This window comes from Hevea brasiliensis, chromosome 12 (assembly GCF_030052815.1).
Source record: "Hevea brasiliensis isolate MT/VB/25A 57/8 chromosome 12, ASM3005281v1, whole genome shotgun sequence".
NCBI lineage: Eukaryota > Viridiplantae > Streptophyta > Magnoliopsida > Malpighiales > Euphorbiaceae > Hevea > Hevea brasiliensis.
Genome location: NC_079504.1, coordinates 20,714,437 through 20,786,525, shown reverse-complemented (window position 1 = coordinate 20,786,525; position 72,089 = coordinate 20,714,437). Strand labels below are relative to the sequence as shown.

Here is a 72,089-nt window from a genome sequence, read left to right as displayed (position 1 = left end):
ATTTTTTAAAAAATCAGATCTGAATTTTATTCAATCAATTTTCAAAAATCATATTTAAATATGATTCAAATAACTTTAAAATTTAGATTTGAATCACATTCAAACAACTTTTAAAATTCAGATTTGAATCACATTCAAACAATTTTTTAAAAAACTGATTTGAATCAAAATTTAATTGTGTGATTAAAAATCCTAATTAAACATTTTAATTAGTCATATGATGAACCTTTCATCATGCAACAATTGCTGAATTTTAATAACAACCATGCGCACCATGATCTTCCCAAGCCATGCGCACCATGTTGGAGTTCATCAAGCATGCCGCCACACCTCTTGATCCAACCAGCAATGGATCAATTATCTCATGATCAAATCACACAATTAAATCATATAATCAACAATCTAAATGGCAAATATAGTGGCTCTGATACCAATTGAAGGAACGGAAGCGTGAAAAACACAAGTTTATACCATTGAATTCAAAAATTTTCACCTAGGGTCACATGCATCATGCAAGATTTATTTTTATCTATTTGATTTCAATGATAAACAACATATTAAAACTCTTTTAATATGTTTTTGGATCTGTATTTTCCATTTAAGATTTTAAAATTAATCAGATTAATTTTAGAACCCTAGATTAAATCAAGAACGATTACACTAACCTCTTGATGTACTGCAGCGTGTCTGCGCCTTTGAGATTCGTCTTCAGGATACCAGATGTTGTCCCTCTAGCTTGTCCACACCAAGAACATCTATGGCAGCCCTTGAACAGCTTCTAAAGCTTTTTCTATTAATTAGAAATTCAAGTTCTGCCTTTTAAGAGATTAGAGATGTAAACAGGACACTAGAAACAATTTCTAGCGTTCTTAATTCAAGAGATTGATGGTTAATCTCTTTGAATTGATGAGAGATGAAGAAGAATAGATGAAAACCCTCAAAGTGGCGTGACAAAGGAGAGGAGTGGCTGCTGGTTATTTTTTCTTTTCATAACCACACTTAAATAGCTAGGTTAACACATTAAACCCTTGCCACATGTCACCCTTTGATTAGCTCTGGGTTTAAGTGACCCAATCACATTGTGCCAAGTGTCAAACCTATATTTAATCTTGATTTTAATCATCTTACATGATTAAAAAAAAACATTTGGCAAGCTTATGTGTAATCCCATGTGTCACCATCTCATGGTGCCACGTGTCATACTGTGAAATGACCAAAATGCCCCTGTGTCTTAATTTTGAGTTCTTAACCCAAAATAATTATTTTCTTCTTCTAATTAATTTATATCAAATATAAATTAATTAATTAATCTCTATTAATTAATTTCTCATCAATTAAATTCATATTTAAACACTTTAAATATAAATTTAATTTATACTACACATCCAATAATCTAGATTTAGTTTCAAGTCATGCTAGGGACTTTGCAATTTAATTGCAAACCAAACATATTTAATTAATCAATTAAACTCTTTAATTAATTAATTAAATCATATTTAAATAGGTGATAACTTGTGTATGTGTGTGACTTACTAGGCTCATCACTAATTGGCAATGAGACATGATATCAACTCTTAATATCATCAGAACTCTTTCTTACCATAAATGATTTCTCTAAATCATTTTATGAACCTCATAGACCATGGTTAACACCTAGCATAGCATGCCATGGCCACCCAATTAGTAATAAGGTTTACCTTAAATGAACCTATAATCATATGTTACCATGCACTAGAATCTCTCTGTTACAAAATCCCAACTCAATCTGGAGTCATGTTTTATGTCAAACTCCATTTGCTATGAATATTATGTTCTCTTTTAATTCCAGTTCTTGATTAAAAAGATTTTTCTTATCAGAAACTCTTTTCTGAATAAATCTATCTGTCCTGGCCAGGAACTTGAAACATCAAGAACAATTAAATAAACATAGGATTTTATCTCTATTTACTTAGAGGAACAGATTCCATCTTGATCAACACCTACCTCCATATATAACTAGTAGGAGCCAACAGATGCCCATATACCCATACACAGTACAAGTATGAAAGTAGTATCAAACTCAAACTACCTATATACAAGATAACTGCTATCTCAGGTCTAAAGATTATATGCACTGATATGATTTATGACAAAACATTGACAAGAGTAAACTCCATGTGCTTGTCATAAGTGTCACTGGTTCGGCCTACTTATCATTTATAAGTGCCTATCATGTTTGTTATATGGCATGAGACTCACCATTCCATCTTATTTATATCTCATATAAATAACTTGGGAACAAACATGAATACAATCTTTCTGGATAAGTCATGTCCTTATTATGAAGTATCCTCGATTGTGAACCTATTTATGATACTTTGTGCTAGAAATATTGTCACTCATATTCTTAACAAGTTAAGAATAATATTTCTAACAAAATATCAATGGACCTTTTCTATTACACATAAATATATTATGTAAACGGAAAAGTGGAAATGCCTTTTATTAATAAAAATATGTACAAGATACATACTAAATGATATGCTCTAGGGCATACTGCTAACACAATCTTCATCTTGAGTGTAACTTGCTTCTTTCTTCAAAAAATCTTCGTGTCATCAACCATCTTAATTTTGGATTAAGAGCTCCACCTAAATTTTATCTCTCCATCACCTTGAACTTGCATCACCATTGTTGCATGTGCAACTTTCCACATATCACGATAGCTCCACCTTCAACCAAACTCACAAAGATCATTCCTATGCTCTGATAACAATTTGTTGTACACCGCGGAAGCGTGTAAACTATAAAGAAACAAAGAAAATATATAAAATATCAATATTTACATGGTTCACCCTCTCAACATAGGGTTACATTCACGGGCATACCATATTCCACTATCAACGATAATAAATCATCATTACAAGTTCCAAAGCTATACTACCCATTAACCCAATCACATCCAAGAGAACCCACATTACATCAAACTGCTCATAGTAAATATATTAGTTAGTCCCTCTCAATCTCCTCTAGACATAATCCAATATATTTATTATTACAACACTACACCACAAAGGGTGTCTTTAACTTGTTAATAGTATGCCTGTAGACCCTTATTTTATGATGAGTATGTGCATTGAGGTCGTGGAAAACCCAATGATGAAAAATTGTATATAATTGAAGGCATGGAACTGAATTATTAATTTCGTGGCATGATCTTGAAAATAATAATAATAATAATAATAATATGCTTTTTGGGAAATTAATTTAATTTAAATAAAATTCTGTTTTGTTTAAATTTAATATGTATAGTTTTTAAATGGACCTAATTGAGTTTAATTGGGCGTCATGGGCCTAAGAAAGCCTAGTTAGGAATTTTAAATAGAACCCATTTAATTTATTTTTTGAAAATTAAAATAAGAAAATATATTTTTCTCTATCCCTCTCCTATACAAACTCTCTTTCCCCCATTGGCCCCACTCTCTTCCTCACTCCCTATTGGTGCCACCCCCTTCCCCTCTCTTCCTATTGGTTGGAACACCTCACCTATATCCCAGTCTCACCTAAATTCCTCAATGCCAATTGTTTAAGTTATCTGAACCTTATCACACTAGGACTTCAAACCCTCACACCTCTCTCCCAAAACCCTATAAATACCCCATTGATAAAGAAAAAAGAGAAAAAGAAAAAGAAAAACAAAAAGAAAAAAATGGTCCATTCATGCATTGCATTCATGTACATAGTATACTTAGGTTAACCCTTAAATCCTTTTTTTTTTTTTGAGCAAACATAGCCTCAAAACACACCAAAAAGACTTCCAATCAGGTCTCTTGGGTTAGGGAAGGGAAGAGACTAGTAAGGATTTCACCTGCACTACTTAAGATGGAAGAAACTATGATCGTGCTTGATAAAATATTGAACGCCAAGATGTTTGAGCTAGAAGAGACAATTATGGTCAACTTTAGAAAGAGGCCCCAAGGTAGGCCAATTAAGTGGCATTAAAGTTATTGAGGTTCAAATTGTGTCTTGCACCCCAAGGAGATTTTTCCAATTCAACCAACCTTTATCCATAGTTTTCGAGCATCTCAAAGCTCGAGACCTCCTGCAGCTCTTAGCACCCAGACCACTACCAAATCTACTCCCACCTAATTATGATATCAACCAATACTGCCAGTTTCACCAAACCCATGGTCATGACACTGACTGATGCTTCCAACTTAAGCATGATATCTAAGATCTAATTGATGCCAAAAGATAACCGACCCAGAAAACTGACCAAACACCCGCACTAGCCCCATACCTAACCAAAATTTCCACCACCACCAGGTCTCTACATGATCTCTACTACCCTAAATAACCCTAACAGAATTGTTGACTTTATCTAACTCATCCAAAAGCCCAATGAACCTATCCAACCCATTTAAAACCCCAATGAACCTCGGTCTATAATGGTTGTTGACATTTGTGATAATTCTAGCTATGATGAGGGTCCTTTAGATATCTAGACCAATTCTGATGAGGAGGTAGTAGCATTGCAAGTAGATGGTTTAGCTCCACCAATGTCTAGTTTTCAAGTTGTTAGGATCTATGAAAACTAGATGGATCTAAAAGTGGCTACTATGAAGAAAGGGATAAAGTTTTTTCCTAACATAAGCCTAAGAGAAAGTATAGATGGTCTAGTGACTTTTCTTGTGATGAAGGGGCAGATCACGAGTCATGGTTTGGGCTATGAGCCAACAGAAGAGGAAGAAGAGCCAAAGCCTCCTAAGTTCTTGAAAGAAGGGGCAATTACCTTGACATATGATTATGGGTTACTACATGTAAAAGTGCTAAAGCAGAAAATCAGGACCATTGATCTAAGGACTGCATGGAAAGCTAAGCACCTAAAGCTACATCCCTACGTTTGAGTCTATCTTTTGTAATGCTCACAGTAGTGATACTGATGTTTCCATTTCTGATATACTTGATGCTAATTTTAAGGTGAAGATCAATAATATGACCAGTCCTTCTGCTTACTTATTTGATGTTTATTCTAATGGGCATATGCATGGCATTCATAATCATTTAGAATCAGTTTCTATTAATGCATCAAAATTGATCTCTATTAATTTGGATACACCAAATAATCCTAAAGACATTAAGTTAGCTGAAAATTTAACCTAAGAAGAAAGAGATAAATGTATAGCCTTGTTAACAAAGTACCAAGAAGCAAATACCTTGAGCTTCAAATCAGATGGTCGATTCCCCAAGCCACGCTAGTGTCCCCATAGGAAAAGAGTGATCAAAAGTTGACTTAGCTAGTTATCCTAATGAGGAGTAAAATTTCATGCTATGAAGGATTAATAGTAGCACATGTGAACTAGAGGGAGAAGAAAAATGATATGAAGACATAAGGAGGTCTCTAGAAGTGAGAGAATACTCGCAATAAGCCTACAAAAGAGATAGAACAATAATTCATAGATTAGCCACTCAATTTACTTTAGCTGGGGGGCAATTCTACAAACTCTTATGTGTGATAGAAAAATAGGCTGAACAAATAATGAAAGAAGTACATGCAGAAATGTGTGGTCCCTATATGAACGAAAAGGTTCTAGTTAGGAAAAAAAATGTTCGAAACATATAAGGATTGGCCTGAAAAACTCCTTTATGTTCTTTAAGGTTATCATAGTACTACAAAGGACATCCACGAGGGCAACCCCATTCTCTTTAGTGTATGGGACTAAAGTAGTGCTATCCATTAAGCAAGAGGTCAAATCCTTAAGAGTGGTGATAAAAGCTAAGATCCAAGAAAATGAGTGGGCCTAGAAAAGATATGAGGAACTAGCTTTGATTGATGAAAAAAGGATGTGAGCCTTGTATCGTATGCAGGCTTATTAGAGGAAGATAGCTAGAGCCTTTAATAAGAAGGTAAAGTCAAGAAAGATCAAAGAGGGAGACATGGTTTTAAAATAAGCTCAGCCCATCCCTTTTGATTTAAGAGGAAAGTTTACCCAAGCTAGGATGGTCCATACATAGTTAACAAGATCTTACCACAGTAAGAATATCACACCTGGATGGGAATGAATTTCAAGAACCAGTCAATTTAGACAGGCTCAAATGGTACTTTGTGTGAGATAGGCCCGCTAGGCTGAAAACCTACAAAAGACGGTCTAGGCAAAAGTAAGGGTCAAAGAAAAAAAAATAAAAGAAAAAATGCTAGATTGAAAACCTGCACAAGGTGGTCTAGGCAAAAGGAGAGATGAGAGAAGATCTGGATGGAAAACCTGAAAAAGCCATTCAGCAGGTTATAAAGCTTATTTCTAACTTTGGAAGGTTAGAAATTTGACAAAACTAAATGTAAGAGGGAGTAATGGTGTACCTGAATAGATAAAGAAGTTTTTATTGCATTAACCAGGAATAGATTTTATTTAATTATGATTGTGAATGTTTGTGTCTTAAGGGATACATCAAATGATTAGATAATTGAACAACATTGTTTTGATTTAATCTATGTCTTGTGAGCATGAAAGAATAGGTGCTTGATATGAATACCCTGGTGATTGTCTAATTTCAAAAAAAAAAAAAAAAGAGAAAAATAAAAAAGAGGGGGAGGAGAAGATAAAAATAAAATAAAAAAAGGAAAAAAAATTAAAGAGAGTAATAGCCAAAATTCTTTTAGTTCTTCTTTCTTCCTAGCGATATTTCTTAAAAGTTAGTTCTTTTATTTTCTTTTCAAGATCTATGTCATGTAATGTTTAATTCTATGTTCCTTGTTTTTAATTTATTTTATATGTTCATATAGATCATGTAATCATGTTTAATTTGAGGGGATACACAACTCTGTACATATTTAGTTTCTATCTCTCATATTTTTATTATTTTTTGTTATTTTTTGAATCTGTAAAAAATTTGTAAAAATTATATTCATATTTTACACAAAATTCTATTAATTTTAGGCTCATGAATCAATAAAAAAGCTTTAATATTTTGTAAGTTATGGCTGTTTGAAGTTAGGGTTCCTGTAAAATCCGATTTGCAGGATACCCGATTTATGGAGCCCATATCTCCCTTGTTTCTTAATATTTTTCTATAAATCTGGTGTCTAAAATTAAGTTTGTAATCTTGTAAATCTTTTCCAATTAGTTTTGCATTAATATCTATTATGCTTGGTGAGTCATGAATTTTACAAAAAAGTAGTGCGATCTGTTACTGAAAAAAATTACGATTTGTGTAGACCATTCGGCTAGGGTTTTGTTTGGTTTATAAATTTTATAATGTTGTATGATGTTTTGGCTATCTTCTATAATTTTTCATGATTTTTAGGCTTGTGTAACTATTTTTCAAAAATCAAATTTCTTGGTACTATCAATCTGCTAGAATTTGGAAATTGTATGTTTTTGCATGTTCTTATATTTTCTTGGGTTCCAATTGATATTTGATCTATTTTTCTGTGCTTTTTTAATTCAAGAAGTATTATGAAGTGTTTGGAATATGGTAAAAGATGTGGACCTTTAGGTAGTTGTAACTAATTAGGAATCTTAACCCTTTAGGAGACTAGAGTTAGAATCTAATATAAATTGTTATTAATATTTTCTTATTTTCTTTATTTCTTTTATTTTCTTTAGTTTCTTTATTTTTTATCACAAACAAAATTGGTAAATAGCCCTAAGGTAAGCACCAAAGAGGGCATTTGCGTGGAGCTTACATGGAGCTAAACGAGAGTAAGCCAGGGATATCATTGCCATACTAGAAGAGAAGACCATTTTTTAAGGATAGCTTGCCCCAATGGTAACTGCAATTACTAACAAATAAGTAGTCTTAAATTCCTAGAATAACCATTGGCATGAAATTGTAGTAATAATAGGATTTTTATTTGGTAAATTAAAATTAACTTTGTTTTTAATTTAACTGACGTTTGCATGTAATTAATTTAAATAAATACTTTGTAAATTAAAATTAATCTTGTTTGTAAATTAAACTAACATTGGCATGTAAAATAAATTTAATTTAATACTTGGTAATTGTAAAATAAATTTGCATGTTAGAAATCTTTATTAGGTTGCGATTTTTTGGGCCTTATGTGATATTAGAATAAATTACGCATGTACATAATTAACTTAATTCAATTATCCTTAGGGTAACTTGGTAAAAATTAATTAATTAGGTTAAAATTGAATTTGTTTTTAAATTAAATTCTTAATAATAAATTAATTTTAGTTATCTGGTAAATATCATTTAAATAATCAGCAATCCCATAGATAGGAATTACTTGTGCATGAAAATTACATGTAAACAACAACCCTTTTGTAAATTACTTACGTGTGTAGGATTAGAATTGCATTTTTTAGGATGAAGTTTAATAAATGAATAATAACCATGACTTTTAGAAACATTAGTAGAGGACTGGCAGTTGAATTAACGAGGTTAGACCAGGCATAAGGGGTGCCTAACACCTTCCCCTTATGTACTCACTATCCTAAACCTAGACATTGGGCTATGGTAATGACGGTTATGAAAACTCTGTAAGGAGTAAGTTGTCATCCATGACCCTCGAAAGAAACACTGAATATGTCCTGGTTATTTTCCGAGTGGCGACTCTTGTCTATCTATGCCTTCATGGCATAAATCCTTAGTACCGTGATAGTGTTATGGGAAGACGGTACTTACCAGTGGTTTGATTCTATTAGGATTGTATGAAGTGCATGTCTAGAAAATGCTGTCTAAGGAGGTGGTACTTAAATGAGACCATTGTGACTCCACCATCTTTCCTGGGCATTACCTGGTGTATTTTATAAAATTCTAATGGATGATATTTTGCCTCACGCCCCCCTCCCACAATGCCCTAGAGCATATCATTAAGTATATATCTTGTACATGTTTTATTAATATAAAGGCAATTTCACTTTTCCATTTACATAATATATTTATGTGTAATAGAAAAGGTCCATTGATATTTTGTTAGAAATTCTATTCTTAAGTTGTTAAGAATATGAGTGACAGTATTTCTAGCATAAAGTATCATAAATTGGTTCACAATCGAGGATATTTTACACATGACATGACTTATCCAGAAAGATTGTATTCATGTTTGCTCCCAAGGTATTTATATGAGATATAAATAAGATGAAATGGTGAGTCTCATGCTAGATAACAAACATGATAGGCACTTATGCATAATAAGTAGGCCGAACTAGTGACACTTATGCCAAGCATGTGGAGTTTACTCTTATCGATACATTGTCATAAATCATATCAAAGCATATAATCTTTAGACCTGAGATAGCACAATTATCTTGTATATAAGTGGTTTGAGTTTGATACTGCTTTCATACTTGTACTTTATATGGGTATATGGGCATGTGTTGACTCCTAATAGTTATGTATGGAGGTAGGTGTTGATCAAGATGGAATCTATTACTGATGGGTGTCGAATCCACCAAAAATTAAGTTAACTGAAATCACCAAGTATGAAATATTTTCTGCAATAAGTGGTGAATCCAGGTCGAACCCTAGAGACTGAATTATTAAATTTCGTGGGCTTGTGTAATGGAAAAGAAACAAAGGTTGGGGGGGGGGGGTTAATTCACAATCCAAAGAAGAAATTAAAAATCCAAAATTAAGATTTAAAAATAAGAGATTCTCCAATTAAACAAACTTCAGTCCATGGTAATTCGCATTTCAATGCATTGATTTGATCATAGACAAAAGAAATACAAATATATCTTATTGAATACTTAATGTAGATTTACCAAACAGTGAGGTAAACCCCTGACTTCTCTATACTCATCAATTTGAGCCCAGCACTCTTATTGACTCTAATTATTAACTGAGTTGATATTAAGCAATCCTCATCAAATTAATAACTACTTTAAGAAAAGGAAGTAGTTAAGCTGAACAACAATTTATGAAGCATAAATCATTTAATCCACCCTATTGTTTCCTTAGGTTATTATCGAAAACTTGGATCATAATCAATAAAACCTAATTACTACTCATGTTCAATCTTACACAACAATTATGGACTATGAAGATGAACTAGCAATTGATCAAATCAAACAATTAGCTAATAGATCTTTTTAGCAAATCATTTAATAGATTAAAAATAATTAAATAAAAAAACAATAGATATTCAAAAAGACATAAATTAAATTAAGAACCTGATCTCACAAATCACACAAAAGAACTAGAATCCCTTAAACTGAATTAAAAACTTAGCCACTCATATTCATGGCTTACAAAAAAAATAAAGAAAGATAAAGAAGAAATCTAAAAAAAAAAGAATAGAGAAGGAAGGTGTTCTATAGAGAATGAAGGTATAAATTGGGATGCTCTTAGCTGCTACCCAAAGATGTATTTATAGTAAAAAACCTAACCCCAAAGATAGGAACCAAACTAGGAAAAGTTTTGAATTCAAAATGCAAATTTTCAGCTTGCATTCACGTCTCTGGAATCAAGGCTGATTTTCAGTGACTTTCTTTCTGAATCTGCCTCTGCCCTCTTCAGGAAAGTTGTAGCCCTATTTCTTTGCTTTCCAACGGGTACTAATTCGCCCAAATCCGAGGTCTACAGCCCAAGCTATGGCTCAAAAACCGGGACTGGTTCAGACAAAATATCCAGCCCATAGTGATGATGTAACGGCCCGGCCCACTAGTAATATTGTCCGCTCTAGGCCGAAGCCCTCACGGTTTTAAAACGCGTCAATAGGGGTTACGAACTATCAACTTATGAACCCAGCATCTCTCCCGTGTTTTGTCGATGTGGGATTTGCCTAGGGTGTTACAATCCACCCCCCTTATGGGACTCAGCGTCCTCGCTGAGGTTTGCCCCACCATCGTTCAAGGTTGCACGTGGAGCAGCTCTGATACCACAAATGTAATGGCCCGGCCCACTAGTGATATTGTCCGCTCTGAGCCGAAGCCCTCACGGTTTTAAAACGCGTCAATAGGGGTTACGAACTATCAACTTATGAACCTAGCATCTCTCCCGTGTTTTGTCGATGTGGGATTTGCCTAGGGTGTTACAATCCACCCCCCTTATGGGACTCAGCGTCCTCGCTGAGGTTTGCCCCACCATCGTTCAAGGTTGCACGCGGAGCGGCTCTGATACCACAAATGTAATGGCCCGGCCCACTAGTGATATTGTCCGCTCTGAGCCGAAGCCCTCACGGTTTTAAAACGCGTCAATAGGGGTTACGAACTATCAACTTATGAACCTAGCATCTCTCCCGTGTTTTGTCGATGTGGGATTTGCCTAGGGTGTTACAGATGACTTCATTGCCATTTTTTACAATTAAAATGGCCTCATCTCGCATCCAGCCCTTCATAGAAGTTGTAGAGGTGGCTCTTAAGGTTCAATTGGGCTTAGGCTTGCTTCATTTGGACATCTGAAACTCCAGATATAAAATAAATACCGAAACTGGTCGTGGCATATCAAGTCTGGGCTTTTTCAATAGATCCATAGCTCATTTTGTCAACCTTGGAGACTGATTTGGGCTTTGGTCCCTTTATCTTTTGTAGTGCTCTATCTTATCTTTTCAATGGATTAAACAGCACTCAATTTGGAGACCCACAACTTTAGAAACACCTGAAAAAATCAGCAAAGGTCAAACGCTGAAAATTTCTCCATTTAACACAATTATTCCACAACTATCTAAAAATATGCCTAAATGATAAATATATTTTAACCAACTAAATTAAACATAAAAACACACTAAAAAAACTAAATGTGATGGGAGTAAAATTAATAAATTATGCACTTATCAAATTCCCCCACACTTATTCCGTGCTTGTCCTCAAGTATGACTTAAACTCTCAATCAACTCCACTTAGAAGTTCTTTAACTTCAGCCTATCACAACATTCTCTAACAAAAGATTAAAAATTTGAAAGAAGAGGCAAGTAAGGTAATAACCATCACAACAAATTCCATCAACACTATATCAACAATTTTCCAACACTAAACAAAAGGCTTGAAAATCAATTAAGCTCACACAATTAAAGTTCCATAAAATTTTTAAGTCAATACACACCAAAACACAAGGTTAATTTATCAAGGCACAACAATTATAGCTCTTTGCAAATCTTAGAGGAGATAGAAATGCCCTTTTTTTTATTTTATTTTATTTGAAATTGATACTTCTCTCTTGTCACAGTTATCACTTTTTTTTTTTTTTTTATTTCAACCGTCACCTTCAGAAAAGTATCTTGCTCATATCCTAGCTAGCTTTTGGCCTGAGAATCGACATGGGGTTCATGAAGACCCCTGGTTAGTTTGCTTAACTAAAATAGCGGAGTAATTTTCAAGTTCAACCTTTTATTTTCTCCAATTTATGCATCTACATATTATAAAGTGCCCTGATAGATTAAACAAAGTTCTGAAATATGCATGACATTAGTTTAAAGCACACATAACTAATCATTTTACCATTAAATCAATTCTAAATGATTTATGCAGGAAAAATTGCTCTATGGTATGGAGAAGAGGGAAAATTAATCATTAAAGTTACTATTACCTCACCTAAAATCTCAAAAATTCAATCTAAAATAGAAAAGTCATTTCAAGGACAAAGCACTTCTCTCCGAGAGTTAATAAAGAATCATGAATCAAGCTTATGAGAACAAATTTTATTTTATTTTTATTTTTATTTTTTATTTTTATTTTTTATTTTTTTTAGCAATTAAAAAGATTGCAGCAACAAATTTCTCCTCCCCCACACTTAAACTTACATTGTCTCCAATGTAAAGCCTAAATGCAAAAGAAAAGAAAAAAAATGCTAGAAAATAAAATAAAGTAAGGGAAAGAAAACAAATCTGATTGTGGCTAACAAGCCACCCATGGGTTGCCTCCCAAGAAGCACTTTTGTTTATCGTCGTTAGCTCGACATAACAAAGCTCCTTAATCCACTGAATTCTCCTGAAACCCCTCATAAAATGGCTTGAGTTCATGACCGTTGACCTTGAACATTTTGTTAGTTCCTAAACTTTGAATTTCAACTGCACCATAAGGAAATACATTAGTAACAACAAAGGGTCCAATCCAACAAGAACGCAACTTACCAATCATCAGCTTCAATCTGGAATTATACAATAAAACTTTTTGCCCAATCACAAACTGCTTCCTTAGTTTATCATGGAATGCCTTTGTTTTTTCTTTATAAATCCTAGAATTCTCATAAGCCTTAAGGCGAATTTCCTCTAATTCATGCAATTGTGATTTTCTTTCTAACTCATCCTCAAAAACATCCTGCACAAATGTATCAACAACATTAATAGAAAAGATAGAATGATCATAGCAGGATACTTCATGACATCAAAGATATTAAATTTGACAGTCTCTCCATCAAACTCCATAGTTAAGGTACCTTCATCCACATCAATTTTTGTCTTGGCAGTTTTTATGAAAGATTTTCCAAACAAAAGCAAAGCTGACTTTGATGTGGGAACACTATCATCCTCCATATCCAGAATGTAAAAATCTACAGGAAAAATCAATCCTCCAACCTGCACCAACACATCCTCAACTACTCCCAATGGGTAAGCATTAGAATGATCAGCTAACTGAATAATGACACTAGTTTCTTTTAAAGGACCCAAATTCAAAGTTTGGAAAACTAAATTTGACATAACATTAATAGATGCTCCAAAATCTGCCATTGCATGTTCAAATTTAGAATCACCTATTCTGCAGGGAATAGAAAATGAACCTGGATCCTTACACTTAAGGGGTAATTTTCGCTGAATTAATGCCGACACATTTTCCCCCACACTGATCTTCTCATTATTCCTCAACTTGTGCTTTGTAGTGCATAGTTCCTTAAGAAATTTAGCATACTTGGGAATTTGTTTGATCGCATCAAGTAAAGGTATATTAACCTCCACCTTCCTGAAAGTCTCCAAAATTTCTTTCTCTTGTTCTTCTTTCTTCATCTTAGCCAACCTGCATGGGAATAGAGGAAGAACAGAATTATTAACCTTATTCAAGTTAGGTTCAGTATTTACCTCAACTTCAGGAACTTCAGACTCTTTTTCTCCTTGCTTCTTCTTTTTTATTGGCTCATGTGGAGTTTGATTATCAACTTCTTTCCCACTCCACAATAGTATCGCACTTGCATTTTCTCTGGGGTTCATGACTGTTTGTGATGGGAGCTTTCCAAAACCTTGAGCTTCCAACTTACTAACAGATGAGGCTAACTGACCAATCTGCCTCTCTATGTTTTGAATGCTATTTCTGGTCTCCTATTGAAACTGTTGTGTATTGTTAGCTAAAGCCTTAACAATTCATCAAGTGACATACCTTGATTTGAGGGAGACGAAGGTGGTTGATTCACTTATGGTCTTTGCTGCTGGTATCGGTTTTGCACCCGTTGATTCTCATAACTCAAATTGGGATGATCTCGCCATCCTGGATTATAAGTATTAGAAAAGGGATCATACCTGTGTTATGGCTGTCCATAATTTCCTACTGCATTAACATGTTGCATTGATTCATCCTCTTGTAATGCAAGACACATGTCAGGAGCATGACCTGAACCCGAACAAATCCCACATACCTTAACAATTTGCATTTTCTTTGCAGCGAACTGCCTCACTAAAGAAGTTAAATCAGAAATCTGTTTCTCAAGGTTCGATGTACTTACCTCATTAACCTTCATAGGTGTGTGATCCATTCTCATTCCAAACTGCTGAGAATTTGCTGCTATGTTAGCAATTAACCTCCTTGCCTCTTCTAGTGTCTTGTCAACCAAAGCTCCTCCACTAGTAGCATCTATCATATTGTGGTCCATTGGTAGAAGTCCCTCATAGAAATATTGAATTAATAGCTACTCACTTATTTGATGATGGGGACAGCTTGCGCACAGCTTCTTAAATCTTTCCCAATACTAATACAAACTCTCTCCATTATACTGCCGGATGCCACAAATTTCTTTTCTTATATTGGCAGCACAGGAAGCAGGAAAATACTTCTCCAGAAATATCTGCTTCATCCCATTCCATGAGTTGACAGATCCAGAAGAAAGGTAATACAACCAATCCTTAGCTATGCCCTCTAGTGAGAAAGGGAAAGCCCGAAGCTTGATCTGATCTTCTGAAACTCCTTGAGGTTTCATGTTGGAACACACAATATGAAATTCTTTTAAATGCTTATGAGGATTCTCACCTGCAAGACCATGAAACTTAGGCAATAAATAGATTAGTCCAGATTTTAACTCAAAAGCAACATTTAAAGCAGGGTATTGAATACACAAAGGCTGTTGGTTTAGATCAGGAGCAGCCAACTCTTTTAAGGTTCTAGTAGCCATGGTTTCATTTTTGAAATTTGATTCTGATTCCGAATCCGAATCCGAACCCGAACTTAGCTCCTTTGGAGATTGGACTCCTTCAGATGTACTCGGAATCTGCCTAGCTTACTTAGCCAATTTTCTCAAACGTTTAGCTATTTTTTCTACTTCTGGATCACAGATCAACTCACCAGATTGAGAAATTCTTATCATAAACAAAAAGAAATCAAAGTAAAAATAGAAAAATACTTCAAAACCCTATAAAACAATCGAATTTGGCCTCAAGAGGGTGAGGCTAAGAAATCCTATGGATTGATTGGTCTTGATCAGAGCGTTGTTTCCTTCAAAATAGGTATGGGCCACCCTCCAAATTCAACCAAAATTCTTAATGAACAGTAACACTAAAGAGTAACACCATAATATTTTAAACCTGAAAAAAATAACAACTCATAAACAAAATTAATAACAGAATATTCTAACACAGAAAACACGAAATTCAATAAATTTCATTCCTCGGCAATGGCGCTAAAATTCTTGATGGCTGTCAAATCCACCAGAAATTCAATTAACTGAAATCACCAAGTATGAAATATTTTCTGCAGTAAGTGGTGAATCCAGGTCGAACCCTAGAGACTGAATTATTAAATTTCGTGCACTTGTGTAATGGAAAAGAATCAAAGGTTGGGGGGGGGGTGTTAATTCACAATCCAAAGAAGAAATAAAAAATCTAAAATTAAGATTTAAAATAAGAGATTCTCCAATTAAACAAACTTCAGTCCAAGGTAATTTGCATTCCAATGCATTGATTTGATCATAGATAAAAGAAATACAATTATATCTTATTGAATACTTAACGTAGATTTACCAAACAGCGAGGTAAACTCCTAACTTCCCTATACTCATCAATTCGAGCCCAGCACTCTTATTGACTCCAATTATTAACTGAGTTGGTATTAAGCAATCCTCATCAAATTAATAACTACTTTAAGAAAAGGAAGTAGTTAAGCTGAACAATAATTTATGAAGCATAAATCATTTAATCCACCCTATTGTTTCCTTAGGTTATTATTAAAAACTTGGATCATAATCAATAAAACATAATTGCTACTCATGTTCAATCTTACACAACAATTACAGATTATGAAGATGAACTAGCAATTGATTAAATTAAACAATCAACTAATAGGCCTTTTTAGCAAATCATTCAACAGATCAAAAACAATTAAATCAGAAAACAATAGATATTCCAAAAAACATAAATTAAATTAAGAACCTGGTCTCACAAATCATACATAAGAACTAGAATCCCTTAAACTGAATTCAAAACTTAGCCACTCATGTTCATGGCTTACAGAAAAAATAAAGAAAAATAAAGAAGAAATCTAAAAAGAAAGAATAGAGAACGTAGGTGTTCTCTGGAGAATGAAGGTCTGAATTGGGATGCTCTTTACTGCTGCCCAAAGACGTATTTATACTAAAAAACCTAACCCCAAAGATAGGAACCAAACTAGGAAAAGTTTTGAAATTCAAAATGCAGATTTTCAGCCTATATTCACGTCTCTAGAATCAAGGCTGATTTTCAGCAACTTTCGTTTCGAATCTACCTATGCCCTCTTCAGGAAAGTTGTAGCCCTATTTCTTAGCTTTCCAAAGGGTACTAATTTGCCCAAATCCAAGGTCTACAGCCCAGGTTATGGCCCAAAAACCAGGACTAATTTAGGCAGACGGTCCAACCCATAGTGATGACTTCATTGCCATTTTTGACAATTAAAATGGCCTTATCTCACATCCAGCCCTTCATAGAAGTTGTATAGGTGGCTCTTAAGGTTCAATTGGGCTTGGGATTGCTTCATTTGGACATCTGAAACTCCAGATACAAAATAAACACCGAAACTGGTTGTGGCACATCAAGTCTGAGCTTTTTCAATAGATCCATAGCTCATTTTGTCAACCTTGGAGACTGATTTGGGCTTTGATCCCTCTTTATATTTGGTAGTGCTCTATCTTAGCTTTTCAATGGATTAAACAGCACTCAATTTGGAGACCCACAACTTTAGAAACACCTGAAAAATTCAGCAAAGGTCAAACGCTGAAAATTTCTCCATTTAACACAACTATTTCACAACTATCTAAAAATATGCCTAAACGATAAATATATTTTAACCAACTGAATTAAACATAAAAATAGACTAAAAACACTAAATGTGATGGGAGTAAAATTAATAAATTATGTACTTATCAGTTACCCTAAGTAAATAGAGATAAAATCCTATGTTCATTTAATTGTTCTTGATGTTTCAAGTTCCTGGCCAAGATAGACAGATTTAATCAGAAAAGAGTTTCTGATTAAATCTTTTTAATCAAGAATTGGAATTAAAAGAGAACATAATATTCATAGCAAATGAGGTTTGACATAAACCTCATTCTAGCTCGAATTGGGATTTTGTAATAGAGAGATTCTAGTGCATGGTAACATATGATTATAGGTTCATTTAAGATATTTCTTATTACTGATTGGGTGGCCGTGGCATGCTATGCTAGGTATTAACCATGGTCTATGAAGTGCCTAAAATGATTTAGAGAAATCATTTATGGTAAAAAAAGGTTCTAATGATATTAAGAGTTGATATCATATCTCATTGTCAATTAGTGATGAGCCTAGTGAGTCACACACATACACAAGTAATCACCAAGTTAAATGTGATTTAATTAATTAATTAAAGAGTTTAATTGATTAATTAAATAGGTTTGGTTTGCAATAAGATTGCAAAGTCCCTAGCACGGCTTGAAACCAAATCTAGGTTATTGGATGTATAGTATAAGTTAAATTTATATCTAAAGTGTTTAAATATGAATTTAATTATGAGAAATTAATTAATAGAGATTAATTAATTAATTTATATTCGATATAAATTGATTAGAAGAGGAGAAATAATTATTTTGGGTTGAGAACTCAAAATTACAACACAAGGGTAATTTGGTCATTTCACAGGGTGGCATGTGGCACCATGAGATGGTGACACATGGCACCATATAAGCTTGCCATTTGTCTTCAAATCATGCATTATGATTAAAGTCAAGATTAAATCTAGCTTTGACACTTGGCTTTATGTGATTAGGTCAATTAAACTAAGGTGCAATCAGAAGATGACATGTGGCAAGGGTTTTGAGTGATGACCTAATTATAAAAGGGAAAGAATGAAAACTAAAACATAACATTCTGATTTTTCTCATTGTGTGCCGCTACCCATAAAGCTCATCTCCTCTCTTCTTCTTCTTCTCTCATCAATTCCAAGAGAATTGCCCATATTCTCTTGAATTAAAATTTCTAGAAATTGTTTCTAGTGTCCTATATACATCTACAATCTCTCTAAAGGCAAATCCCTATTTTCTAATTGGTTGGCAAGGCTTGAGAAGCTGTTCAAGGGGCTGCCATTGGTGATCTTGGTGTGGAAAAACTAGAGTGACAACATTTGGGGTCCTAGGTGCTTCCCAAAAGTACCAAACACATCTACAGTGCATCACAAGATTAGTGCACATATTCTTGTATCAATCTAGGGTTTTAATGAATTAATTTATTAATTCTAAAATCTTAAATGGCAAATATAGATCCTAATACATATTAAAAGTGTTTTAATATGCAATTGGACATTGAAATCAATTAGGTACATAATGAATCTTGCATGATGCATGAGACCCTAGAAGAAAATTTTTGAATTCAATATTCTAATCTAATAATTTTCATGCTTTCGCTCCTTCACAACTATATGGGCAAGGGCCCTCTCACCAACGGACAAGAATCCCTTTCTCTTGAATTATATATCCTTTCTCCATCTTAGGTCAAAGCCTCTCTCCACTATAATGGGCAAAAGCCCCTCATTAATGGGCAGAGCCAAATTAGCAACAATTGAAAAAACCCCTCTCTACAATGGGCGACAGCCTTACTCCATGAGTTGAAAGCCAAATAACCTTTTCCACTATTCTTCTATTTATAATGTTAATTTCTTTAATCCTAATCTGATTAGGAGTCCTACTCAATTTAGGAATAGCACTAAAATAAGAGTTCTACTTTATATAGGAAATATTCCTTCATCCTATTGAGGAATATTTCTCTCACTCAAATTAGGAAAAGGTCTATCCAAATCCTATTAGGATTTTGAGTTATAATTCTAACAATCTCCACCTTGACTTAAAATCCATCAACCATTGCATGCCTCAAATTCTTGAGTTTCATCAAATTATCAAATCTCCATGCTTGAGCTTGAACCCTTCAAATATCCATTCTTCAATCTTCATCTTGGGTGTAACTTGTTTCTTTCTTCAAAAAATCTTCATGTCATCAACCATCTTGATTTTGGATCAAGAGCTCCACCTAAATGTTATCTCTCCATCACCTTGAACTTGCATTACCATTGTTGCATGTACAACTTTCCACATATCATAATAGCTCCACCTTCAACCAAACTCTCTAAGATCATCCCCATGCTCTGATAACAATTTGTTGTGCATTGCGGAAGCGTGTAAACTGCAAAGAAATAAAGTAAATACACAAAATAGCAATATTTACGTGGTTCACCCTCTCAACAGAGGGCTACATTCACGAGCATGCCATGTTCCACTATCAACGATAATAAATCATCATTACAAGCTCCAAAACTATACTACCCATTAACCCAATTACATCCAAGAGAACTCACATTACATCAAACTGCTCATAGTAAATATATTAGTTAGTCCCTCTTAATCTCCTCTAGACATAACCCAATATATTTACTATTACAATACTACACCTCGAAGGGTGTCTTCAACTATATGGGCAAGAGCTCTCTCACCAATGAACAAGAATCCCTTCCTCTTGAATTCTATATCCTTTCTCCATCTTAGGCCGAAGCCTCTCTCCACTGCAATGGGCAAAAGCCCCTCATCAATGGGTAGAGCCAAATCCGCAACAATTGGCAAAAACCCTCTCTACAATGGGCGACAACCTTACTCCATGAGTTGAAAGCCAAATAACCTTTTTCACCATTCTCCTATTTATAGTGTTAATTCCTTCAATCCTAATCTGATTAGGAGTTCTAATCAATTTAGGAATAGCACTAAAATAAGAGTTCTACTTTATATAGGAAATATTCCTCTATCCTATTGAGGAATATTTCTCTTACTCAAATTAGAAAAAGGTCTATCCAAATCTTACTAGGATTTTGAGTCATAATTCTAACAAAAATAAAATAATATTTTAAATTTATTGTGAATTACTCCATATTTTATTTTTTATTACTTTTTATACAAACAAAAATTTTTTATCCCTTAAATTTTTTAAAGAAAATTTCATAATAAAAATATAGTAATATAATGGAAATTTTAATGAAATATATTGAATAATTTGAGGTTGCTTAAATCATATGATCATTTTCATCATTTTAAAATATCATAATTTTTTATATCCTCTTAATATATTAAAGATATATAATATATTCAAATATACTCATATCTAGTAATGTTATTAATATTTTAAAATAATATTAATAATCTAAAGACATAAAGGTAGTGGAAAAGAAAAAAAAATTATATGTATTAATGATATAAAATAATACATATATCTAATAAATATATGTTAATATATTTTAATTTACTTAAAAATAATGGCATATTATTATAGAATTAAGAGTATAATTATTAAATAATTTATAACTTATATATACATAATTAGGGAATTAATAACTTCAAGTAATTGAATAATAAATTAATAAAGAAATAAAAAAATTTTAATGAAATTAAATAAAATTTATTTTATAAATAGATTGTCATTTGGCACAACTTCATAATTCTATATGGTAGCTCAAGAGACACACACATATAAATTTAAATTAATTGTTATGAGTTTAAATTATTAGTAAACTACTCATATTCCTTCGCCATGCGCGGATTATTATAAAAATTGTATGAATTTTTTAACAGATTTATTAATAAGAAACTAATTGTAAATGGGTGGTTTGCAAGAGCACAATTTTAATTTTATTTATCTCATATTTAATAAATACATATTGTTAAAACTGAATATAATGTAGAATTAGAAATAAAACATAAATATTTTCGCTAAGTAGAAAATATAGGTATTTTTATTAAGTATAAATTATGTACATTTTTTATGCTAAAAAAAATAATAGTATAGAGATAATTCATTCATTATTAGCGTCTTTTAATTGATAATTTATTTATTAATTATTTAAAAATTCATTGAATCATTTTTTTAAAAATAATTCTAAAAGTATCTAATTTAATATTTAATATTATTTCCTTGGCCTTATCTTAGTAGATGGAAAAATATTTAAAAGGTAAAAAAATAAAAAAAATCATAAAAAATTGAAAATTCTGTAAAATTGCCTATAAGGAAAGGCTTTTATAAATATGTAAGATTTTCTCATAAAAAATTCAAAATTTTCGGAAAAAAAATGAAAAATGAAATAGTTATTTACGTGAATGAGAATATATGCAAAGCAATTGAATTAATTTTGAAAGAAAAATGCGAGTATAGTTGCACAATCTTGTACTATTCAAGTTATTAAAAAAACAAAATTCATGTCACTATTTAATTTTATGCCATAATTAAAATTTTAAATATTAAAAATCACAAAATAAAAAAATAGTAATATACAATGAATATAATTAATATAGTTATATTTTCAATATCATAATTAATAATTATGTAAAAATATTAATTTTTAAATTTGAAAAATATATTAATTGGTCCAATCAAATTGCATAAAAATAAAGAAAAATTCAAAATTCTTAAAAAAATAAATAAGAATACTAAATAAAGAGAAGGCCACCACTTTTTACTTTAGCTTTAATATAGATATATAGATATAAATTATAAATAAGTCATTGAAATTTTTCAACATTCATAATTTAGTCTGTTTATTTCCGTTTAAAATAATTTAATTTATCATGTTTTGTTCTGTCAACAAACTAATTCTTCTCTCTAAATTAATCTTACGTCTTTTTTCAATTGGAATAATTGAGTCTCTGAAATTTCGTTTTATTAACAAATAGGTTACTCCACCAAAATTTTATATTTAAATATAACATTGCATAAACTATGTCTAAAATATCCAAGACTATATATGGATATATTAGATGGGTCATGGATGAGCTTGTTCTCCAACAAGGATTTGGACATGAGTGACTATTGATTGTAGCATGCTTTCCAATCAGTATTAATGTATTATAGACTAAGTGACTAAGTTAGGGATCAACTCTCATATTTATATTTATTTATCGTCTATAGTAGGTGTGTACATAGTTCCAAGTTATCTCCTTTACATAGTTCCAAGTTATCTCCTTGTGTAAATATTGGGTGTTTTATCTAAATCTTTGTTTGGTGAGAATTCCATATTATAGCTAAATTAGTTCTAAGTAGTTATAGAAATTATAATTATATATAATATCAAAACTCATTAGTTGAATGCTCATTCATATCCAATTATTTTTCTCTAGGTGATAGGAAGAGCAATTTTTTTTTTTTTTTAATTGAAGACTTGCATCTTATTCCTTATATATTATACTATGCATTTATATTATTATGTTATTACTCCATAAAGACGCTTGTGCAATCTTATTTCTAGGATGTAAAACACTTTATGGATGATTGTATGAGGGTTAAGCTATGCTCCCTAAAACCTATGAGAACTTTTTTTTTTAATCTACATTTATGTATAGAGAGAGAGGTTGAGTAGAGCTCCCTCATTTATGGTTTGCTACATGTTTGCATATTTGTTATTACATGTTGCCTTGTGTGCTGAGTTGAGAGTGAGCTGAGCTCCCCATTTGTATGTTAGTGTTTTAATTCAAAGTTAAGTGAGTTCACTTGCCATTGAGATGTTCAATCTATGGTCGGACTCTATCCATTTGATTTCTTAGGTTTGGGCCTCTTTATCGGCTTCATTAGGAGTTTAGGCTAACTAAAAGCTTTGGGAACTTTATGTCAGTCCAAGACCTAATGCCAATCACAACAAACTACATCTGATTGTAACAAAATTGATATATGAGTTTAGGCTCTAGATTTATGGTATAACATGCGGAGTATGGGTCTCCTGTTTGTCCTTTGCTTAATCTTCCTTGTTTCTAATCCAGCATTATACCTTATTGTTTCATATTTTTTATTATCGTACTTATGAAATAGTTTTTATGCTGTGCTTTGCAAAATTGGTGCTTGTTTTCAGAAGCTATTTGTTGAGGAAGGTGAATTATTGTTGCTAAAACTAGCTCTTAGATTCCACAGCATGAGACCAAAAGCTGCCCAAGCTAAGAAGTAACTACAACCACAGCCACATATGGCACAGGGTCTGGTAGATTTCATGACAATGATTATAACAGAACTGCAAAGGACTAAAGAATTATTGAGTCAATATAGATGACAAATCTTTCACAGCAGAAGCCAACACCAAGAGTAAAGCCACCATACAAGTAGATTATAGCCTTCAAAAAGCTAGTGATAGTGATTTATGATAGAACTGGAGATGCTTTCAAATTTTTGGATATAGATAGATTGGTAATATTGAAATGCAGATGACTGACATGAGCTTAATTAAGTGTGTGTAGCATGTTTTAGGATGAATGCCAAGGCAAGATGTTAGGCTACATCCTCCTTGTGCTAAAGGGACTAACATGCATCGGTTTTCAAAACTTTTTATTAATAGATTTGTCTCAAAGAAATTTAGTGAAAAGAATTTCCTTCTACTATCCATAACTTTAGAATATATATTTCCTAGTATATTTAGAACTCTAAAATACTACTTCTATTTAATTTAGGCCTTTAAATATGTTTTCTAGTTAGATTAGAACTCTTTAATTAATTCCTACTTAGATTAGAATTTAGAACTTTATAAATACTAATTGTATTTTTATTATATAAAAAAAAGTTTTTAAATTTATTTTAATGAAGTTTTCTTCATAAAGCTAGTTTGCTTTACTTTATCCTAGACTTTAGATTGAATCTTGTGTTTATTTTAAGATCTTGGATTAGATCTTGTTTACTTTCAAGGGTTTGATCATGTGTTGTTCCTTTTTGATGCTATACGCTGCGTCAAGTAGTATCAAAATAGGGATTTCACTCTCATTACGATGGCCAATACTAGTGGTGATGGTGGCAATCAATCTCATGATGGTGATCAAGGGTTACCAGCTGTTTAGAGAGCAATTGAAAAGCATCAAAATTCTATAACAGAAATTAAGCGAAAATTGAAAGAGATTCATCGTTTATTAAGAGTTCATAATATTGAAAAGAGAAACCATAAATTGAATCAAGCTAGAAGAGTTAACCACGGCAGAGTAAATTATAATTCTGTTCTTTTTAATTTTAAAAGAACACTTGTTACTAATGATGAATATAGGAGAAGTGGTGTTCAAGACTTGTGTACTTCAACAGAAACAAATAATGTGGAGGTGGAAGCAAATCTTATTGGGACAATAAAAAATGTTAAAGATTTGGAGAAACCTGCATCAGAACAACAACTTCAAGTTGAAGACCCTAAACTTCAAGGATTTGAAATTGAAGAATCTGAAACTTAGATTTTTTTTCCTTTCGCAATGATGAATAACGAAAAGTTTGAAGAAAGTGTCATAGGGAATGAAGAACAACAAATCATGGAGATTTCAAAGGGAATTGAAGACAAATAATCCATGAAGATAGTGGAGATTGAAGAAACTCAAATCATGGAGTTTATAGAAATTGAAGATTTTTGTTACCCTTTGAATCCTATTGCTTTCATTGATTTTATTTGTCCAGATGTTCTGATGGATGCAAAGGATAATGTGAAAATTTTCAATTAAATTTTGTTCAAATCAACTTTATTGATACCATTCAAGAAGAAGCCATGGTGTGATCTTCCAATGGAGTTTTTTATTCTTCAACACTTTAAAATTTGAGGTCAAATTTTCTCTAAAGTGTGGGCAAATGATACAATGTGTAAATCCATATCAGACCCGAAGACTTACATTTTCCATATTTAACAAGAACTTCTAGTTTTAGATGAATTCTTTATTTTCTTAGATATGTTTTATTTATATTTTCTAGTATATTTAGAACTCTAAAATACTACTTCTATTTAATTTAGGTCTTTAAATATATTTTCTATTTAGATTAGAACTCTTTAATTAATTCCTACTAAGATTAGAATCTAGAACTTTACAAATAGACATTGTATTTTCATTACGTAAAAAAAATGGTTTTTAGATTTATTTTAATGAAGTTTTCTTTTTCATAAAATAGTTTGCTGTAACGCCTTCACCATAGGTAGTCCGTACATTCTACTATTCTAGCGACTATTATCTGTTCGGACAGTCAAAATATCTGAAACTAAGCTTAAACTATAGTGAAGAGACCTAAATTAATGAAATAAATATAAAGAAAAATTTAATAAATATAGGAAATAATTTTGGGACCCAATTTTAAGGTTTATTTAGGTAAAAATGACATTAAAGATGTTGAAGAAAATTTAGAGAAAATAAAATAAAATTTAGAGAATTTATTAATTGATACAAAAATAATAAAAATAACCCGATATGCACCACGAAGGGCATTTTGGTCATTTCACCCCCCAGAGGTGAATTTTTACCTAAATGTCAAATTAAAAATTGAGAGAATAAAATAATTAACATAAATTAAAAATTTATGAAATGGAAAGAAAAGAAAAGAAAAGAAAAAAAAAAGGCTTATGAAATTAAAAAAAAAAAATTAAGTACACATAAATATATATATATATATATATATACACCCACAAGAGACAAAACCCCACCAAGCATCTTCTTCTTCCTCTTCTCTCTCTCTCCTTGCCGTTTCCCTTGGTCTCTCCCTCCCCACCATTGTTATCAAGCTTAAAGCTTGATTCCCTCTTCATTTACCCATCAAAACCCATAGTTCTCTTCACAAAAAATCTTCCCCACTCCATAAGGAAGTTTTAGATACCCATTTGAAGAAGAGAAATTGAAGTTTGCAAGTTGGGTCACAAGGTAAGTGCAAAAATACTACTCCCTCTCTTCTTTAAATCTTGTAAGAATGATGAGATGAGTGAGTATTCCATGAAAATGAAAACAAATAAAAAGGAATTGTAGAACCCTAATTTTGGCAACCATGAATCTTGTGAGGTTTGATGTTTTTAAATGATGAAAAATGGTTCCATAAGGATGTTTGAATGGTTGATATGATAAGAAGTGTAAAAGAGTTGAGTTTGTGTAAATTGGGTGATTGGAATTAGGGTTTATGTATATGATGTGGGGAATTTATGTAAATGCTTGAAATTGACTTGGTTGAGTTGAGATTGTTGCTTATAGAAGTGCTATGCATGCCAATTGAAGTAAGGAAGATGGAGGAAATTAAAATTGGGAGTGCTAGTTTTCTGCAGGTTTTGGGACTCAATGAGCCTAGCATGAGTTTTGAACCATAAATGAAAATATGTGACTCCAATTGGTATGAGGTCAGTTGGAGGTGAAACTAGACCCAAAATAGCCCATTTTCTATAAAGAAACCATGCCCAAATTTTGTCCAAAACTTGACCTAAATACTGCCCAAATCCGGATGACCCTGCACAAAACCCAGAAAATGACCAAATGAACAGTACATATTCATTTTGTCATAACTCTCTCTATACTGGTCCAAATGACCTGAATTAAATTTGGTATCATTGGAAAGCTTAGATATAGGGCTACAATATTCATGAGGACCACTGAACCCAGAAATGTCAAAAACCAAACCAAATTGCTAGCCCAATTTTGGTTACAAACTGCCCTGAATTAGGTTGTCCAGAAATTGCTGGACATAAACTCACCCGACCAGTTTTGGCAAAATGGCCATAACTAAGTCTACACGAACTCAAATGTACTGAAACCAGTGGCAAAATATCCACAAGATATAGACCTACAAAATTTGTATTTTGACCAAAACCCAAAAATTAAAAGAACTAGGTCAAATAGTTAGAAAAATTCACTGCAGCAAAACTTGGAATCTGACCAAACTTCACTTGACTCCAGAACAGTCTTTTAGTCATAACTTCCACTAGAAAAATACAATTGGGATGAGTCATACCTTTCCAAAAACCTGAGAGATAGGGCTACAACTTTATTTTAGAGACCTTCTTCAAATTATACCTGTAAGAACCTCAAAAAGTGACCTGAATTCACTGACCTGAACTGAACACCTATTGACATGGGGTATAGGAGTCCAGCCTAGTTAATTGGTCATAAATAATTCCACAAAACTTGAAAAATTGTGATCCAAATTTCTCAATGATCATAAGACATAAGACAACAATTTCTATGAAGATCACTATGCCTAAAAATGACTACAACATGTTCCATTAATTAGGTAAACTCTAAGTCCAAAAGCTGCCCAGTTATGGAACCAGAATCTGGAAATGAGTCGGTTATGGTTTTCTGACCATAACTTGAGTTCTAAAAATCAAATCGACATGATTCAAAAGGGAAAATAAAGATAGGACATAGAGGAACAACTTCCATGAAGGAAGTGTGGCCAAACAGTGGCTACAAACTAGTCATATGGATAGGAAAAGGTAAGACACAAAAACTAAAACCAAAGAAAAGTCCATGAGATGAATTATCTTATGGTAGGAATTTAACCCTAACAAGCCATTAAACACTAAACCACATGAAAGGGGTATGTGTGACCTATTTTCCCACTATAAAGTGATATGTACATTTCAAAGAAAAAAGTAATAATGTATAATTACTCAATTTGATATGTAAAGTCAAAATAGTGAAACTGAATCTAAAGAAAGGTTCTTGAATTAAATTGTTTTTAGTAAGGACTTATCCCTAATAAGTCACTACATGCTAAATTACATGAAATAGGTATGTGGGATCTACTTTCCCACTACAAGGTGATATAAAATCAATTGATACATAAAATGTAAATTTACCTAAATGGTTTGCTAAACACATAAATAGTAAGAAAATACACTTGGAACCTATGTTTCCATCATATATGAAATAACAACTCAACTCAACTAAGCCTTTATCCCAAAAATTTGGGGTCGGCTATATGGATTCGCTTTTTCCACTTTGAACGATTTTGGGTTAAATCCTCAGAAATGTGTAATGCTTCTAGGTCATGTTGTACTACTCTCCTCCAAGTCAATTTAGGTCTACCCCTTTTTTTCTTTCTATCCTCTAACCTAATGTGCTCTACTTGTCTAATTGGAGCCTCCGTATGTCTACGCTTCACATGACCAAACCACCTCAATCTCCCTTCTCTCAACTTATCTTCAATTGGCACCACTCCTACCTTTTCTCTAATACTCTCATTACGGACTTTATCTAGTCTAGTATGGCCACTCATCCACCTTAACATTCTCATCTCTGCAACTCTTATCTTAGATGCATACGACTCTTTCAGTGCCCAACACTCACTACCATATAATATAGCCGGTCGTATGGCTGTACGGTAAAATTTTCCTTTCAATTTATTGGGAATCTTATGATCACATAAAACTCCCGTGGCACGTCTCCACTTCAACCATCCGGCTTTAATCCTATGACTAACATCCTCCTCACATCCTCCATCTACTTGAAGGACTGAGCCTAGATATTTAAAGTGATTACTTTGGAACAGTACCACTCCATTCAAACTAACTCCTTCCCTATCACAAGTTTGGCCTTCACTGAACTTGCAATGCATGTATTCTATCTTCGTTCTACTTAACTTAAAACCCTTTGACTCTAAAGTACTTATCCAAAGTTCTAGCTTTCTATTAACTCCTTCTCGTGTCTCATCTATCAGAATAATATCATCCGCAAACATCATGCACCAAGGAATGCTCTCTTGTATATATTTCGTCAGTTCATCTAAAACTAATGTAAAAAGGTAAGGGCTTATGGCTGATCCTTGGTGTAATCCAATTGAGATCGGAAAATCTCTTGTGTCCCCTCCCACTGTGCGCATAATAGTAGTTGCTCCTTCATACATATCTTTCAATACTTGTATGTACCTAATAGATACCCTCTTTTGTTCTAACACATTCCATAAGACCTCTCTTGGAACACTATCATAAGCCTTCTCCAAATCAATAAAAACCATGTGTAGATCTTTCTTCACATCTCTATATTTCTCCATCAAGCTTCTAATGAGAAAGATTGCTTCCATAGTTGAACGACCGGGCATGAAACAAAATTGATTGAGAGAGAAAGAAGTATCATGACGTAGTCGATGCTCCATAACTCTCTCCCACAACTTCATAGTATGGCTCATGAGTTTAATTCCCCTATAGTTTGAGCAACTCTGTATGTCTCCCTTATTTTTAAAAATAGGTACTAAAATACTCTTCCTCCATTCATCAGGCATTTTCTTTGAGTTTAGAATCTTATTAAATAATTTAGTTAACCATGTCACTCCCATATCTCCCAAATACTTCCACACTTCAATTAGTATTTCATCGGGTCCACAGGCTTTACTCACTTTCATTCTCTTAAGTGCTTCATTTACTTCTAAAGATCGAATCCTTCTAGTATAATTCACATTCTTTTCTATTGTTCTATAATCTATATTCACGCTATTACCATTTTGACTATTATTAAAGAGATCCTTAAAATAATTTCTTCATCTTTCTTTAATGTCCTCATCTTTCACCAACACTTTTCCTTCTTTATCCTTAATGCACCTAACTTGATTGAGATCTTGACATTTCCTTTCTCTCCTCCTTGCTAATCTATAAATACCTTTCTCCCCTTCTTTAGTTCCAAGTTTCTTATATAACTTTTCAAAGGCCTGTGCTCTTGCTTGACTAACTGGCTTTTTTGCCTCTTTCTTTGCTATCTTGTACTGTTCATATGCCTCATTATTATCACATTTAGGTAATTTCTTATACCATTCCCTTTTTCTCTTCACTGCCTTTTGTACTTCCTCATTCCATAACCATCTCTCTTTTGAGGGTGGTCCATATCCTTTAGACTCTCCAAGTACTTTTCTAGCTACTTCTCTAATCTTTGATGCCATCTGTATCCACATATCATTAGCCTCCATATCCAGCTTCCATACTTCGGACTCGAGAAGCTCATTTTTGAACTTCACTTGCTTTACTCCTTTGAACTCCCACCACTTTGTTCGAGCTACACTATTTCTTCTGACCTTACTTGAATTGTTCCTAAACTTGACATCCAATACCACCAACCGATGTTGACTTGTTAAAGCCTCTCCTGGAATGACCTTGCAATCCTTGCATAGAGTCTATTTGTCTTCCTGGTTAAGAGGAACTCGATTTGGCTTCTATGTTGCCCACTTTTGAAAGTCACTAAATGTGACTCTCTTTTTATAAAGTAGGTATTTGCTAGTATTAGGTCGTATGCCATAGCAAAATCCATTATGCTTTTTCCCTCCTCATTTCGACTGCCAAAACCAAAACCTCCATGAACATTCTCATAACCTTGTTTATCACTTCCTACATGTCCATTCAAATCTCCACCAATGAAAACATTCTCTTCATTTGGTATGCTTTGCATTAAATCATCCATATCTTCCCAAAACCTTTGTTTACTCTTATTGTCTAGTCCTATTTGTGGGGCATAAGCACTAACTATATTTATTGTTTCTCCTTCTAGTACTAGCTTTACTAGTATAATTCTATCTCCTACTCTTTTCACAGCTACTACTGCGTCTTTCAATGTCCTGTCTATGATTATACCCACTCCGTTCTTGTTTCTCTCCTTTCCGATAAATCACAGTTTGTACCCTGAATTACCCACTTCCTTACTTTTCTCTCCTACCCATTTAGTCTCCTGAATGCAAGCAATATTCACCCTTCTCCTTTCTAAGGTATCCACAAGCTCCATTAATTTTCCTGTAAGTGATCCAACATTCCAAGTACCAACCCTGATCCTCCTCCTATCCTGCTCCTTCCTAATTGGTCTCCTTTTATGATATCTTCTATTGTTTTCTATGTTTATCTTGTGTTCTGTTCCACTATTTGTTCTACTATCTGTCCTATGGACTAACTTCTTTACCCACACCCATCCATGATGTGGGAACCCTTACTCACTTAACACCACACCCGGGCGCTGGTATGGCGTGTTGCTTTCGGTGAACGCCCTACACCCTTGCATATTTATCACTACACCTGGGCTTCGATGTAGCGCATCGTTAGTAGAGGACGCCCCAACGTTTATATCATTTGAATCCATATCATAGGGTGTGATGAAATTTTTACGCTGGTTGTCACCTACCGCAACCCTCCTCCTTTATCCGGGCTTGGGACCGGCTAAGCGCAAACTACTTAGGTGGAGTTATATATGAAATAAAAATACTATAAATATGTATAGTACATGATATAAAATAATGAGAGTGATAAATACATAAGTTATACGAATAAGTGCTTGGGACATATGTCCCCATTATAATGAACCCTTAAGCACAATATGTTATGAACCCTTAATAGTACATAGCATGAAATAATAAAACTATGAGTGCTTAATAGTATTAAATTGCCCATAGTAAACCTAGGCTTATATTTATATAGTTGGATCGATTGATATACCAATTAGGGTTCACAGATAGCAGTACTGCTTACAGAGCAAATCATGTACTTATAATATATGTCTGATATGATTGTTCTACAGGTTATATGCCTACTCATTAGCCATTGTGCCTAACCTTATTTCTGGCTTTACAAGCTGACAGCTGGCCTCGTGCCTGACAGCTAGCATCGTGCTTGACAGCAGGCCTCATGCCTGATAGCTGGCCTCGTCCCTAACAGATATATACAGGGTAGATATATGACTGTGTAACCTGTATATTCCCGTGTATCCAGCATTATAGTTTGTTATAGGTTACTTGGGCACAAATATACAAATATGACATGAAATACACCGATATGACATAAAATACACTGATACGATTCCAAAGACTCTAATATGAGTCTAAGAAGTCAGAGAATGAAATTAATACCCAGAAAAGATACTGATAATTAATGTATTTTCAAAATACAGAGAAGTCATAAATGACTTAAACTGTATAAGAAATGAACAGAAAAAATACTGATAATTAATTTATTCTCAAAGTACGGGAAATTTATAAATGTCTTAGAATTGATGACAGATTACTGATATGAGTTTAAGGAGACTGAAAATGAAACATATGCATAAATAAGATCCTGATAAATATATTGATTCCAAAGTGCTATAAAATATGCAATTAACCTAGAATTATGAAATTACACATATTATTGCCATTTTAAATCATTTAGTTATTCTGCTTTAAGATTATGCACCACTAAGAAAATTGCTTAGCTCGTTAGATTTTCCATCGCGTAAGTACTGGAGATCAGCAACCACCACAGTAGTGTTCTGACTGCAGTTGACCAGATCTGCATACAGTCCAGAGTCACGTCACCAGTCTTTTGTATTTTGATAGGGCCCATGTATAGACTAGTATTTTGCTTCATTGTGTATAATCATGATGTAATTACTAGTTTGTGATGTTAATAAAAATTGTAATTACATATTTTGGATTGTAAATAAAGTTATGAATTTTTGCATATGAATTTCTAAATGAATAAATGAACTTGAAATTGTATGAACAGAAATGACATGATATGACTTGTAGAGATATGAAATTGTTGTTAACAGGTAACTAGTGGAACCCATCAGATGCCAATTAAACAGAGGAGGCTCTGCCCAGGTATTCACAGAAATAAATTGTTATAAAAAAAATCCACATATGGAATACCTGTTTTTAAATGATATTAAAAATTTACAATGAATAAGATAAGACAAGATAAGGTGCTCTGGCACCAAATGTGGCACTCCTCGCTCGACTACACTGTAGACGGGTGAGGGACGTCACATTTGCTTTATTTTATCCTAGACTTTGGATTGAATCTTGTGTTTATTTTAAGATCTTGGATTAGATTTTGTTTGCTTTCAAGGGTTTAATAGTGTGTTGATCATTTTCTATGCTGCATGCTATGTCAATATATCTTTTAACTATTCCTAAATTATATAATTTTTAACTATAAAATGCATATATAATTTAAATTTAAGTATATTATATAATATAATTGTACAAAATACTTTTTAACTATTTATTAATTATATAATATTTAATTATAAGATACAAATATAATTATAAATTAATATATATATATATATAGTACAAAAAGTACATTTATAATTAAAAATTATAAGGGAATTTAGTGTATTTATTACTAAAATTATTATAGAAAATAGACAAATGAAATATAATATAAAGTTGCATTTATTTCATAATTAAAAATACATATATAAATGTATATAATTGTATTAAAGTTTATAATAAATCTAATAAAACATAAATAAAAATATGTATAAATTCGGTTATTGATTTGGTTCTTAGTGAAAAACTAAAACCAAATCAAAGTATCAAAATAATTTCAGTTTGATGTGATTCTTGTCAGTCCGATACAATTCTTCGGTTCGATATGATTCTTCTATTTGATACGAACCCCGAGAACCATGCATAGCTCTAGTATTAGGTGTACGTATTCAATAATTATATATACTTATTATTACAGACTTCTTGGGTTCATTTATAGTTGAAAGTTTAAGCAAATTGCATGAGACTGTGTTACATAATGCACTTATTGCACACAAAAAATATATTTTTTAAAAATTAGCAATAACACGTGAAAGATGTGATGATGCTTTGGACATGTGTCAATTATACTAAGATTTGCCAAATCTTTGTTGGGGCACAAGTCAATAAATTTCACATTCAATTTAGTGTTTTATTGTACAAGAAACAAATGTGTGTTTGGAAAGAGAGAAAGTGAAGGAAAACTAGATTTAAAGGTAGGAATTTTAATTTCCTTTTCCTCTTTGCATGAAACGAAGCGTTTTTTTTTTGCCTAGCTATGCTCTTTTATTTTATTTTATTTTTTTTTTCACAATTTGATTGTAATAGCTGATAAGGAATTGTTATTATTTTTAATCATGTTTATCTAATAATTAAAAAAAAAAAAGAATATTTGACTAGAATATTACCACATGATAAAAGTGTAAAAAATTTACGTAAAATCTGAATTGTTAAAATTAAAAGTTCCTAATTATAAGGATTCTTTAACTTTTTGAAATCTTATGATTTAAAGGAATTAAACATTAATATAAGCTAAGGTAAGCATTGATCGGTTTAGATTGATTTGATTTAGAAAATTAAAAATCGATATTTATAATAAATCAAATCAAATCAAACTAAATTAGGGAAAAAAATGAAATCAAATGAATCGATTTAATTTCAATTGATTTGAATCGGTTCAATTAGTTTTGTTTATTTCAATATATTAGTTTCAAGCTTATTTTGGAATCATTTCATACCTAATTTTAGTTATTTTTAACTCTAATTGTAAACCTAAAACAATTAATTAATTAAAAAATAAACTATTCAATTCATTCCTATTTATTCTTTCTCAAAAAATTGAATTAAATAGAATAATTTTTTAAATTAAATCAATTAAATCATTTTTTTTTATTTGTACCGAATTCTATTTGCCTTTGATAAGGTTTTTCCTCCTTACTACTTTTAATTTTTTCCTTTCTACTATTACAAAATTTGTTTTTATGAAAAAATGAATGCATTAAGAAAAATTAAAAAGCATCATCATTCTCAACTGCTTGGTGTATAGTGAAGAGAACATCTCCCATTACATATTTGTAAATTAACATTTTTTTTTAATTTATAAATTGATAAAGGTCTTATTATTTAATATTTTAAAATTTTAATGCTAATATATTCAAATAAAAATTCAATTAGTCAGAGAACATTTCAATGAATAAGAAGATACTAAAGAAAACCCAAGAAGCAAGCTAGAGAGCTTCACCCTTTATTTATATAACAATATTTCAAACCCTGACAACTCTCACACAATCTAATGTTACGCAACTCATACATATATAATACATGAAGATCCAAACTTATTTAATTTGAAAGGATTAAACTGTTCCTGCATATATCCTTTCATTTGGAGATTCCTTCATCAATATCCTTAGTTATGCTAATCACAAAATCCATGTAATTATGCGGAACAGGAACATTCTCATTCAGCTTCTCATATTCAAGAGTCAATTTTGCCAAGCTCCCCTGGTCCTTGGGTGTGAGTTCCCATATGGCAGTATACACCTTATAAATCTTGAACACATCACCTTCCAGACCAATAAGAGTTACTATATTCTTCTCCTCATCCAATTCAATCTTCTCCTGAAAGACCTCAGCTTTTCCATCTGTGCAATGGTTTTATTACAGCATAAAGAGCTTAAAAATGCAAGAAATTTACCTAAAATTATCCAAAACAGCATTTTAAGTGATTAAAATCTAAATTTTATGAGTTTTTTTTTTTTAACAAATATTAGAATAATTATTTTTAAAAATATAAAATTTCAAGTTCCAACAGAAACTCAACTGATGAAAAAAAAATACTAATAAAGATTTATTGTTGTTGCTGTACCTATAGTGTAGTTCCAGACCTTGATAGAGCCAGGAGGGACCCAATCACCTTCAAGGACATGAACTCCTTGAATATTGGTAGGAGTAAGGTTAGGAACCTCGTAGGCTTGCTTCTTCCAGAGAGTCAAGAATTTTTCAGGACTTGACTTGAGATCTAACACAGTCTCCAACTTCCCCTTGAAAGCCATGGTTTCGATGTCACAATAAAGAATGTATATGGTACTGATTTGGTAGGCTAACATATTGTCATTATATAGTGGTTAGGCATAAGGTTTCTGTTTGCTGGGGGATAAGAACTCAATGACACATGATTATCACATTTAGATGTATTGTGTTGGGAGACGAAATTCACTATTATTTATTTATCATGTTAATATTTTGTGGAGATTTTGGATTTAGCACAATTTATATATATTATGTGTACGTATTTGGATACCAATGTAGTTTTTTTTTTTTTCAGTAATGGAATTATTATTTTGATAGTAGGCTGTCTAAATTAAAAACTGGCTAAATAATAGTTGCTTTATTAATTGGACTTATATTCCAGGTCGAAAATTATTAATTTTAGCTATTTTAAAAAAATTTTGTTCGATGTCTTGATGTTCAATTTCATTCTTATATTTCAATTTCAATTTGATTCTTGAAATTATATGTAATTGTTCTCATAAAAATCATACTTTTTTTTAGAAAAAATGAAATGTCATAATTAAATTATCATTCATGCTTTAAAGCTGATTGTTAATGTACAATATGTCATGCCTTTTAATTTTTTTTTAATTACGTAATCTTTAATTATAAGGTGTATATATATAATTAAAAATTAAATATATTATAATAAAGAATTATAAAGTGATTTAATATAATTACAATTATATATTATTAAAAACATATAAAAAATTAAAAGATAATATTAGATTGTATATATTTCTTAATTACAAATATATATATATATATATATATAACAGGTGAAAGAGGTGATGATCCTTTGGAGATATGGCAATTACACTGAGATTTGCCAAATCTTAAACTTTTTGAATCGATTTATTATTTTTAATTTCATTATCATTTTTATAAATAAAAAAATTATGATTAATCAAATCAAATTGAATAAATATATAATTTTTAATTTTATATAATAATTAAATAATCGTTGCCACTTTACTTCTTACTAATGCCAGCCAGCTAACATTTTATTTTCTTGGCAATATCAAAAAATTTAACCAAACGGAAAAGATTTGTTCTTCAACTTAATCAAAGGCTAATTATTAATATATTAGAGGCAATAAAAATTAGTATTCCTTTAGACATAAATATTAAAATTTTCCTTATTTTTAGGAAATTAAGAAATTGTTAAAGCAAAATTATGTGGCTAATAATAATTATTAGAATATGGTTAACACCTAGCATAGCATGCCATAGCCACCCAATTAGTAATAAGGTTTACCTTAAATGAACCTATAATCATATGTTACTGTGCACTAGAATCTCTCTGCTACAAAATCTCAATTCGACCTGGAGTCATGGTTTATGCCAAACTCTATTTGCTATGAATATTATGTTCTCTTTTAATTCCAGTTCTTGATTATAAAGATTTTTTCATCAGAAACTCTTTTCTACTTAAATCTATATGTCCTGGCCAGGAACTTGAAACATCAAGAACAATTAAATGAACATAGGATTTTATTCCTATTTACTTAGGGTAATAGATTCCATCTTGATCTACACCTACCTCCATATATAACTAGTAGGAGCCAACACATGTCCATATACCCATACATAGTATAAGTATGAAAGCAGTATCAAACTCAAACCACCTATATACAAGATAACTGTGCTATCTCAGGTCTAAAGATTATATGCACTGATATGATTTATGACAATGCATTGGCAAAAGTAAACTCCATGTGCTTGTCATAAATGTCACTGGTTCAGCCAACTTATCATGCATAAGTGCCTATCATGTTTGTTATATGGCATGAGACTCACCATTCAATCTTATTTATACCTCATATAAATACATTGGGAACAAACATAATACAATCTTTCTGGATAAGTCATGTCCTGTGTGAAGTATCCTTAATTGTGAACTAATTTATGATACTTTGACTTAAGAATAGAATTTCTAACCAAATATCAATGGACCTTTTCTATTATACATAAATATATTATGTAAATGAAAAAGTGAAAATGCCTTTTATTAATAAAATATGTACAAGATACATACTAAATGATATGCTCTAGGGCATACTACTAACAATCTCCCACTAGTACTAGAGCCATTCATTGTAATATCTTAGACCCATCTTCTCAAGATGTCAGTCTAGCTGAGTTTGTGACATAGGCTTAGTGAATGAATCAGCTGGATTTTCATCTGATGCTATTTTCTGCATGGCTACATTGCCTTGCCCAACTATCTTTCTGATAATGTGGTAGCGCCTTTCTATGTGTTTAGATTTCTAGTGAGACCGGGGTTCCTTAGCTGTATGACTGCTCCATTGTTGTCATAGTAAAGTGGAACTACTGACTCAATGGAAGAAACTACTGCAAGTTCTGTCACGAACTTTTTTATCCAAACAGCTTCCTTTGTAGCAATATACTCAGTCTCGGTAGTGGAATCTGCAGTCGTACTCTGTTTGGAACTCTTCCAACTGACTACACCTCCATTACAAATGAACACATACCCAGAGGTAGACTTTCTATCATCAATATCTGATTGGAAATCAGAATCAGTATAACCATCCAATTGCAAGTCACCACCTCCATATATCAAGAATAAATCCTTAGTTCTTCTCAAGTACTTAAGGATATTCTTGATAGCTATCTAGTGTTTCAAACCTGGATTGGATTGATACCTGCTAGTCAAACTAACAGCATATGTTATATCTAACCTAGTACACAACATTGCATACATCTCTTTTTTCAGGTGTCTTTGGAGACATCTCTTTAGAAATGTGGATACCATGTCTCACTGGTAATAATCCTCTCTTGGAATCAAGCATGTTAAACCTCTTTAACACCTTTTCCAAGTATAGACTTTCGGATAAACCAATTATTCTTTTCACTCTATCTCTATAAATGTGAATCCCAAGAATATAGGTTGCCTCCCCTAAGTCATTTATGGAGAATGTATTTCACAACCATACCTTTACAGTTGTCAACAAACCTGTGTCATTACCCATTAACAAAATGTCATCCACATAAAAGATAAGGAAAGTGACAGCACTATCACTAACCTTCTTATATACACATGGTTCATCCTCATTTTTTATAAAACCAAATGACTTAATGGCTTCATCAAAATGAATATTCCAATTCCTCGAAGCTTGTTTCAACCCATAAATGATCACTTCAGCTTGCATACTTTGGAACCATTTTGGGATTCCAAACCCCTAGGCTGTTCCATGAAAATGTTTTGTAACACCCTAGGCAAATCCCACATCGACAAAACACGGGAGAGATGCTGGGTTCATAAGTTGACAGTTCGTAACCCCTATTGACGCGTTTTAAAACCGTGAGGGCTTCGGCCCAGAGCGGACAATATCACTAGTGAGCCGGGCCATTACATATTTGGTATCAGAGCTGGACTCCCTCTAGTACGGTGTGTAGTGCGAGGACGCACCAGGCGGAAGCTGGTGGGCTTGTCACGACCCAGGGATGGGGTTGGGACGTGCTTGTTCAACTAGCTACGCACTGGGGTGGAAACTTCGTGTCCCACATCGGAAATGGGAAGAAAAGATTTGGGCCATATATGTGGGAGCCTTCCTCACCTGGTCAGCGCGCTTTTGTGAATGAAACCTCCCAAGAGACAAATAATGTAATGGCCCGGCCCACTAGTGATATTGTCCGCTCTGGGCCGAAGCCCTCATGGTTTTAAAACGCGTCAATAGGGGTTACGAACTGTCAACTTATGAACCCAGCATCTCTCCCGTGTTTGTCGATGTGGGATTTGCCTAGGGTGTTACAATCCACCCCCCTTATGGGACTCAGCGTCCTCGCTGAGGTTTGCCCCACCATCGTTCAAGGTTGCACGCGGAGCCGCTCTGATACCACAAATGTAATGGCCCGACCCACTAGTGATATTGTCCGCTCTGGGCCGAAGCCCTCACGGTTTTAAAACGCGTCAATAGGGGTTACGAACTGTCAACTTATGAACCCAGCATCTCTCCCGTGTTTTGTCGATGTGGGATTTGCCTAGGGTGTTACAATCCATCCCCCTTATGGGACTCGCGCCTCCGAGGTTTGCCCCACCATCGTTCAAGGTTGCACGCGGAGCTGCTCTGATACCACAAATGTAATGGCCCGGCCCACTAGTGATATTGTCCACTCTGGGCCGAAGCCCTCACGGTTTTAAAACGCGTCAATAGGGGTTACGAACTGTCAACTTATGAACCCAGCATCTCTCCTGTGTTTTGTCGATGTGGGATTTGCCTAGGGTGTTACAATCCACCCCCCTTACGGGACTCAGCGTCCTCGCTGAGGTTTGCCCCACCATTGTTCAAGGTTGCACGCGGAGCTGCTCTGATACCACAAATGTAATGGCCCGGCCCACTAGTGATATTGTCCGCTCTGGGCTGAAGCCCTCACGGTTTTAAAACGCGTCAATAGGGGTTACGAACTGTCAACTTATGAACCCAACATCTCTCCCGTGTTTTGTCAATGTGGGATTTGCCTAGGGTGTTACATGTTTTCTTCAATGTATCCATTGAGAAAAGCTGTTTTGGCATCCATCTGTCAAATCTCATAATCATAGTATGTAGCTATTGCTAATAGAATCCTAATTGATTTAAGCATGGCAACAGGCGAGAAAGTCTCCTCATAGTCGATTCCTTGCCTTTGGCTAAACCCTTTCGCTACTAGCCTTGCTTTATAGGTCTCTACCTTTCCATCAGAACCAGTTTTCTTCCTGAAAACCCATTTGTTCCCTATAGGTACAATACCTTCAGGTGGGTCAACAAGATCCCAAACTTGATTCTTATACATGAAATCAATCTCGGATTTCATAGCATCAATCCATTTTGAAGAGTTCATATATGATATAGCTTCTTCATAGGTAAGTGGATCATCTCCATGATCTACTTCTTCATGAGTATACAACTCTTGTTCTTCTTCATGAAGAAAACCATATCTCACTGGTGGGTGAGATATCCTGGTTGATCTGTGAGGAATAGCTGTAAATGTTTCATCAATAGGTATAGGTTGACTAGACGGATCCATATCCATTTGATCTATTGGTTAGTCAGAATTCTCCAACTCTAACTCTATTTGTCTTCCTTTGCCTCCTTCTTGAACAAACTGTTGTTCAAGAAATGTGGCATCTCTACTTACCATAACCTTTTGTGATGTAGACAAATAAAAATAATATCCAAAACTCTCTTTTGGATATCCAATAAATCGACCCTTTTCTAATCTGGTTTCCAATTTATCAGTGTTCATCTTTTTGATATAAGCTAGACAACCCCAAATCTTAACATGCTTAAGACTTGGTTTTCTTCCATGCCATATCTCATAAGGTGTGGAAGATACTGATTTTGATGGAATCATATTCAGAATATGCAAAGCTGATTCTAATGCAAATCCCCAAAAGGAGATTGGCATATCATTGTAGCTCATCATACTACGTACCATATCCAATATGGTACGATTTCTCCTTTCAGATACACCATTCAGTTGTGGTATTCCTGGAGGAGTCAGCTGGGAAACAATGCCATCCTCTTTCAAGTGTTCACCTCCACGATCTGATCGAAAAGCTTTAATACTTTTTTCTGTTTGATTTTCTACTTCAGATTTGAATTCTTTAAACTTTTCAAAGGATTCATGTTTGTATTTCATCAAATACAAATACCCAAACCTTGATTTATCATCAGTAAAGGTAATAAAATAATGAAAATCACCTTTAGCCATTTCTCTAAATGGGCCACATACATCACTATGTATTAGCTCCAAAATATTTTCAGTTCTTAGCCCTTGTCCAACAAAGGGTGATAGGGTCATTTTGCCTTGAAGGCAAGATTCACAAGTTGGAGTAGGTTCAGAACCCAATGAGGATAGAATCCCCATTTTTTCTAGTTTTGCAATCCTATCTTCTGCAACATGACCTAATCTTAAGTGCCAAATATACTTTGTACTTGAGTTGATTTTCACCATGGCATTGCATTCATTTATATTACTTACATTCAATTTGTGTTTGTCATTATTATCCAAATAATAAAGACCATCATGCGTATAACCTGAGCCAACATATTTATTTCCAAAATAAATATTGCAAACATCATCTGTGAACTGAAATTCATAACCATCTCTAGTCAAACTATATATAGAAATGATGTTCTTAAAAGCATCAGGTACATATAAAATATTATTCAAACACATAACATGTCCAGACATATAAAAAGATTTAGATCCTATGGCTAAAGCTTCAACAGTTGAGCCATCACCAATCCGGAGTCTAACATCTCGAGAACGCAAGCTGCTACTATTTGCTAGTTCCTGCATATCATAAGTAATGTGAAAACTGGCACCAGTATCTAAAACCCAAGCTGTAGATGAAATATGAGTATCATCAGAATCTAAATAACAAGATATGGACATACCTTCCGAAGGTGTATCCTTCTTATCCTTCAGTGAAGCAAGATACCCTAGGCAGTTCCTTTTCCAGTGCCCATCCTGCTGGCAGTGGAAATACTTTCCTTTGCCTCCATCAGCTTTAGTCTTCCCTTTCTGTTTAGCTATCTTCTTGGAAGGACCAGGAATTTGAGGTTTCTTTTTCTTATTGCCCTTCTTCTTGTTGGACTTTCCAGCAGAAGAAGATGTAATCAAAGCTACCTCTTTTCCTTTATTGCCCGGCATATTCTTTTGAGCAATAACCAGCATGTTGAGTAAACCAACCAAGGTGCATTCCTATTTAGTCATATGAAAATTTATCACAAAATTCCCAAATGACTCAAGTAGGGACTGAAGGATCAAATCCGTCTGCAATTGGAAATCCATGTTAAAGTCAAGATGTTCCAGCTGCTCAATCAGCCGAATCATCTTGTGGACATGATCCCCAACATTCTGTCCCTCAGACATCCTCATACGAAATAGCTGCCTAGATATCTCATACCTGGCATTCCTACTATGTTCACCATACAACTCTTGTAGGTGAAGGAGGATTTCACTCACACTCTGCATGTTGTCATGCTGCTTCTGTAACTCATTACTCATAGAAGCAAGCATGTAATACTTGGCTCTCATATCATGCTCCTTCCACTTGTCCAAAGTTTCATGTTCCTCTTGAGTGGCCTCTGGAGGTAAGGGACCAGGAACATTTGAGTCTAGAACGTATCCTATATGTTCAAGGTTCAGGACAAGTTTCAAATTTCTTAGCCAATCAGAGAGATTAGGTCCTGTCAACCTATTGCGATCAAGTATGCTTGCAAGGATGTTGGATGTAACACCCCTATTTGCATAGCCTGGTATATTTCACTATTCTGGTGACCGGTGTCGGTCCGGATAATTAAGAGGATTAGAACCACACTTAAGACAACTAGATAAGCCCTGAACACAAATAATTAGTAATTGCCAATTAGTTAAGTATAAATAAGAAAAACAGAACATAAGAAGTTAAATGAGCTGAGAGTCACAGCGAAGGGTGACCTTCTCGGGAAGGATTGCGAAGTCGATTTAAACTCAAATTTCGAACCGTAAAATGTGACGCTGTGGTCCTTAGGATTATTACGAACACAGTGGAAAAGAGAAAACCACGAAAAATAATTGTTAATCTAATCAAATAATTAGATCAGGGAGCCGAAAGAAATATTGAATTATTTGCAAATCGGGTCAAACAGGCGAGGGGCAATTTGGTCAATTGACCCCGAGAGCTGACTCCTGACCTAACTGTCAAATAAAATTAGAGAAAAGAAAATTTCAGAATCGAAAATTAAATTAAAGAACTAGGGAAATATAAATAAAAAAAAAAGAAGAAAAAAAAGAAAAGTTGAAATGAGTGACATCATGCATGATGTCATAAACACTAATATAATTAAAACTTAAATTTTGGATAATTATGGTCTTCCATAAGACTAAAAACATAAAAGAAAAGAAAAAAAAAAAAAGGAAAAACCCTTATCTCTTCTTCCTTGCCGCCCTCACTCTCTTTCACCCTCTCCCTCTCAAAATTTCCATTAAAGCTCATTTTGAGCTTGAAGAAACCAAACCTTAGCCATAAAAAATTGCAAATCCCTTAATTAAACTTGGTCTGTTAGTCTTGAAAAGAAGTTTGAGCAAGAAAGAAAGAAGAAAGGAAGGAGTTGAAGAGGAAAAAAATTCTGCAATTCAAGGTTAGTGAGTTCACTTTAAGTTTTTAGTTTAATTTAAGTATTTATAGCATGAAGAACTTGGAAATATGCTTAAATTGAAAAGAAATTAATTGTTGGAGGATTAGAAGAAAATTCAGTCAGCTAGGGTTTTGATGTGTGTGCATGAATTTGATTGAATTCAAAGTGAAGGTAAGCTTGCATGAGTATAGAAGTAATGCTAGTATGCTTAAAATTAGTTAAATGCATCAAATAGGTGAACTAGGGTTTTGGCATCTAGGGTTTTGGAGACTGTCGCAAGGGATTTTGCGGTCGCCTGGACGATCACTCACCGAAGTGGGAAAGAGTGAGGAGTCGCCACCTTAGTTTTGAGGGAAACTAAAGAAAAACCATTTGGAGGAAAATGAAACCACTTCAAGACAGAGATTCTAGGTTCGGGGTCCGTAAACGGGTGGGGAAGGTGTTAGGCACCCCACCTCGTCCCTTAATAAGGGTAAGTAGATTTAATTTTGGCGTTCTTTATAAATTGGTTAGGAGGGCTTGAATAGGAATGTTAGTCCTTTTAGTAAAAGGAATATTTGATCTTTCACTAAATTCGGATTACCCAGATACATAAGTAAATGAGACAGCCTTAGTGAGTTGGTGTCGCGAATCATCTTGGTTTTGGGATTATTTAAGTATAGGTTAAGATTTGGTGTGAGAATCGGATAAGAACTCTCCTCCGGTCTCTCTTAAGTTATTTATTAAAATTTTGGGGAAAGACCGAATAAGAACTCTCCTCCGATCTCCCCTAGACGTTTATTTAAATTTTGAGTTGAGACCGGATAAGAACTCTCTTCCGATCTCTTTTAATGTTTATTAAAATTTTTAAGTTGAGACCGGATAAGAACTCTCCTCCGATCTCTTTTAATGTTTATTAAAATTTTGAGAGGAGATCGGATAAGAACTCTCCTCCGATCTCCTCTAGATGTTTATTGAAATTTTTAAGTTGAGACCAGATAAGAACTCTCCTCCGATCTCTATTAGACTAACAGGAGCTTGAAAGGGACTTTTCCGGTCTCTCGGATTAGAAATAAACCTCGAAATGTAGTTCAGCTTTCCCAGAAAACTGCGCACCTCCCTTTCTGTTTTTGGGGATGGCATTTCTTGAATAGCTCGAACTTTGTCTGGATCTACTTCTATCCCTTTCTCGCTTACTATGAATCCCAACAACTTCCCCGATTTAGCTCCGAATATGCATTTAGCAGGGTTCAGCTTCAAGTGGTATTTCCTGAGCCTTTCGAATACCCTCCTCATCACCTGAACGTGGCTTTCTTCCCCCCTGGATTTAATGATCATATCATCCACGTACACCTCCACTTCTTTATGCATCATGTCATGGAATAATGTGACCATTGCGCGCTGGTAAGTAGCCCCGGCATTTTTCAACCCGAAGGGCATGACCCGATAGCAGAATACTCCCCATTGAGTGATGAAAGCAGTTTTATCCTTGTCTTCTTCGTCCATTGGGATCTGGTTGTACCCTGATGCCCCATCAATACACGAACACCTGCCCAATCCCGCAGCATTGTCAACTAACACATCAATGTGGGGGAGAGGGAAATCGTCTTTCAAGCTAGCTTTATTAAGGTCCCTGTAGTCAACGCACACTCTGACTCTCCCGTCTTTCTTCATTACCGGGACGACGTTAGCCACCCATTGGGGATATTTGACCACTTCCAAGAATCCGGCGTCATACTGTTTCTTGACTTCATCTCGAACTTTGAGCAGTGTGTCGGGATTCATTCTCCTTAGTTTCTGCTTCACCGGAATCGTTCCTGGAATTAAGGGAATTTTGTGCGCTACTATCTGAGGGTCCAAACCCACCATATCATCATAGCTCCAAGAAAATACATCGAGGAATTCTTTAAGCAGACTGATCATATCTCCCAATTCTTCACTCTCTACTACCTTAAGTTCCCTTTTTACTTCTTCCGTGCCCAAGTTTATTGTGTGCGTCTCGTCTCCACAAGGCACGAGGGAGGGCTCATCCTTTTCACCGTCTTCTTGTGTAAGTTCTTCCTCAGAATCACTTGAAGTAATGGCGGTTATGGGGATTTCAAAATTAACCAGAGGGATTTCTGAGTCTATTGGATTATTAGGTGTTAATTGATGAATGGTCCTGAATAAGTAAAGAATAGAACGTGTTATAAGGATGGAATTAAAAAGGAAATAAAGAGAGTATTGGATTTAAAATGCGCTATCAATTCATTAATATTAATGCCATAAGAAAAGGTCCATTTACAATATTACACTTGTCACCATGGACAAAATGATCAAGTGTTGATAACCAAAGGTACTTTACTCGAGATTGAGTACAGGGATATCCTCTGTTGTCCAGTTGTCAAGCTCCTGCCCCTCAGCCATTGGCGATACTAGGGTCTCATACAAGGAGTCCAGTTGGATGACATCGATGGATGGATCATCGGGTGATTCTTCTGTATTTGCCGGATGTTGAATGACCGGTTTGGTAAAGATCTCCGCGATTCTCGGGACTACTTTCATTTTTCCCATCTTCTGGTCAAACCTCTGATCCCGAAGTATTTTCCTCATCCAGAATCGCCCATCCACGAGGGCATCCTCCTCATATCCCAGACCACAACGGCCTACCTTCTGAATAGCCGGTATGGGTTCCACGATTCCTTGCAGTGTGGCGCCCAAGCCTTTCCCCTCCATCTCTGGGCATACTGCTTGAAACCTTCCCGGTCTTTCTGTGCCATGTTCTGGAGGTCTCTCCTTGTGGGTGCCGCATCACAATTGAATTTGTATTGCTTCAAGAAGGTATCAGCTAAATCCTTCCAGGAGTGCAGCTTGCTCCTGTCCAATTGTATGCACCATCTTAGAGCCGCTCCGGAGAGGCTCTCGTGAAAGAAGTGAATGAGAAGTCTGTCATCTTCTGTTAGGGCAGACATTTTGGCAATATAGGTTGCCAGGTGGATGCGGGGATCTGAGTTCCCGGTGTACTTGTCAAAATCCGGAACCTTGAATTTGGGTGGCACCACCACATCTGGCACCAGTCTTAGTGATGCCACATCCACAGAGCCATACATATTCAGCCCTTCAATTGCTCTCAATCTTTCCTCTAGAATGACAGTTTCTCATTTTCTTTTGACTTATTTTCTCCCCCTACTGCGTGGAATACTCCCCCAGTTGGGAGATGAGGGGTGAAGTGAATGGGAGGGATCACATTTGAAGGGTATGGGTCGGTGTTTTGAACAGTTGGGTAATGAGAGTAAGGCAGGTCATTATTTGTGGTAACCGGATTGACAGTGATTGTCGGATCCGGGATGGGAGACTGAAAGGTAAAAGAAGTTGAAGCTTGATGAGGATCATTTGTTGGAGGTGGTGGAGGAGGTAATGGCAGGCTAGACTCTGCTATTGGTTTATTCTGGGATATTTCTCTCATTAGTCTCATAAGTTCTGAGACCTGGTCTTTCAATTCAGAAACTTGCCCCTGTAGGTTCTGTACTTGTTCCTGATCTTCCATTATCTTCTTTGTTCGAGATCTTGTTAAGTACACTCGCTTGAATCAGTGTGCTTGGTCAGACTTGCTTTGTTTGAAGCAATATTGATTTCCTGGTGAGGGGTAAAAAAGAAAATTTTAAATGAACTTTTTTGCAAAGAAACTAAAAGTCCTGGTCTGGACGAAGGATACAGTGGCATTTGAGAGCCAGGTTGAGATCTGTAAAAGGACAATCGCATCAACTTTATCATGGCATCATCCGATAGTCTGACTGTGAATGACGGGATTGAATGCGCATTTATGATACCTGTCCATATAGCGCATTTAATTTTTCACATAACCCTAGCAAGGGAGTTCCTACGGGAGTCATATTATTCATTCACAAATTTACTAAACAATGATCCAGAAATCATTTCATTAACTGAATAATTTGTACACCATATTCTTTACATCGGCCTAGGCTCTGGGAGGTTCTTTATAATGAGATGACATTTTCTGAGATACTCATATAACCTTTCTTCTTGCTTGGCAGGATCGAATGCTTTCAGGGCATACTCGGATTCAGGTAATAGTTCTTGTTTTCCCTGTGCTATTGTTCTCTCCAGCTGGTCAACATTCTCTTTCAGTCCTTGATAGAGAGCAGTTTGTTTTTCTTTCTCTTTCCTTTCTTTAGCACACTCTTTCAAGATATCGTTGGTGAGTAGTGCTTGTTCTTTTAATTCAAGCTTCTTCTTTTTGTTTTCTTGCTTATACTCTTCGATGAGTATTTCTTGGTATTTCATCTTTTCCTGAAGCTTACTATTATGCACTTTTATTTCTTTGGCCTCAGCTTGAAGAGAGTCTTTTTCCTTTTCCCACTGCACCTCTTACTTTTCGAACTCCATCCTTTCGGCTCTTGCCTCTTCCTTGAGTCTTCTCACCCTTCTCTTAAGTTTCTGTTGTTGGTCCTCCAATTGTTTCATTCGTTTTTGCAGCTGTGAGTTCTCGGTATTTGCCTTCTGTAGCGAGTCATCCCGGCAGTCATCAGCTTCTTCTAATAGGGCGCTTTGGCGAGGGTCACTGTTCTTGAATTCTACAGTAGAGTGTTCTCGGTCCCTGTCAGCTCTCCATTTAAGATAATCACCCAAGGCACTCAGGCCTTTTGGCGATCTCTCCATCAGGGTAATGTTTTCCCAAGACTTGCGAGCCATTTTCAACCCTTCCTCTTCCTTGAGCTCATGGTAGAAGTGACCTTGGTGGTATTCTTCAATGTTGATCATGGACTGTGTTGAGCCAAACTGCCTCATTACCAATGCCGGAGTGTAACTTGTGTATCCGGTTATTCCAATTAGGGACACCGACTGATTACCCCCTGTACCGATCAGAACGGATTGGCCTGACGTCCACAGCTTTCTCCAACAGTAATTATGGCCATTGAAACTCAAAATCCTTTCCCACCACTGCTGTTCATTCTTCAGACTGATTACTAACCGGGTCATTCTCTCGATGGGAGGTTGGTCAAGGTACCAAGTCAATCCCTTTGTCTCCACAGGACACATGTGACTGATAATCCAGAGGTATAACAGTTGAGAACAACACTTAAGGGATCCTTTGCCCTGTTGTCTGCAGTAGGTAAGGGTTAATAAAGTCTCCGCAAGGATTGCCGGTATTGGATTAATCTGCTGCCTTTCCACCGTCCAGAACACTTCCACCGCGTTGCAAGTTATGATTCCCAATGGTCCCGGGAACAAAATCAAACCATAGATTCCCAAGGCGAGTGCTACCGAAGCTTGATCCCACCGTTTCTCTCGAAGGCATTGATCTAACCATTTCTGGAGATATGTCCAATACCAACCATGCGTGTTTCCTTTGGTGGTTTCTTTTGACTTCAATTCTTCTGGGGGAGTACCCAACATATGTGCCAGTCATTTCCAGGTCTGCCTATGTTCGAGGTGTAGGTAGATCCGGTTCTGTAATGAGTAAGGAATCCCTAGCAATGCCTGATATTCTTCCATAGTGGGAACCGTATCAATGTCATTGAAAGAGAATACCCCGTACTTAGAATTCCAAACCGACAACATGGCTTTTAATGCCGGGATTTGGACCTTGACTCGCATTAAGGCCGCAATCCTCCCGTACTTCTCTTCAAATCGTGCCTTGACCTGATCGGGAAGCGACCTCCATCCATTAGACAGACCCTCGAGGTCGTTCATTCTGACCTCTATTTTATTCAGATCTAATGAAGGTAGTGAGCTAGCGTGTGCCTCGGAAACATCATTTTGCGAGGGTACCGAGCTATGAGCTGATTTGGACCAAAGTTTAGCATTCTGAACCTTTTCTGCCTACTGACTCGAGGATGCCATGATAAAAATGATGCCTATCCTTTTACAGACTCTTGGTTTGGTAATGCCTGTGAGAAAATTCGTTAGTAAGACAAATTAGGGTAATTTTGAATCATCTTGTTGTGGTGACACGTACACATTTATCAAAGTAGGAAAATGTGTAGGTGTTCTAGTAGGATTCAAGATTACCCTCAAAAGAAATGAACAAAAGGAAATTAAAGCAGAATAGGGTAAGAGTAAGTATGCCCCTTTTGTCCTATAGTAGGGAGACTCCTAACACCGGGTGAGCGCTACCTATCTGGATAGTTCTATCTTATGAGGTAGTTTACTACGGCTTTTCAACTATTGTGATAGTTTAGCTCAGGATCTAATTTTCTAAAAGCCACAGGTTCCCAAATTGCCCCTACTGTAAACAGTAGAGCCCCATTCTACCCCCATGATATTATCGGGAAAATTCCACGAGTATCACAGTGGATAGAACGAGTTTCAATTTGAGCAGAAGCCTTCACGGATACTAACGGGGTAGAACCCACGGGTACCGCTACATGACCCCCTCCTACTTTCCTAAAAGGGTAAGAAAGCCCGGGTTAGGACCAAAGTGTGTGAGGACATTGTGTAAGTGTTCAGTGTGTGAAGGGACACCTTTACCTCTTCCCAATTCAGGGGGATTTTATTTTTCCATTTTTCCCTTTTTCCCTTTTGTTGAAATGAAGAGCACTGTGGGAAATGGATCAGGCAAAACAAACAAAATAGTTAGCAGCAATAACAATAATTAACGTATAAAACATCGCCGAATGAGCCCATCTAACTATAATTTGATCTGACAAAATTAAATCTACTTTTGGACCACTAGACCGGGGTTAAGTCAGTCTTTAATGTTGTCCCCAGCGGAGTCGCCAAGCTGTCGCAAGGGATTTTGCGGTCGCCTGGACGATCACTCACCGAAGTGGGAAAGAGTGAGGAGTCGCCACCTTAGTTTTGAGGGAAACTAAAGAAAAACCATTTGGAGGAAAATGAAACCACTTCAAGACAGAGATTCTAGGTTCGGGGTCCGTAAACGGGTGGGGAAGGTGTTAGGCACCCCACCTCGTCCCTTAATAAGGGTAAGTAGATTTAATTTTGGCGTTCTTTATAAATTGGTTAGGAGGGCTTGAATAGGAATGTTAGTCCTTTTAGTAAAAGGAATATTTGATCTTTCACTAAATTCGGATTACCCAGATACATAAGTAAATGAGACAGCCTTAGTGAGTTAGTGTCGCGAATCATCTTGGTTTTGGGATTATTTAAGTATAGGTTAAGATTTGGTGTGAGAATCGGATAAGAACTCTCCTCCGGTCTCTTTTAAGTTATTTATTAAAATTTTGGGGAAAGACCGAATAAGAACTCTCCTCCGATCTCCCCTAGACGTTTATTTAAATTTTGAGTTGAGACCGGATAAGAACTCTCTTCCGATCTCTTTTAATGTTTATTAAAATTTTTAAGTTGAGACCGGATAAGAACTCTCCTCCGATCTCTTTTAATGTTTATTAAAATTTTGAGAGGAGATCGGATAAGAACTCTCCTCCGATCTCCTCTAGATGTTTATTGAAATTTTTAAGTTGAGACCGGATAAGAACTCTCCTCTGATCTCTATTAGACTAACAGGAGCTTGAAAGGGACTTTTCCGGTCTCTCGGATTTTAATTTCGGCTATATGACATAAGATCCTAAAGCTAAGGATTCTAGCATTCAAAGATGCTGGGGATAAGGCTTCTCGATACCTTTTGGCTAGATGGGGAAAACTAGACTTGATTTACCGACCTTCCATGTATTTATTTTACCAATATCTGTTAACGACCGATATATTTTGTTTTGTTTATTTCGGTTTTATTCTACTATATGACCTCTTTGTCGAATTGCTGTTTACGTCAGCCTAGTAATTTGGCTATCTTCCTGACACGTTATTCAGGTTCTCTCTTTTAAAAGAGACACCCCTAAGTTGCAGTTACCTACGTCTTGCATGACCATTTACATGCTACTAGGAACCAGAAAAAAACTTGCATACAGAAATGACGAAGATTAATAAAACGACGGACTAATCAATAAAGAGATAACTCGAGAGCAACATTCTTTTGGGTCCTTTTGCACGAAATGAACTTGGAGAAAATCACATATGCAAGAAGGACAAAGAAAGTGCGAAAAATAAATGTAAACATTTAGTAAAACAGCAATATGAGCTCTTACCTGTGAGGAGCCAAATCTACTGAAATAGCTACGAGGTGGCGAATAGAGATAAGAGAGTGGACTGATAAGCCAGAGCGCTGATGTTCGTCGGGAAGTGAAGGGAGCTTAGCCAAAATATAATCAGATTAAGATAAAAGCCGAGTGGAATGAAGTTTTGCTTAGACAGTGAGAATGAAAACAGAGATGATAAAGGGCTGAAAATGAGGGTGTGACCAGATAATGAACAAACTGGAAATGTAGAGTTCCAGTATTCAGAATCCTTTTCAAGAAACACTTCAGAAAACTAGTTTCAAAAGTTTTTCCAATCAACACTTCAAAGTAGCGGAATAACAAACTAAATGGAGTTTTCAGAGTTCTTCCGCTATAATAACAGCCTCTCTTTTTTGTCCGTCCCTTGAACAGTTTTTCATGCTGGTATTTATAGGAATCGGGTGCTCCCCATGAAGGGTCAGGATTTATTTTGAGGGAGATGGAGGGTCAAGATTTCGAAGGACATGATCGGATGTCCAGGAATTAAAGAGAATCAAGATGAATGGCTGAGATCTCTCTTCAGAACATTTGTCCTTTTCTCCTTTCAATCTAACGGTCCCAAATCTTCTTGTCCGGAACGATCTGAGGGCTAAGAGCGAAAGGCGCTAGTATTGTCGTCTCCTTTCTTGATCCAAGGGTTCCGGATTTGTCTTTACAAGTGAGATCGACGGCGGGGATTGGGGTATACAGGACTGTCATGACATACCACGCACTTGTCAAGATTATGGCGATTCTTAGGCGTGCGGTGGAGATCTCGCCTGCAACGCTTTAACTACCTCGGCTCTGATTCTGACAACGGTTATTTGGGATTTGTCTCATTCCTTTTGTCTTCTGATCCCTCTTCTTGATATGCTCCTATTCCGATCTCTCATGTTAATCTCCCGTCTTCCGATCTATTATTCCGATCTCTCCTTTTCTCTGGTCCGGTCTGGTCAAAGCATTAATTTCCCCTTGATTCTCGAGGCGTTCGCTTCGTTTTCTGCTCAGCAATAAATGCTCATTTTCCCCTATATATACCCCTGTTGACAGAGACATTTCCTTCATCTGATTTTCCTCTCTTCCTTTCTTACTTTCCCTGTTCTAGCTGCTCCGGTGGAAGTTCTGGCTATAACTGTGGCTTTGATCTTTTCCCGATGGACTTCTTTACTCACCGACTGAAAATTTACGATCCCGGTGATCGAATGACCTTAACTGACGATGGTGAGAGAACTGGATTTGATCGATCTGTATTGCGGACCTCGGTTGTACCGATCTCGAGTCGCTCAACTGAGTTCATTCGGTTTCTCATCACATTGAGTGTTCTGATAGCGGCTTTCCTCCACATTGGGTGTTCCGACAGCGCCTCGGTTCTGGTCGGTGACACCCCTTGGGATCCGTCACAATGTGACATTCCGATCCCTAGAGATCGCCCAAATGATGTATTTTGTTTTCAATGTAATCCGATCTCTAGAGATCACAGAAATGATGTGATCCAATTTTAGTGTAATCCGATCCCTAGAGATCGCCCAAATGATGTAATCCGATCTTTTGAAAATAAAGACTTTATTTTGTCGGTTATCATCTTTTTATTTTTGCATTGATTATTTTCCGATCTCTAATGTGATTATCCAATCTGGTGCTTTACCTGAATGACACTTAACTGATCCTTTATTCAAAATATTTAACTTATTATGCCGATTTCGAATTAACCGATCTCAGAACATTCAGATATTTGAGAGAAGTGTTAGAACAGCTGTCGAGTCCCACCAATCGATGCGCTGCCTAGAACCTCGCGAGCATTAAATGCTCGGACTAGTATAAATAGGGGTGGGAGGGTTAGCCAGTTGTTCTCTCATTCCATTTTCAATCCCCTGCTCACAACTTCAAAGTTCTCTCGTTTTCTCAAGTTCTTCCGACGCCGATCAGACTCCGGTAAGGGCTTTGATCTTCTTTTTTAGTTTAAGTTCTTTATTCCTTTTGAAAATGAGCGGTGCCAAAGGTCAGAGAGTGGCGAGCCCTCCTTCCATTCAGTTCTCATGGTCGTCCGATGATGAAGAGGTAGTCGGGCCAAGCACGCAACCTGAACCTCCCAGGGCTTCCATTCCAGGTCGGGGGCGGGTCATACCATCAAGGCGTGCACCTGTTTCAGGGAGGGAGACTCTCCCTATAGATGAGCTACCGTCGGTTCTTCGAGTATCCGATCTGCAATCATTTAGCCAAGAATACAACATTTGGCCTGATTCGTACGAGCTAATCAAGTGCCATGGCGATCTTCGTGTCGATCACTCCTTTGAAGGGAATGACATGGTTATGGTGTACGAGGAACAGTTAAAGGCCGGTCTTCGATTCCCTCTAGATGACTTCTATAAAGAGGTCCTAAAACTTCACCGAGCGTGTATTGCTCAAATTCACCCTAACTCGTGGCGGATCTTGGTAGCCTTCCGAGGTCTATGCCGAGCTAAGGGAATCAGGCCCACGGCTAAGGTTTTCGCCGAGCTGCACAGACTAACTCGCCGAAAGGATGACGAACACTGGTTCTTTCAGGCGAAGCCTCATTATGGCTCTTTTCCGATCCGCCTCATCCCTTAAGAATTGGAAGAACTGCTTTCTTCATTCCGAGGAGCAAAGATCCGAGCCGCTTTGAGGACTTCCTCAGAGCCGGTGGTACCAGGGCCTTTGCTTCAAGCATATTACCTGAACCAGAGGAAAGCTTAATAGTGATGGATCTCAAGAGTCCGCCGCCACTCAAAAGTATTCTTGTTTGGATGCGTGATCGCCGAGTTGCACCATTGGACCATTCAATCGCCACCGGCCAAGACCGCGAACTTCCGCTCTCTGACCTCGGCATTGGTATTTTCTATATCTCAGCTCTCAGGACCTTAGCGATCTCACTGACCTTTTCTTTGTGCAGGTATGGCGGGTGGTGAGGGTTCTAGGAAGCGGAAGAAGGACAAAGAGATCTCCCGGAAAATAAAGGAGATGAAGCGTTCGGAAATGCTTCGAACACCGCCATGAACTCGGGAAGTACAAGGGGACCTGCTCAACCTTCTGATCGCCGACCACCAAGCTGTCCGATCTCCTCCTAGATTGGAAGAGCAGCCTCCGGCTCTTCCAGTTGTTCCAAGCACAGAGAGGGGTCCTTCTCAATCTTCTGGGAGGACCTCTTCTCGTGGCGCTCAGGTACTGATCGATTCCCTGAAGAATAGCCGGACTGTTCGGGAAAACCCCGGTTTTGCCAAAGTCTTGGGGGCTTCTATCTTCCTTCAGGAGGATCGGGACAGGCTATCCTCGAACAGCCTTGATGATATCTTGACTCAATCCATGAGTCTGAACGTGGAGTGCCTAGTGAATCAGACCATGGTTCGGGAAAAGATTCAGCGTCTAGGCAAGGAGATCGGGAAGAAAAATCAGGAAGTGGCTTCCCTCCGATCTCAACTCTCATCCGCTCAAGATTATATATCTCAAGTTGAGGGGCGAGCGAAGTTTTATGAGGACAGGGTGGCCGAACTGAATCTTGTTCTGGCTGAAAGGAATCGGGCTCTCGGAGAGGTCCAGCGCCATGAGCCAACGAAGCTGCTCAGGTCGCCCAACTCATCGAAGAGCTTAAAGAGAAAGACGGGGAGCTTAAGGAGAAAGATGAAGAGACGGTGACGGGAATTGCCGGGGCCTACGTGAATGCTCACAAGGACCTCTTGGCCGAACTCCAGAAGCGTTACCCGGGGGAGGACTTCTCTTGGATGGCCGACCTGGCTCCTGAGGGCGACGATGAGGACAGTGAGGAGGAAGCCGAGGGTGGGAGAGAGAGTGAACAAAATGTAAATCAGGCTGGGGGTGACCCTCCAGCCGAATAGCTTGTAAAAAAAAATGAAATGAAATGGGCTTTCTTTTGTTCAATGAATGGATGTGATTGGAAAATCTCTGAATTGCCTAAGTATTTGATTGTATGAGCATAGCGAAACAAGAACTAAATGCAATTATTAATCTAAGTATAAGAGATCGGAAAGTACAATAAGCATGAGATCGGTGGAGAAGAAATGCTGAATGGGACTTGATTAAAATTGAAAATTTAACTAACACTTAAAATTGGAATCCTTATTGAACCGAACCAAAACTTCAACTCTTAAACTTTCGAAAGGGAGATCGGTGAGCGATAGACTGATAAAGCTTTTGACTGATGCGAGAACTTAACAATTTGATTTAATTCTTTGTGAGGAGAGATCAGAAGTGTGACAGCCTATCAAAGAGGGATCGAAAATGTGATTAGCTATCCGAAGGAGACTTAGTACCAGGGATCGGTTTCAAAGTTTTATTGATTTTGGGGATCGGCCAAAATATGGTGTCGACAGAGACAAAAAAGTGGGAATGTGTTAAATGGTGTGTTGGACATGGTTTGAGGTGATAAATGGTCATTTGTGACCAATTGGAGTATGTTAGAAGTGTTGGAACCAATTGCAAATTCGGATTGTTTAAGGTCATGCTGCAGGCAGCAGGACCAAGGTCCCTTTGAGGGACCAAAACTAAAAATTTACAAGTCCAATTGGTATGAGACCAATTGGGAATGAAAATAGACACAAAATGACACAAATTTCATTTAGGAATCATGCCCAAAAAGTGACCAAAACCTAGTGAACAAATTGACCAAATCCGGATTTTTGCAGTCTGACCTGTACAAAAATGACCAAATGAATAGTGTTAATTCATTTGGCCATAACTTGGGCTAAACAGGTCTAAATGACCTGAAATTTTTCCAGTGGACAGCTGAGATATAGACCTAAAACTTTCATGAGGAATACAAACCAAATTTTGCCCTTAACCAAGTCATTTAGCCACCCAAATTTGGTGACCTAAAACTACCAAAACAAGAATTTGCCTAGAAATCTGGGTCAAGTCCAATCTGGCAGCCATGATTCAAATGGCTATAACTTGAGCTACAAAACTCTAATTGGAGTGATTCAAAAAGGAGAATAAATTTAAGACAATAGGGAACATTTTTTATGAAGAAAATTTTGCCAAATTCTAACAGCAAAATAACCAATGGAACAGTGCAACCTAAGACACCAAAACTGAAAATTTGCAATTTTGCCTAAAAGACTTAAGTTTTGAGAAAATGACCAAAACCAACACGTTTGGTAACCAAAATGTGGTATGTGGGTGGAGTTGGAGTTCCCATACCTATTTAAGCCTTAGAAAGTCAACAAATCGACTTGAATAGTAACATGAATAGTAACCTCAATATGAAATTTGCAAGAATGTAAGTTTAAATATATTGGAATTGTTATGAAGTAAAGATACTGAGACACTATAAATTTTGTGTTTTAGCTGAAAAAGACTCGAAAAGTCTGAAAGACTAAGTCAAGGCCTAGAGGCGACTCACGTCAGGTTTGTGCACAATAAACCCTATTTAAGCATTTTATCATTGAAAAATGGATTTAGTATGTATTATGAGTTTAAGAACTTTTGTGTTGCCACTTTGTGAATGAAAATGTAACTTTGGAAATTGATTGGATTTTTGTATGCAGTATTTGAATAAATTGTTTTAAATTGATTTCGGATTCACACTTAGCATGACAGTACCATATTATTCCCCCATTTATGGGGTTAAGATCGATTATTTTTCCTCCCTCTCTGGTTTACCAGTTGAGGTTGTAGATCGGATGAGTGCTCATTAGCTAGCTAGCCACCTCCCTCATTGATTTCGATTAGTGGGGTTGTAGATAGCTTTGTCGTGGTGTACAACGCGGCATTGATCAGAAATTTTGTGTCATGGCATAAGTTGTGTATGATTTGGCAACACTATGTTTATTAAATTATTTGACCAAATTGTGATATTATGAGTTTTGATAATTTGTGAAATGTGATTGAGAAATATTTAATTTGTGATTTATCAATGAATGTTTTATGTACTACATTTTAAATTTTTATTGTGCACCACTGAGTATTTTTATACTCAGCGATAGCTTATTTTGCTGTCGCAGATAAGGGCAAGGAGAAAATAACAGAGTGAGCTACTACTGAGATAGTGGACTTCACTGATCACTTTTGTACTGGTATTTATTTATACCCTTGTAGTTAATTAATGTAAATATTGTAATGTTTTATGTATCAATGTAAAGTTGAGCAGTTGTATAATAAATTGTAATAATATTATTTTTGTATTTTATATCTGTAAATTAAACTTGTGAATGTAAATTAGCTTTATAGAATGAAATGATGAAATATTTTGAGATGACAAACTTGGATTAAATTGTGGAATTATTTTAAAGTGGTTTGATTTGAGAATTGAGATTAATTGGAGGTTGGGAGTTGTGGAAAAATTTATTGGAAGTGTTTTTCTCAGGTATTTGAAGAACTGTTTACTCAAAATACAGACGGCACTCTGCCAAAATTTTTATAAAATTTACGGAAAAATAAAAATGGACACAAATTTTTACTAGTTTTAAACTTTGAATAAATGATTTTAATTCCTACCAAAACGCTCACCACTTCCAAAATGTAAGAAAATGGTTTTAAAATCCCTTGTAGGATACTTAATGAGTTATCGGTAGGTGAAGTTCGATAGTTCATTAGGTATTCTACGGGATCATGTCATGCCTTACAGAGGGGTGAGGTGTGACATGTTTTAGTGGTATCAGAGCATGGTTTTCCAATAAATTTTGACTATGTGTATGAATATTTCTTTGATAAGTACAACTGCTCAAATGTCTTTAATTGATACATATGACATATTTACATTATGAATATGCACTAACGGAGGTCAACCTCCTTGTGTTTGATCTCAGGAAGTAGAAATTTTGAGAAAACGGAATAGAAGAAGGAGATCATTTCGCGAAATAATCTGTTGAGGCTGAGGTTCAAGGGGAAGCCCCAGCACTCCAGAACGTGAGTGGGTCAGCCACTCCAGCTCCTACTCCAGCATCGCAGTTTCCTGCTCAATTTGCACAGCAGATGGCTGCGTTTTTCCAATAAATGGCGGGAAATGTACCACCCCAAGCTCAGATGCAAGCACCTATAGCACAACCACAGTCCTCGGCTCGATAATATGAAAAATTGATGAAATTTAGGGCTACCGAGTTTAAGGGTACTGTGGATCCACTGGAGGCAGAACAGTGGTTAGAGCGAATAGAACGGGTTTTCAGGAAGCTGTAGTGTGCAGAAGAGCTGAAGTTCGAGTATTCTATTTCTTTGTTGCAAGGGGATGCGTATGAATCGTGGAAGACCATCCCCCATAGCCTGGTAGAACCTCCAGTCCTTACTTGGTCAGACTTTTTGAGGGAGTTTCGATAGAAGTGGGTCCCTGATGCATATGTGGATATGAAGTTACAAGAATTTCTGAGTTTGAAACAAGGGGACAGAACCATAGCAGAATATGAGAGAGACTTCTCTTCACTAAGCCACTACGCTGGAAGCTTAGTCTCCACCCCCAGAGATAGATGTAAGAGGTTTGAGGCTGAGTTAAGGCCGAATATGAGAATGCAAGTTGTGGGCTTCCGACATCAGAATTTCTCTGAGTTGATCTCACAGGCCCTGGAACTGGAAAGGATAGAATCAGAAGGGGCAGTGAAGAAGGGTACACAAGAGAAAGAGAAGACTGAAAAGACTACTAGTCAAGCACCTGAAAGTGGTTCAGGGAAGAGGAAATAGTTTGGAGGATCTAGCTCTTGCAGATCTGGCAGAGGCAGATTCTCTGGCGAAAGACCACCTCGGTCTGGTCAGCAGACCCAGCAAGCACCTCGAGGAGCTTTATCAGTCCGGCAGTGTGAGACTTGTGGTAGAACACACGGTAGGGTTTGTTTCAAGGCCTCAGGTGCATGTTTTAACTGTGGAGGGAGCGGACATTTTGCTAAGAATTGTACTAGTCCGTGCCGGTCTGGACCTTCTGCTACATCTGAGGGATTAGCCCAAGTCTCTGCACCTAGAGGGTCACAGCCAGCTAGTAGAGGTAGAGGCAGAGGTAGGGGTCCTGGTAACACTCCTGGAAGTCAAAGCACTGTTAACCAGCCAGTACCCAGTGGCGCACCAGTTAGAGTGTATACCATGCGTCAAAGGGAGGAGGCTGAAACATCAGACGTAGTAGCTAGTATTTTCTCCATCCTTGACCAAGATGTATATGTGTTGTTTGATCCTGGCTCCACACATTCGTATGTTAGTGCTAGTGTGATGTGTTCTACTGCTATTCAGTGTGTACCAATGGACTATGATGTGCTAGTAACTAGTCCATTAGGCCAAGAGGTCAGGGTAAATAGACTATATGGGGATTGTCCTTTGGTGATCCAAGGACACAATTTTCTATCTAATTTGATTGAAATGCCCTTCAGAGATTATGACATTATCTTGGGCATGGATTGGTTAGCCAGACATCATGCAATGATTGACTTTAGATTGAAGATAGTCACTTTTGGTCTCCCTCAGTATGGTGATGTAGTAATACATGGGGAGAGGCAGTTATTGCCTTCAAACATCATTTCAGCTGCACTGGCCAGAAAAATGATTAGGAAGGGGTGTGAGGCATACTTGGCACATGTGATAGACACCCAAGTGGGTAGTCCATCATTGAGGGACATCCCCACAGTATGTGACTTTCCGGATGTGTTTCCTGATGAATTGCCAGGATTACCTCCAAAAAGAGAAGTACAGTTTGAGATTGATGTTATGCATAGTGTGGACCCAATCTCCATAACACCATACAGAATGGCACCAGCAGAACTAAAAGAATTGAAAGTGCAGTTGCAAGAGCTGCTTGACAATGGCTTTATTTGCCCTAGTGTGTCACCTTGGGGAGTGCCAGTGTTGTTTGTAAAGAAGAAAGATGGCACTCTCCGGTTATGCATTGACTATCGACAGTTGAATAAGGTGACAATAAAGAACAGATACCCATTGCCCTGCATTGATAACTTGTTTGATCAGTTAAGGGGTGCAGCTGTGTTCTCCAAAATTGACCTGAGATCAGGTTATTATCAGCTGAAAGTACAAGAGCAGAGTATTTCTAAAACTGCCTTTAGAACCCACTATGGCCATTATGAGTTCTTGGTTATGCCATTCAGGTTAACTAACGCTCTGGCTGCTTTTATAGATCTGATGAACACTATCTTCAGACCATACCTCGACCATTTTGTTGTGGTATTTATAGATGATATATTGGTTTATTCGAGGAATGTAGAAGAGCATGATAAACATCTGCGCATTGTACTACAAACTTTAAGGGAGAAACAGCTATACGCCAAATTGTCGAAGTGTGAATTTTGGCTAAAAGAAATATCTTTCTTAGGGCATGTAGTATCGGTAAAGGGTATTAAGGTAGATCCTAGCAAGATAGAAGCTACCTTAATTGGAGGCCACCCAGAAATATCACGAAGATTCGCAGTTTTCTGGGTTTAGCTAGATACTACCGTCAATTTGTGAAAGGATTCTCCATGTTGGCATCTCCATTGACCAAGCTACTTAGGAAAGATGTGAAATTTCAGTGGACGGATAAATGCCAACAGAGTTTTGATGAATTTAAGAAATGTTTGACAGAGGCTCCAGTCCTAACTTTACCTACTCGGGTAAAGAATATATAGTTTACAACGATGCTTCTCATAATGGGTTAGGCTGCGTACTGATGTAAGACCGGAATGTTATTGCTTATGCATCACGCCAGCTAAAACCGCATGAGAGGAACTATCCGACACATGACTTGGAGCTTGCAGCTATAGTATTTGCTCTTAAGATCTGGAGACACTATTTGTATGGGGAGAAGTGCTACATCTACACAGATCATAAGAGTTTGAGTATTTGGGCACTCAGAAGGAGTTGAATTTGAGACAGAGGAGATGGTTAGAGTTGATAAAAGAATGATTATTTGATAGACTATCAGCCAGGAAAAGCTAATGTGGTGGCTGACGCCTTAAGTCGCAAGACTATGGCAAGTCTACGGGTTACTCCTTTGTCTATGGTACATGAGTTGAAATCATTACATGCCAGCTTAGAGATTAATGATGAGGGGCAGACAGTAATTGCATGGCATGTACAGCCAGTGTTGATTGATCAGATCAGAATGGTTGCTCAAAATGATCAGAAGTATCAGAAGCTGTTGGAAGAAGTCCAGCAAGGCAAGAAATCAAAATTCTCAATAAGAGATGATGGTCTATTGCTACACCAGGGTAGAATGTGTGTTCCTAATGATGTTGATTTAAGGCAGATCATTTTGAAGGAAGCACATTAGTCTCCTTTTGCCATGCACCCTGGTGGTACAAAAATGTATAGAGGGCTAAAGGAGCATTACTAGTGGATGGGTATGAAGAGAGATGTGGCAGAGTTTGTTTCCAAATGCCTAACTTGTCAGCAAGTGAAGGTAGAGCATCAAGTACCAACTGGGTTGTTACATCCACTACCAATACCAGAATAGAAATGGGAGAGAATAACAATGGATTTTGTGATGGGACTTCCAAGGACACAGAAGAGTCATGATGCAGTATGGGTTATTGTTGACAGACTGACCAAGTCTGCTCATTTTCTGCCAGTTCGGATGGACTACAGTTTAGAAAGATTGACCAAGTTGTACATTGATGAGATTGTGAGACTGCATGGAGTGCCAGTATCCATCGTATCTAACAGAGATCCTAAGTTCACTTCTAGATTTTGGGGTAGTCTTCAGAGAGCCCTAGGAACTAGATTGAACTTCAGTACGGCATTCCACCCACAAACCGATGGCCAGTCTGAGAGGGTAATTCAGATCTTGGAAGATATGCTACGGGCTTGTGTGATTGAGTTTAAGGGCAGTTGGGACACACACATGCCTTTGATTGAGTTTGCTTACAACAACAGCTACCAATCAAGCATTGGGATGCCTCCATATGAAGCTTTGAATGGCAGAAAATGTAGAACCCAATTGTGTTGGGATGATGTGGGTGAAAGAAAGATGATTGGACCCAAAATTATTTAGCAGACTGAAGAGAAGATCAGGGTGATCAGAGATCGACTTAAGACTGCATTAGACCATCAAAAGTCCTATGTTGATCTGAAGAGAAGGGATATTGAATATGCAGTGGGTGACAAAGTATTCCTCAAGGTTTCCCCTTGGAAGAGGATTGTGAGATTTGGCAGGAAGGGGAAACTGAGTCTTCGTTTCATTAGGCCGTATGAGGTTCTGGAAAGAGTGGGTCCTTTGGCATATCGTTTGGCACTACCTCCAGAGTTAGAAAAGATACATAATGTCTTTCATGTGTCCATGTTGAGGAGGTATAGATCAGACCCATCTCATGTACTACCAGTAGAAGAAATTGAAGTGAATCCAGACCTCACATATGAGGAAGAACCCATAGAGATTCTAGCTTATGAGGTGAAGCAGCTACGGAACAAGCAAATGCCATTGGTGAAGGTGCTGTGGAACCATCATTTGGGCTAGGAGGCTACTTGGGAACGAAAGGAGGACATGAGAAGACAGCACCCACAGCTGTTCAGAGACTGATACCAGGTAAAATTTCGAGACGAAATTTAATTTAAGGGGGGGAGAATTGTAACACCCCTATTTGCATAGCCTGGTATATTTCACTATTCCGGTGACCGGTGTTGGTCCGGATAATTAAAAGGATTAGAATCACACTTAAGACAACTAGATAAGCTCTGAACACAAATAATTAGTAATTGCTAATTAGTTAAGTATAAATAAAAAAAATAGAACATAAGAAGTTAAATGAGCCGAGAGTCACAGCGATGGGTGACCTTCTCGGGAAGGATTGCGAAGTTGATTTAAACTCAAATTTCAAACTGTAAAATATGATGCTGCGGTCTTTAGGACTATTACGAACACAGTGGAAAAGAGAAAACCACGAAAAAGAATTGTTAAGCCAGTCAAATAATTAGGTCAGGAAGCCGAAAGAAATATTGAATTATTTGCAAACCGGGTCGAACCAGTGAGGGGCGATTTGGTCAATTGACCCCGAGAGCTGACTCTTGACCTAATTGTCAAATAAAATTAGAGAAAAGAAAATTTCGGAATCAAAAATTAAATTAAAGGACTAGGAAAAAATAAATAAAAAAAAAGAAAAAAAGAAAAGTTGAAATGAGTGACATCATGCATGATGTCATAAACACCAATATAATTAAAACTTAAATTTTGGATAATTATGGTCTTCCATAAGACTAAAACATAAAAGAAAAGAGAAAAAAAAAAAAAAAAGGAAAAACCCTTATCTCTTCTTCCTTGCCGCCCTCACTCTCTTTCACCCTCTCCCTCTCAAAATTTCCATTAAAGCTCATTTTGAGCTTGAAGAAACCAAACCTTAGCCATAAAAAATTGCAAATCCCTTAATTAAACTTGGTCTGTTAGTCTTGAAAAGAAGTTTGAGCAAGAAAGAAAGAAGAAAGGAAGGAGTTGAAGAGGAAAAAAATTCTGCAATTCAAGGTTAGTGAGTTAACTTTAAGTTTTTAGTTTAATTTAAGTATTTATAGCATGAAGAACTTGGAAATATGCTTAAATTGAAAAGAAATTAATTGTTGGAGGATTAAATTCAGTCAGCTAGGGTTTTGATGTGTGTGCATGAATTTGATTGAATTCAAAGTGAAGGTAAGCTTGCATGAGTATAGAAGTAATGCTAGTATGCTTGAAATTAGTTAAATGCATCAAATAGGTGAACTAGGGTTTTGGCATCTAGGGTTTTGGAGACAAAAAAGTGGGAATGTGTTAAATGGTGTGTTGGACATGGTTTGAGGTGATAAATGGTCATTTGTGACCAATTGGAGTATGTTAGAAGTGTTGGAACCAATTGCAAATTCGGATTGTTTAAGGTCATGCTGCAGGCAGCAGGACCAAGGTCCCTTTGAGGGACCAAAACTGAAAATTTACAAGTCCAATTGATATGAGACCAATTGGGAATGAAAATAGACACAAAATGACACAATTTTCATTTAGGAATCATGCCCAAAAAGTGACCAAAACCTAGTGAACAAATTAACCAAATCTGGATTTTTACAGTCTGACCTGTACAAAAATGACTGTTCATTTGGCCATAACTTGGGCTAGGCAGGTCTAAATGACCTGAACTTTTACCAGTGGACAGCTGAGATATAGACCTAAAACTTTCATGAAGAAAAAAAGCCAAATTTTGCCCTTAACCAAGTCATTTAGCCACCCAAAGTTGGTGACCTAAAACTGCCAAAACCAGAATTTGCCCAGAAATCTGGGTTAAGTCCAATCCGGCAACCATGATTCAAATGGCTATAACTTGAGCTACAAAACTCCAATTAGAGTGATTCAAAAAGGAGAATAAAGTTAAGACAATAGGGAACATTTTCTATGAAGAAAATTTTGCCAAATTTTAACAGTAAAATGACCAATGGAATAGTGCAACCTAAGACACCAAAACTGAAAATTTATAATTTTGCCTAAAAGACTTAAGTTTTGAGAAAATGACCAAAACCAACAAGTTTGGTAACCAAAAGATGGTATGTGGGTGAAGTTGGAGTCCCATACCTATTAAGCCTTAGAAAGTCAACAAATTGACTTGAATAGTACCATGAATAGTAACCTCAATATGAAATTTGCAAGAATGTAAGTTTAAATATATTGGAATTAATTATTGAAATTGTTATGAAGTAAAGATACTGAGACACTATAAATTTTATGTTTCAGCTGAAAAAGACTCGGAAAGTCTGAGAGACTGAGTCAATGCCTAGAGGCGACTCACGTCAGGTTTGTGCACAATAAACCCTATTTAAGCATTTTATCGTTGAAAAATGGATTTAGTATGCATTATGAGTTTAAGAACTTTTGTGTTGCCACTTTGTGAATGAAAATGTAACTTTGGAAATTGATTGGATTTTTGTATGCAATATTTGAATAAATTGTTTTAAATTGATTTCGGATTTACACTTAGCATGACAGTACCATATTATTCCCCCATTTATGGGGTTAAGATCGATTATTTTTCCTCCCTCTCTGGTTTACCAGTTGAGGTTGTAGATCGGATGAGTACTCATTAGCTAGCTAGCCACCTCCCTCATTGATTTCAATTAGTAGGGTTGTAGATTGCTTTGTCGTGGTGTACAACGCGGCATTGATCTGAAATTTTGTGTCATGGCTTAAGTTGTGTATGATTTAGCAACACTGTGTTTATTAAATTATTTGACCAAATTGTGATATTATGAGTTTTGATAATTTGTGAAATGTGATTGAGAAATATTTAATTTGTGATTTGTCAATAAATGTTTTATGTACTGCATTTCAAATTTTTATTGTGCACCACTGAGTATTTTTATACTCAGCGATAGCTTATTTTGCTGTCGCAGATAAGGGCAAGGAGAAAATAGCAGAGTGAGCTACTACTGAGATAGTGGACTTCACTGATCACTTTTGTACGGGTATTATTTATACCCTTGTAGTTAATTGATGTAAATATTGTAATATTTTATGTATCAATGTAAAGTTGAGCAGTTGTATAATAAATTGTAATAATATTATTTTTATATTTTATATCTGTAAATTAAACTTGTGAATGTAAATTAGCTTTGTTGAATGAAATGATGAAATATTTTGAGATGACAAACTTGGATTAAATTGTGAAATTATTTTGAAGTGGTTTGATTTGAGAATTGAGATTAATTGGAGGTTGGGAGTTGTGGAAAAATTTATTGGAAGTGTTTTTCTCAAGTGTTTGAAAAAATATTTTCTCAAGATATAGACGGCACTCTGCCGAAATTTTTATAAAATTTGTGGAAAAATAAAAATGGACACAAATTTTTACTAGTTTTAAACTTTGAATAAATGATTTTAATTCCTACCAAAACGCTCACCACTTCCAAAATGTAAGAAAATGGTTTTAAAATCCCTTGTATGATACTTAATGAGTTATCGGTAGGTGAAGTTTGGTAGTTCATTAGGTATTCTACGGGATCATGTCATGCCTTACAGAGGGGTGAGGTGTGACATTGGATGGTGGTGGTTGTGGTATGCTCATTATTATTAGAAAATTAACTGCAGAAAATAACCAGATTAATTAGTAAATGTATCATGTATTTAACCAAAATGATTATGGTCTTTTAATCAAATTGGTCCTCCCACTAACTTAGTGAATCCTACACTTCCAAAGTAGAAAACGGAAATCCTAGTTGGATGGATTTCTAGTGGGTGATTGAATTCTTATAGTCTTATTAATCATCCTCAGACACATCCATTATTGGAATTACAATAAACTGTAAGTGAGCAACTCCTTGCCCATCGTATCTCATGTGAGGTTCAATCCTTTACCTAGCCCCTAATGCTCAAAATCTTAGGCACATCCATTATTGATTTATCTTGCATTAGTTAAGTTGATCCCATTGAGCCAGTAAATATGCAAATAATTTTAATGTCCTCAGCCACATCCATTATTGGCCACCAAACCATTTACATATTTACAACATCTCATGCTTAACAATTATTCTTAAGAAAATCTCTTAAATTAATTGTATCATATGCAAATATTTAAAATTTCTTAAAATAATTGCCTCAATAGAGGACCCATGTTATAATTACTTTAATTATACCATTTCCAACTTAATCATTTATTTAGAAGATTTTGTGGTCGGTCTAATTACTATTATGGTCTCACTTTGTACATTATCCATTTAGCATGCATATATCATATACTTGCATACAATCCCATACATCTCATGCATTCATGGATAAACAATAAATATGGTATGATCATGGACTTTCTAAGGGATTCAATTCTGAGCCACCAAGAATTGAATCAGGGCATTCCTAGGTGCATTTGATTCATTCATATTACAAGAGTTGCTGAAGGAGTACATAATCAACACTTGATCTTGAATTCGTCCCACTGGTCCCACCAATGCTGTTGACCTCCTTGATTTTCTTGCAATCCAATTACATAGTAATCCTTGGCATACCAAGGCGAATTTACAAGAACCAAATAAATGAAATTACAACCCAAAAAATATTATAACATTTATAATACATGCCACCAAAATAAATTAAATAAATTAATTAATTTATAACCCAAAGAAATATAAAAGAAATAAATCCATTCACATTGGTCTTTTATTGTCCATGATCATCCATCATGCATATCACTATTTAACAATTAAATAAAACATATATACTTGAATTAAATTGAATATCTCATATTCAACTTAAAAATTCAGATTTGAATATGATTCAAACAAATTTAAAAATTCAGATTTGAATCACATTCAAACAAATTTAAAAATTCAGATTTGAATCAAAATTTAATTGTATGATTAAAACTTCTAATTAAACACTTTAATTAGTCATGGGCCTAATTATAGGCCTTGAAACCAAGCCCACATTCAAGCAAACCTAGCGCACCATGAGGTGCCATTGATGCCGCCACCTATGGTGGCTCCACCATGTGTGCCGCCACATATTTCTTTGCAACCAGCAATGAATCAATCATCTTATAATCAAATCACATAATTAAATCATATAATGAACAATCTAAATGGCAAATATAGTGGCTCTGATACCAATTGAAGGAGCGGAAGCATGAAAATTAGTAGTTTAGAACATTGAATTCAAAAATTTTTCTTCTAGGGTCTCATACATCATGCAAGATTCATTATTTACCTAATTGATTTCAATGTTAAACAGCATATTAAAACACTTTTAATATGTTTTTGGATCTATATTTGCCATTTAAGATTTTAGAATTAGCAGATTAATTCATTAGAACCCTAGATTAATTCAAGAACATGTGCATTAACCTTTTGATGCACTATTGATGTGTTTGGTACCTTTGGGAAGCACCTAGAACACCAGATATTGTCCCTCTAGCTTGTCCACACCAAGATCACTAATGATAGCCCCTTGAATAGCTTCTCAAGCCTTTTCAATCAATTAGAAATTGAGGTTTTGCCTTTTAGAGAGGTTGCAGATGTATATAGGACACTAGAAATGATTTCTAGCAATTTTAATTCAAGAGAATATGGGCAATTCTCTTTGAATTGATGAAAGAAGAAGAAGAAGAGAGAGGAGAGCCTCTTTGGGTGGCGGCACCTTGAGAGAATAATCAGATTGTTATGTTACTCTTTCATAACATCACATTCTATAATTAGGTCATCACTTAAAACTCTTGCCACATGTCATCTTCTGATTGGCTCAGAATTTTAATTAACCTAATCACATTAAGCCAAGTGTCAAAGCTAGATTTAATATTGACTTTGATCATCTTACATGATTGGAAGACAAATGGCAAGCTTATATGGTGCTATGTGTCACCATCTCATGGTGCCACATGTCGCCATCTCATGGTGTCACATGTCACCATCTCATGGTGCCACATGTCACCCTGTGAAATGACCAAATTACCCTTGTGTTGTAATTTTGAGTTTTCAACCCAAAATAATTATTTCTCCTCTTCTAATCAATTTATATCAAATATAAATTAATTAATTATTCTCTATTAATTAAGTTTTCATAATTAAATTCATATTTAAATACTTTAAATATAAATTTAACTTATACTATACATCCAATAATCTAGATTTGGTTTCAAGCTATGCTAGGGACTTTGCAGTCTAATTGCAAACCAAACCTATTTAATTAATCAATTAAACTCTTTAACTAATTAATTAAATCACATTTAACTTGGTGATTACTTGTGTATATGTGTGACTCACTAGGCTCATCACTAATTGGTAATGAGATATGATATTAACTCTTAATATCATCAGAACTCTTTCTTACTATAAATGATTTCTCTAAATCATTTTAGGCCCCTCATAGACTATGGTTAACACCTAGCATAGCATACCATAGCTACCCAATTAGTAATAAGGTTTACCTTAAATGAACCTATAATCATATGTTACCATGCACTAGAATCTCTCTGTTACAAAATCCCAATTTGAGCTGGAGTCATGGTTTATGTCAAACCCCATTTGATATGAATATTATGTTCTCTTTTAATTCCAATTCTTGATTAAAAAGATTTTCTCATCAGAAACTCTTTTCTAATTAAATTTATCTATCCTGGCCAGGAACTTGAAATATCAAAAACAATTAAATGAACATAAGATTTTATCCCTATTTACTTAGGGTAACAGATTCTATCTTGATCAACACCTACCTCCATATATAACTAGTAGGAGCTAACACATGCCCATATACCCATACACAGTACAAGTATGAAAGTAGTATCAAACTCAAACCACCTATATACAAGATAACTTTGCTATCTCAGGTCTAAAGATTATATGCACTGATATGATTTATGACAATGCATTGACAAGAGTAAACTCCATGTGCTTATCATAAATGTCACTGGTTTGGCCTACTTATCATGCATAAGTGCCTATCATGTTTGTTATATGGCATGAGACTCACCATTCCATCTTATTTATATCTCACATAAATACATTGGGAACAAAAATGAATACAATCTTTCTGGATAAGTCATGTCCTGTGTGAAGTATCCTCGATTGTGAACCAATTTATGATACTTTGTGCTAGAAATACTGTCACTCATATTCTTAACAACTTAAGAATAGAATTTCTAACAAAATATCAATGGACCTTTTCTATTACACATAAATATATTATATAAACGGAAAAGTGAAAATGCCTTTTATTAATAAAACATGTACAAGATACATACTAAATGATATGGTCTAGGGCATACTACTAACAGAGCCCCCTCATTTGTGGTTTACTACATGGAGCTCCCTCATTTGTGGTTTACTACATGTTTGCATATTTGTTATTACATGTTGCCTTGTGTGTTGAGTTGAGAGTGAGCTGAGCTCCCCATTTGCATGTGGGTGTTTTAATTCAAAGTTAGGTGAGTTCACTCCCCATTGAGATGTTCAATTTATAGTCAGACTCTATCCATTTGATTTCTTAGGTTTGGGCCTCTTTATCGGCTTCATTAGGAGTTTAGGCTAACTACAAGCTTTAAAAACTTTATGTCAGTCCAAGTTCTAGTGCCAATCACAACATACTATATCAGGGTGTAACAAAATTGGTATCAGAGTTTAGGCTCTAGATTTATGGTATCACATGCGGAGTATGGGTCTCCTATTTGTCCTTTGGTTATTCTTCCTTGTTTCTAATTTAGCATTATACCTTATTGTTTCATATTTTTTATTACCATACTTATGAAATAGTTTTTAGGTTGTGCTTTGCTAAATTGGTGCTTGTTTTTAGAAGCTATTTGTTGAGGACAATGAATTATTGTTGTTGAGGAGCTAAATGCTCGGGATGAGGCATCTGCACAAAACCATGCACCAACTCGTAGATGCCACGAAATGAGACCAAAAGTTGACCAAGCTAAGAAGTAACTACAACCACAGCCACATATGGCACAGGGTCCGGTAGATTTCATGACATGATTATAATAGAATTGCAAAGGACTAAAGAATTGATGAGTCAATATATATGACAAATCTTTCACAGCAGAAGCCAACACCAAGAGTAAAGCCACCATACAACTAGATTATAGCCTTCAAAAAGCTAGTGCTAGTGATTTATGAAAGAATTGGAAATTCTTTCAAATTTTTGGATATAGATAAACAAGTAATATTGAAATGCAGATGACTAATAAGAGGTTAATCGAGTGTGTATAGCATGTATTAGGACGAATGCCAAGGCAAGATGTTAGGTTACATCATCCCTGTGGTAAAGGGACTAACATGGGTCGGTTTTCAAAACTTTTTATTAATAGATTTGTCTCAAAGAAATTTTGAGAAAAGAATTTCCTTCTACTATCCATAACTTTAGAATATATATTTCCTAGTATATTTAGAACTATAAAATATTGCTTCTATTTAATTTAGATCTTTAAATATGTTTCTAGTTAGATTAAAACTCTTTAATTAATTCCTACTTAGATTAGAATTTAGAACTTTATAAATACCCATTGTATTTTCATTATGTAAAAAAAAAAAAAGTTTTCAAATTTGTTTTAATGAAGTTTTCTTTTTCATAAAGCTAGTTTGCTTTATTTTATCCTAGACTTTGAATTGAATCTTGTGTTTATTTTAAGATCTTGAATTAGATCTTGTTTACTTTCAAGGATTTGATCGTGTGTTGATTCT

The 72,089-nt window shown here is 35.5% G+C and overlaps 1 protein-coding gene and 1 non-coding gene across 2 annotated transcripts; one reads left to right on the top strand and one right to left on the bottom strand.

The window, feature by feature from the left end:
• Positions 1-14,785: 14,785 nt before the first annotated feature.
• Positions 14,786-14,892, top strand: LOC131171584 (small nucleolar RNA R71). Its single transcript, XR_009142244.1, has one exon. It is a non-coding gene; the product is annotated as a small nucleolar RNA R71 (small nucleolar RNA).
• Positions 14,893-35,224: 20,332 nt separating this feature from the next.
• On the bottom strand, positions 35,225-35,898 carry LOC110666537 (MLP-like protein 328). The gene is made up of 2 exons (XM_058130588.1): positions 35,712-35,898; positions 35,225-35,487 (listed from the first exon to the last, which is right to left on the bottom strand). The coding sequence occupies exons 1-2, from the start codon at positions 35,896-35,898 to the stop codon at positions 35,225-35,227; spliced, it is 450 nt and encodes a 149-aa protein (XP_057986571.1).
• Between the last annotated feature and the right edge of the window lie 36,191 nt (positions 35,899-72,089).

What these genes read in the sequence shown, in the direction of transcription:
- LOC110666537 (XM_058130588.1), bottom strand. Translation starts at nt 35,898, where the DNA reads ATGGCTTTCAAGGGGAAGTTGGAGACTGTGTTAGATCTCAAGTCAAGT. An exon ending in GGTCTGGAACTACACTATAG is followed by an intron (nt 35,488 to 35,711) that starts GTACAGCAACAA and finishes ACCATTGCACAG; the next exon opens with ATGGAAAAGCTGAGGTCTTT.